The 72089-nt window shown below is 45.7% G+C and overlaps 1 protein-coding gene across 1 annotated transcript; it reads left to right on the top strand.

Annotated features, from left to right (window-relative positions):
- The first annotated feature begins 19868 nt into the window (after nt 1-19868).
- On the top strand, nt 19869-52965 carry CDHR5 (cadherin related family member 5). Its single transcript, XM_090032394.1, has 15 exons — nt 19869-20099; nt 20291-20466; nt 24326-24376; nt 26062-26154; nt 27999-28097; nt 30545-30655; nt 30943-31116; nt 32797-32887; nt 35051-35148; nt 36934-37140; nt 39691-39807; nt 40812-40884; nt 42039-42893; nt 48642-48799; nt 50144-52965. The coding sequence occupies exons 1-15, from the start codon at nt 20033-20035 to the stop codon at nt 50699-50701; spliced, it is 2928 nt and encodes a 975-aa protein (XP_089888520.1). The 5' UTR covers nt 19869-20032; the 3' UTR covers nt 50702-52965.
- The last annotated feature ends 19124 nt before the right edge of the window (nt 52966-72089 follow it).

Genomic DNA, 72089 nt, shown 5'->3' with positions numbered 1-72089 from the left:
AGCATAACACCTTAAACTGCCGTAGGTAAAGCTGGGGGACCATGGTAGCCAATGTCCTGCTGCTGCAAAGGTTGTTCAAAAATGCTTGAGAGATCCAAGGAAGAGGGAAGTACTAAGTCTGCTACATAGGAAAGCAAACCCCCCAGTCTTTGCCAATCTGATTGTGGAGTAAAATTCAAAAGCAGGAGCAGAACAAGGATGGAGAGGCAGAAGTTAGGGCGGGGTAACATCTTATGCAGGTGTGGCAAAGATATGGCCTGCAAAGCCCTATCATCTGGCTTGCCATGCTGCCCATGAATCTGAGACTGGATCTGCATGCTGCATGCAGTACAAGCCAGACCAGCCCCTGCAGTGCACATATCATGTGGGGCTGGTCCAGGGAATTCACTGCATGCAGTGTCTGCACCAGACTGGCCCCATGTGCTGGATTGGATCCTGGGGCCAATCTGTGGACCCAATCTGGTGTGAGGACCAGTCCCATATCACTCATCCAGCCAGTGGACCAGCCCTGCAGTACTCATCTGGCCGACAGGGTCTGATGAGCTTAACATCCATGGACTAAGTAGGCTATAACTAATGAAAGCTGTGACTGAGTTAGTCTGCTGGGTGCCATCCTCCTCTGCTTTCTGCTTAACTCCATAGGGCTAACTACTTTTCTTTATTGAAGGATGAGAGGGTAGATGAGAACAGCTTCATAAATGCTATTCCATTGGAAGTCACCCCCCAGCCACACATAAGAGAGAGCAAAGCACACAACAGAAAGCAAAGGAGAAGAATACTGTATTATCTAGCCCCCACAAAATATACTCTGAGACAGAAGAGACTATATATATTTACCAAGTGGGATCAATACTAGGACAGGAGTTTCAGATAAAATTTCTTTTATTTCCTTCTATACTACAAATTCCACTGTGAGAAATTATTTTGAAACTATACAGCAGAAATAAGTACTAAGACAATTATTGGTTAGAACCCCCCAAAAAACTGAAATGCAATTTCAAAGCTGAAAGCCAAACCCGTGGGAAAAATAAAGTCTACAGGTGCCTTTACATGTGCTCCAGGGGGGTTAATTAGATCCAATTCAAACACCCACAGCATTTCATGTATTAAGTGCCCCCTGGTTCAAAATAGTGGTAGGGGTGCTTTAAGTAAAGTCCTTTCCACAAGCTCGGAAGCATGGGGACATGGAATACACATGATACAGAGGTTGCTGGTGCATACTAATTAGCACACTCCAGCAGACTTGCATCAGATAACGTGCTAAATAACAAGCACCAGAGCATGCATCGGGCATGTGTATAGGTGCCCTTTTCAGCAAGAAAATAATTCCATTACTCATGAAAGTCATCCGATTGGATTTGGGCTAGGAAAGATGCACATTCATTGACATGCAGTAGCAGCATCAACTCCACCCAGTCAGAATTTATGGAAGAAGGATGTTTTTGTAGTTAAGAGATGGAACGCAGGAACCTTGGGTCCAATTTCCGGGTCCAGTTTCCAGGTTTACCATCTGGATGACCTTCCAGGAGCCATTTAAGCTATTCTTTTCACCGCTTGGGTGTCAACAACCATGTTGCAAAGCCATGCCTGAGTTACTGTGTTCAAGCAAGTGATGCCTTCTCCTATGTGTTGCTGTACCTTTTGGGAGCATGCACCATGATTCTTTGTGCTTTAGTAAACTGAACCACTCTGATTCTTTCCCAGTGAATGATGAAAGGATTGCCTATCCTCCTGAATGCACAGGGAGAACTGTGGGAAGGTACTGGAGGACTATTAACACTTGATCTGTATCCTCATTGCAAAGCGAGCAAGCTACCAGCTCCAGTGAAATCTTGCCTTAAGCTTCAGTTCAGAGCCCTGGGCAAGCCAGACAGCCTGGCCTGAAAATGTCACAGAATTCAGAGGGGCAAGATTTCTTAGGGCGATATCTTTTATTGGACCAACGATGTAGCTGGGATAAAGTTAGACAAGGTTGTCTCTGATCATAGCAGAGTGAAACAAAGCAGAGGGGAGGAGCTGGGAGAAATTCTCAAGGGTAGCAGACACACAATTAATCAAAGAAAAGCTGATTCCTGGAAAATCAAGCCCTGTCAAAAGGAATGAGGGCCATTATCTTCCTTGTGTGGAAAAAATTCAGGAGTTGGACAAAATATAATGTGCCATAAACCGATATCAATTTAGTACTTGTTTCTTAGGCTAGGGACAGCCATTACACATAAACCGGTTTAAGTGATCAGACACTGGTTTAAACATGTAACAGAACATAAGTTCAGTACGCATAAACCAGTTTCAAAATGGATGAAACTGGTTTAAGATAAACCTGGCTGAAAGTATTATCAGAGGGGTTTTCAACCTTTTTAAATAAGTGCATCCCTTTTGACTCAGAGTTTCAGCTCCTGTAACCCTTTACATTTTTTTCTTGTTATTAAGGATGGGGGGGGTGCAGATTGAGGCCCCTGCGGTAAGGGAGGAAGTGGGGCTGGGGCAGGCGCTGCACAGCTCGGGTAAGGCACGGGACAGAGCCAAAAGTGGCTTGTCCAGAAGGTGCAGGGAGAAGGGGATGGCTCCTGCCATTGTGCACACCTCAGGAGAGCATGGGGGGGGCGTTCCCCTGGATCTGCAGGCAGAATGGGGAGGGCTGCCCCAGCAGTGGGGGATGGAATGGAAGTGGGGCTGGGGCAGGGGCAGGGGAAAGAGCTGTGGGACTGAACCACATGTGGGGGGGTAGGGTGCGGCTCCTGCCACTACACCCCCACCCCCGAGAAGCACTGGGGACATATGCCCCTGGATTTGTGCACAAGGCAGGGTGGGCTGCGACTGTGGGCAGGGGTGGCACTGGGCTCTTCCCAGTGGGGGTTAGGCCAGGCTGCACTCCAGGTGGGTGGCAGTGGCAGCACTGGGAGGGGCAGTTCGGGGGGGCTACAGTGAATTCTGGAGTGGCTGCAGCCCTTCTATAGCCCCACTCCCATAGGCCCCCGCAGTGAGGGACAGAGTGGGGCTGGGGCTGGGGCAGGTGTTGGGCGAAGTGCGGATTTTGCTGTGAGCAGCTTGTCGGGGGGACAGCTCCTGACACTGCATGCACCCCGGGAGGGCATGGGGTGGGGCGTCCCCCTGGATCTGCACACTGGACAGGCTGGTGCCATGGCTGCACTGTGCTCTTCCTGGTGGAGGGATGAGCCAGGCTGTGCTCAGGTAGGTGGCAGAGGTGCTGGGAGGGGGCAACGGAAGGGGTTGCAGCCACTCCAGAGTGCACTGTAGCACCCCACCCCCCGTGTAGCTTGGGACAATATCCCCACTGGGAACAGCCTGGTGCTGCCTCAGCCCCAGCTTGCAGTAGCCTGCAGCCTGCCTTTGCCCCACACACAGATCCCAGGGCACATGATTCCCCACCCATGTCATCCCAAAGTGTGTGCAGTGGTGGGAGCCCCCCACCCCCTGGATAAGCTGTTCACGGCTCTGTCCCACATACTGTTCAGCTGTACAGCACCTGCCCCAGCCCCAGCCCCAGCCCCAGCCCCACTCTTTCCCCCACTGTGGGGCTCTACAGGAGTGGGGCTATGGGGGGGTGGGCTGCAGCCACTGCAAATTTCACTGTAGCACCCCCAACCGCCCCTCCCAGTGCCACCGCCACCGCCCACCCTGAGCGCAGCCTGGCCCAGTCCCCGCTGGGAAGAACCTGGTACTGTCCTGGCCCCAGCCTGCAGCCGCAGCCTGCCCCACATGCAGATTTGAGGGCCACACTCCCCATAGCCTCCCAGGGGTGCGCATAGTGGTAGGAGCCGCTCCCCACACATGGCTCTGTCTCACACCCCACCCCAGCTGGGCAGCCCATGCCTCTGCCCCAGACCCATTCCCTCCCCCACCCTTGGAGCTTTGATCTGCCCCCCGCCTTCCCCCACAACAGACTTACCAGTTCTCTATGTGCCTGGGCTGTGCTCCTCACCACCTGTGTGCTGCACTGCAGCTGATGCACACACATGGCATTTATCAGCCACATCTGTTCTGCATACCCCCTACAACCCTTTTAAGTACCCCAAGGGGTATATGTACCCCCAGTTGAAAACCACTGTAGTATCAGACTTAACTGATTTTGGTCAGACTTCTTTATGCAAAGTCTGTCCTAGACCCCTTCCTGGTTTAAATTAAACCAGAGCCTGCCAGCAGCCCAGATACTTTGCAGCTCTGGATTGTGCTTTCTGCTCCAGAGGACAGTGCTGGCCCCACCCCTGTGCTCTCTAGCTGGAGACTGCAGACACAGAAAGGTCTGCCTTGCTTCCCCCCACCCCACCTCACTGTTCACTGCTCAAGCAGGGATCCCCCTTTCCCTCCCTCACATCTCCCACAGCACAGACTCCAGCCCCATGGACCCTAAGCATGTGGTATGCTAGCTAATGCTGAGAGGTATCTGTGTCTCTTTGATTTTACTGGGACAGGTAGACAGACCAGTGTCCGCTTAGGGCTTTTTGGAGCCAATTAGCAGGTCAGCAGGGAATGTTCCTTCCTTGGAAAAAGCTGTTTAAGAATAGCTTGAACTAAGGAAAGAGGCTTTGGTTTTGTTGATGGGCATATATAAGAACTATGAATTCTGATGGGATTTCTTAATGGGGGTATTCAAGCGAATGGTTTGTACATATGGAATGAAAAGGGGTTAAGGGCAACCACAAAATAAGACAGCTCACTCAGACATGCTAAAACTTATTGGAACTTCAAGCCAAAAAAAGAACTTTTTTGTTAAATTTTTTGTCAAAATTTACAACCAAAATGTTTTATTTTTCTTAAACAAAATGCTGAAAAAAGTTGCATGTGTGTTATTTACTACATGCATAGTTGGACCCTGACTTCAGCAGGGGCCATCATCCAAATAATAATGATTTAATAACAGGTGGTCATCCTGAGATAGCAATTGCAAATAAGCACAAAAATTACAACCTCCAAAAGGAAGAGGCATTATCAAGCATTCAAGGACAAGCTTTCCGCATCTCTTTGTCGGTTATCTCGCTATTTTCAGACAAACCTAACTAGTTTCATTTCAAGTGCTGTATCCTCTTTAATTATTGTGAGTGAATCATACTCTTGGGACAAAAGTCCCCTATTCTCTTCAGCCCCATGCCATGGCATTTAATCCTCATTAATTTAACGAGCTTTAACATTTTTAACCTGGGTTATTCTTGTGCATTGTGTTTATGTTTACAAGCCACTTGCTTTTGAATGAATCAAGTCCCATGTGTAAATTCCCCACAAATTCCAGTAGGGGTAGCCAAATAGCAATCTAGCTTGGATCACCCGCCACCTGCTCCCACCAGCATAGTAAAGAAAAATCCCTGACATTTGGTCATGGCAGGAGGAGCAGGGGCAGGGGCAGGGGCAGAGGCTGGGGCTGCTATAGGACAGGAGGGGCAGGGGTTGCCTCTGAGGGCAGCGGGGAACTCCACGGCCAGCCAGGCAGCACAGGGACCAGGAGACGAAGTGGGGCTGTGGCCAGGCTGCCTGGCACAGCGCAGCAGGTGGGGGGCATGCCACAAGCCTCCCCTCCTCTCCCCCCCAGCCTGCACTGGGGCCAGACACATTCTGCCGCTGCCTGCATGAGACAGAGCCACCACGCTCCAGCCCAGTCAGGATGGGAACAGCTGGGGCCCCTCTGGCAGGGCTGGGAAGGCAGGGGGCTGCAGGTCAGGAGTGAAGGCACTGGCAGGGCTGGGGGGTGGTCTTTGGCTTGGCATTGAGGGGCAACAGAATAGGCAAAGGCAGGGCACCAGCATGTCACTGCCCTCCCCACCATCATCCTCCCCCTGTGTGACAGGATTACAGTACCTAGCATCTCCCAGCTGTCCGGGTTTGGTACAGTTTCCACGGGGACACACAGATCACTGTGGCATCTCGGGGACTCTGGGTGTATAGTGTCCTTTCTCCATCAAGCCAGGTAGCAAACAGTTTCTTGACACTTGTGTGTGTTCCTACAGATCTCTCCAGTGAAACAAAGTCGCTTGTCTTACAATGAACTAATACCATACCACAGAGCAGAGGTTGTCAACCAGCGGTACACGTACCCCTGGGGGTACTTGGAATGGCTGCAGGGGGTATGCACGGCGGCGGGGGAAGCAGTACGTGGCGGCAGGGTGGAGTGCTGAATGGGGGCAGCAACCGCCTCATGGAAGCTCCCTGCCGCCGCCGCCATTAACCACGCCGTGCCGCCGCCATGCGCTGCCAGCTTCGCATCCATCCATCCATCCATCTGGCAGCACCTGCCTCCTCCCCACCCCTATCTGGAAGGGAGTACACACCAGAAGGGGTACACATTCAAAAAGGTTGAAAACCCCTGCCACAGACCATTACAGACTCAAAACAAATGTAGCCTTTCTACTGAAGAGCTAACACTTCACAACAGTTGTAAAGTGTTTGGGCAGATTTTGATTCCATATGTAGAAGTCTATCCTTCTGCAAGGATGGAGTCCATGTACAGTTACAAATATTTGTTAGGCATGCTATAGAGTGGGGCTGGGCGACACCAGAGGTAGTGGGTCCAGGCATGGCTGCAGCCACCCGAGCCCACCAGGGAGGGAAGCCCCAAGTGAAGGGGGCAGAGATGAGGACCCTGAGTGAAGGGAGAGAAGGACCACAGTGCTGAGGGCCCATTACAGTTATATACAGTGTTGCCCTGGAAGGGGCCAGAGTAAGTTTAGACCTGGTCGGGAAATCAGGTGGCCACTACCCTGGTGAGGGTCACGGGAGAGGCCCAACAAATGGTATGTCTGCCCCCCAAGGAATGGACTACCTAAGCCTATGGCCAAAGGGGGCCCAATCCAAGAGGGAGCGAGGCAGCATAAGTTGTTGACGTATGAAAGAGACCCTGTGAGAAAGGGTGGAGTGTGAGGCCCAAATGAGAGGCAGGAGGTATGAATGTGCCTGTGACTGAGGCCTGACAGCATGGCCTAAGCTTGCTCTGGTGGTAAGCTGGGAGCACTGTAACATCCAGATGCCATCTGCAAGACATGGGATGCAGTATAGGGGAGGTATGGGGCCACAGATAGCACCCCCTGGCATTGGGGCAGTAACTGGGCAACCTCTCACCTAATTAAGATCATTAACCAATTAATAATGAGTCAGGTGGTAGGTGTGCCCAAAGGCAAGTGGGGAACCTAGCACTGGGGCTAGGCGGGGAACCCCACTTTACTACAATTGATATTAAAGACTGAAGAATTATTTCTCCAAGATAGGAAGGGACTGCCTGGCCTTCAAATCCAGTCTGTTCTTAAAATAAGAAACAGTATCAGATTATTGTTAACTGGCTGGAGGGCTGAACCCAGAGAGAGTGGTAGTGGATGGGTCATTTTCAACCTGGAGGGATGTGGGCAGTGGGGTCCCCCAGGGCTCGATCCTCCAGCCCGCACTGTTCAACATCTTCATCAGTGACTTGGACGAGGGGGTAAATGGCACCCTGTTCAAATTTGCTGACAACACTAAGATGTGGGGGGATGTGGGAATGCTAGAAGGGAGGAATAGGCTGCAATCAGACCTGGACAGGTTACAGGGGTGGGCGGATGAGAACAGGATGGGATTCAACACGGACAAGTGCAAGGTGCTGCACCTGGGGAGGAAGAACCAGCACCATACCTACAGGCTGGGGAACTCCCCTCTTGTCAGTGCAGAGGCAGAAAAGGATCTTGGAGCCATCATTGACGCCAAGATGAACATGGGCCGGCAGTGTGGGGATGTAGTTAGGAAGGCCAACCGCACCTTGGCATGCATCCACAGATGCATCTCGAGCAGGTCCAAGGAGGTGATCCTCCCCCTCTATGTGGCACTGGTCAGGCCGCAGCTGGAGTACTGAGTCCAGTTCTGGGCGCCACACTTCAAGAGGGATGTGGATAACATGGAGAGGGTCCAGAGGAGGGCCACTTGCATGGTCGGGGGCAGCAGGACAGGCCCTACAAGGAGAGGCTACAGGACCTGAACCTGTTCAGCCTCCACAAGAGGAGGCTGAGGGGGATCTAGTGGCCATTTACAGACTGGTCAGAGGGGACCAGCAGGCATTGGGGGAGTCCCTGTTCCCCTGAGCACTACCAGGAGTGACCAGGAATAATGGTCACAAGCTGGCAGAGGGTAAATTTAGACTAGACATCAGGAGGCGCTACTTCACAGTCAGGGTGGCTAGGATCTAGAACCAACTTCCAAGAGAAGTGGTGCTGGCTCCTCCCCTGGGGGTCTTTAAGACAAGGCTAGACAATCACCTTGCTGGGGTTGTTTGATCCCAGTACTCTTTCCTGTCATGGCAGGGGGTCAGACTTGATGATCTGCCCAGTTCCCTTCCGACCCTACAAACTACGAAACCATCCCTATTATAAATAGATCAAACTGTACCCTAAAAGAAGTTGCATTTTTCACCCCTTCTACTGAAGTCTGCTACAGAACCTCATTATTTTGACAGAAACTTTCTTCCAATCCCCAGCTTAATTTTATTCATAGCCAGGTAATACCCATTTCTCATTATGCCAATATTGGAATGTTGAATACATGGTTACCTTTTATACATCTGAAACAAAGCTTTGTTTGGTAATACCTTTTACTGGATTAGTCTAATAGTTGGGAGAAATGCTTGGGCCTGAACGTTTGCCTAAGTGTTTATCCTGAAGCTTGGGAAAGTGGTAGATAAAATGACTATGAATGCTAGGCCTGTGCAAAGCGGCTAGTATTTGCTTTGGGTTTGGATTTGGCTGATTTGGGGGACAGGAATTCAATTTGGCGATTCGAATCACTGTCCTAAGGGAAAATAATAATAATAAAAAAACCACGATTCAGCTGAATCTGATTCAGATTCAGCCACAGCTGAAACTGCCCCATCCCCCACCTGCTCTCAGTGGCTGTCTCCCCACCTCTGCTCACAGCTCTTTGGGGGGGGGGGGCAATCCCTACTGCCCCACACTACATAGGGGGCTCTTCCATGAGCCCCCTGACCCAGTCCCCTCTATGGCTGCTCCGCCTGCCCCATCTCCCCACCCTTTTAAAAGAAAAAGAAAAGGGTGCTGGCTCACCAGCTGCTGGAGTGGCCTTGGGGCTTCTGGGGGCTCATGGCAGAGCCCCCACCCCATGCAGCATGGGGAAGTAGGGAGCAGTGAGGATTACCCCCCTGCCTGGCAGGAGCTGGTGACTCATGGGGGGGGTTGCCCCCCTTCCTGGGGGAACAGGTAAGGGATGGAGCCTGGCATGAGTCCCCCCACCATGGTCCCATCCCCCCTCCTCCACCTCCTACTTACCAGCATGGAGTCTGTGTCCAGCTCCCTGCTGCAGTCAGTGGGGATTGCCCAAATCAGTTTAGTGGTTCAGAGGGCTTTGAGTTTATTTGGACCTTTTTAAATTGGTCCCCGATTCAATTCAGAGATTCAGCCATTGAAAATTGGGCCAAATCTCCTCCGAACTGAATCAGCACCCGAAGTTTCACACAGCCCTACTAAATACCAGGTAAAGCAATGACTTGAGTTTAGTTGCACTGTGTAAATGAGAATGTGCCCTTGATAAAGACTGTGTGTTAGGATTAACAGATACTGTACCTGGTTTGTCACAACCTGTTTATGATAAGAAGAAATATTTTTTTAAATGAACTGCAAGTATGGGCCTTGCAGATGTGGAAAGAATGCAACAGGAAGGTACTTTCAATTCACATGTGGCTATAAGAAAACCCCTTACAAACATGCTAACATCAGGAGTTCTCTCTATTTACCTGAATTTAGTTACATGCAGTGTTTGTTTGTTTGTTTGTTTGTTTTTTGGGGGGGGTTCAGTGTAGGAAGGAGTTATTTATGAAGGAGATAAGGAGAACAAATATATTATGTCAGTCTGATGTGGAGGATGCAGTCAGAATAACAGTGGACACAGCCAATAGATAAGGCTGGGGGAAGTTTCCAGGTAAAATTACTTTGATATGGATATTAAAAAAAACCCCAGCCAACCAACCAACCAACCTAGCTTTCATATTGGGTCAAAAATCCTTGCATCTCCCAATCATTTAAAAATGCAAGAAGGAACAGTTCTTATTCTAATTTTCCCCTCTCCCTGAGGGAATGCAGTGACTAGGGCTGGCTGTTTTCCTTTTTGTGGAAAGTTTTTACATTTCAAAGAGGGCAATTAGCACCTTCTCAGGCCAAGCTCCATCTCTTTATTCTCCTGGGAGCAAGAGAAACTGAGGGATTTTCTTCCCCCCTTCACTCCTTCCCAACAAAGCATGCAAACAGACCGACAGATGGCCCTCTGCCCTCCCAGCCCTGCCCGTGCCCTTCATTGCTGACCTGCAGCCTCCTGCCCCTCCCAGCCCTGCTGGTGCCTGCCCCATACTGCTGACCCACAGCCTCAAGAAAAATCAGATCTGATCACGTCAAATTGACCAAACCACCAGAAGCCTTTTCAAGATGCGTCAATTAAGAATTGGCAGTGATTGTGGCCTAAAGTTAACCCCAGTAAAATGAATGCCATGGAACATCCAGAACAATGGAACAACAGAACCATAAATTAAAATGATAACACGGTGACCACGTTTCATTTGTATTTAAATGGTATCTCTAACACCAACATAGGTTAATGCAGTTTTTCCACACACATCTTGCTATTGTTTTACAGGAAACAAATACCTGCAGAGTTAATGCATCCCTGAACTTGGAAGTTCTGCATTAAAAAAAAAAAAAGAAAAAGAAAAAAAGAGAGTTTAAATCAAAGCTATGGTACATTTAAAAAGTAAGTTTGCCTGTTGCAATTTATATTATTGAAGGATTTATTTATTATAAACTGGTCAGTATAATTAAAAAAAACCTCTTTTTACTTCAGATGAGGATATGTACCATAAAACAGGCTTTATGGTAAATGTCAAGTACAATCTTGGTGGTAACAGGAAGCCCAGAAGTAAAAGACTGTGCCCATAAGAAGTAATGGTAGTTAATATGGTGAAACTACTTGTGGCATTTTGTAGCGACTACCCTGCCACATGTTGCAAGTACAGGACACCTGAAAACCCTGGCTCCCACTGCCTTGTGGGTTAGCCTTTGATGGGAAAAGGCTAGGGGGAGCATACCCTGACAGAAAAACCCTTGGTAAAGGCCAAGGAGGGAAAGTGTATAGCAGAGTACATGCAAAAAAACTGGAATACATATGGAAGTTAGCAGAAGATAGGGATTTCAAGGTCAAAATTGGAAGAGTTAAAGCCCATAAAAAGGGGACTGAAGAGGCTAAGTGGAATGAGAAAGCAGATTTGGCTGCAAAAGCAGAAGCAAAAGAAAGTCCCTTATGGGAACCATGAAAAAGGGTAATTCCAGTAGCAGCAGCACCAAGTAAAGTTTTGAGTTTAAACTTAGCGAAATTGGAAAAAAGAAGATAAGCAATTACAAGAGCTGGTAAAGAAACAGGAGGTTTGCAGATGAAAGATTTGAAAAAGTGACTCTGCTCTTTTAATTAAAATTAATCCAAAGACAGATAAAGCTCCTGTATGGGTAGTGCCTACTCAGATCCAAACTAAAAATAATTACACTAGCTCATAATAAAGGACATTTAGGAATAAAAACAAAAAACAAAAAAACCCCATTAAAGCAATTGCAGGCAGCTGAATGGTAGTCAAGTGAGAAAAGATGTTAAGCAATATGTATATAACTGTTTGCCTTGGTCCCTTGATTGTTTTAGTATCTCAATTATTAGTGGCACATTGGAACATCAGAGAATTGACAGCCCCTGAAGTCTGTTGCAAATGAATTACATCAAACTGCCTAAAAGTGGAAGGGGTAATAAGTATTGATTGGTAAGTGTAGAAGCCATGAACACCGCATGCTGACGGAGGCTGGGGGGGCATAGTGACTGCCCACAGGCAGTGGCAGCAGTGAGGGCATGGCAGCAGCAAGCAGGCAGCTCTTGTAGGCAGCCACGGTGGTGTTGATGGCCAGTTGGAGGGGGTGGGAGTGGTGAGTGCTGAACAGTGATCAGCCAGCGGTGATCAGGGACTATCTGCAGATGCCACTGGCAGCGTCAGCGGTGAGGGGTGTGTGGGTGGTGACTGCCCACAGGCACTGCCAGCAGCACTTTTTGCAGGGGGTCTACCACCAAGCTCAGGGGGTGCATGTGCATCCATGTGTACCCCCTATGCATCACCAATGGCAGAAGCCATTCCCACTTGGAGAAATGATGCATTAACTACTGCAAAAAAGTGCTAGTAAAACAGGTATTTTCATGCTATGGAGTACCAAAAGAAACTGATTCAGATTAAGGACCCCACTCTGTGAGAGATAACTGAGGAAGTATGTCAAGCTTTAGAAATAAAAAATGGTAACCTATTGCAGGGCATCTACAGAGCTCAGGTTTAGTAAACAGAACTAATAAAATCCTAAAGTTGGCTCTGAAAAAAATGAAAGAATAGCCACACACACACAAAAAACTGTGATGAAAAACTACCTTTGGTTCTAATGGCACTCCAAGGATCAACAGCATCACATGACTATACACCTCATAAGGCCATGACAGGCAGGAATACTAGATTACCTGAACAATGGTGGCTAAGAGGGGAGCCTCCTGATGATCTACAGCCTCAAGTGCTCACAGATAAATGGATGCAGAAACTAATGCAGACTGTTTCCAAAATCCAGTGTTACTCCCTCAAGAGTGGCAAGTAGGCAATAAAGTAACGTAATGCACAACATTTGAAAAGCAAGAAGTTTTGGTCTCTATATGGTCTGAACCAGTACCTATTTTAAATAAAGCAAGTCCCACCATGTATCAGCTGAAAATTAAAAAAGATAACAAGAAAAATCCAGAAATGTCTCCACTCACAGTTAAAGAAATGGAAGGGACAGTAATTTATATCATTTATATAAATGTGTTTACATAATTAACCCATTTGGAGTTGGGCCCCTTATGTTTTGTTTTGCAGGATGTTTTTGAATGCCCCAACACCAGGAAGCAATCAGGAAGCAGAAGATGGAGTATTCATTTTTTTTAATATTATTGTTTTGAATCCTTTTGTGCTGGTATGAAAAAGATTGGTTGTAAAATGAAACTAGTGTAAATGTGTGTAATAAGAGGAATCCCCATCTGTTGTCTACAAGAATGATTTCTTAAATTGCAGAGGCATGGTTACTGTGGTGGGCCAGTAGGGGGCTCTCCTGCACTAAGTCACCCACCTCACTGTGCCCAACCACCTTCCAGGCTCTGAGTGCCTCCTTAGGGGCGCCTCACCTCAGGCCAACCCCCTTCCTGGAGCACACCCACTAGCCTGGGGGTAACACTGTCACTACCCAGGGCTGGGCTTTATTCTGGCTCTGTGCACCCTGGGAAACACAGGCCTAGTAGCCCTCAAGGGTACTTCATTCAAAAACTTAGGATGCTTCCCTCAGTCAAAGTACAAGTACTGGTCTCCCTTAGTCAGCCAAGCCAAGGGGACCCCAAGGCATAATCCAGACCTATTCCCAATACGTCTCCCACACTAGGTACAAAGGAGAACTTTATTGTTATAAGGGGTAGGGTTGGAATAGGGTATAGGGTAGAGCAATATCAGAGAAATCCCATAGAGCAAACTGATATGGCAGGGTAGCCTTTGATCATAGCTTGCAGTAACTCAAATGCATATATCTAGTTAGATCTCAAGTAGCTTACTCACAAGTATCATCCAGAGGCAGGTGGAGATTCCCTCTGGAGGCAAGCAGTTCCTCTGTAGGGCCCATCTTAACCAAACTGTCACAGAGCAGAGCTTTTGGGGAGAAACAGAGGTGGCCTTCTGCCACAGTTACTAGGGTTGTGCAAAGCTTTGGGTGCTGATTCAATTTGGAAGAGTTTCCATGGCCAAATCTCCAAAATTGAATCAGGAGACCAATTAAAAGGTCTGAATTAATTCAAAGCTCTCTGAATCTATTCAGAAAAGATTTGGAGAGCTTTGGTAATTCAGGTAGTCCCTGCCGGCTGCAGCAGGGAACTAGACCCAGACTCCATGCCGATAAGGAGGAGGGGACCATGGGGGGGGGCCCCTGCCAGGCTCTCTCCCCTGCTTGCTCCTCCACACCCCTGAGCGCTTCCTGACCCTCATCTGCTGCCCCAGTCCCCCCATGGCTGTCCTGCCTGCCCCAGCTCCTGGTTTTTTAAAAAAGCCCCCACTCACCAGAGGCTGCCAAACCCCACTTCCCCATGAAGCGTGAAGGGCTCTGCCATGAGCCCCACCAACCTCTACCAGCCCCACCATGGCTGCCCCACCCACCCCAGCTCCCAGCCCTTAAAAAACTGCAACCCTCCCACCCTCCATACTCACCGGTACTGCAGCACCCTCGGGGCTTCTGGGGGCTCGTGGAAGAGCCCCACATGCAGTGTGGGGCAGCGGGAACCGCTCCTCACCAGGCAGGAGCTGGCAAGTCAGGGCTTTTCTGGGTTTTTTTTACTTATTATTTATTTAAAGGGCTGGGACCTGGGGCAGGGGGCAGGCAGCAGTTGGGGGGCTCATGGTAGAGCACCCCCATGTGGTCTGGGGCAGTGGGAGGCAGCAGGGATCACCGCCCCCCCGCCCAGCAGCAGCCAGTGAGTGGGGGCTTTTTTCATTTTGTTTTGTTTTTTTCTCCAAAGAGTGGGGTGGGCAGGGCAGCCATTGAGAGCAGGTGGGGGATGGGGCCAGTGTGATTCAGAGATTCGGCAGCAGCTGAATCTCTGAATCAGATTTAGCTGAATCGATTTGGGACAGTGATTCAAATCACTGTCCCCTAAATCAGCCAAACCTGAAATTGGGCTGAATCTCCTCCGAATTGAATCAGTACCTGAAGCTTCGCACAGCCCTACAAGGCATGTGCTGCTGTTGTAACCCCATTAGAGGAAGGATGAAAAGCATGGATGGCTAAATGATACTTGGACCCCCGTGGGAAACAAAAGCATAACTTCCTAGAAACAGTCCTTGGAGGAACCTGAACAGGTTTGGAAATCATAAACACTGTAAGTGAGGAGACTTTGGCTAATAAAATGCATGGTATCAAAACAAAACTCGAATCCCTGACAGTTCCATTAAAGTCCTCATTGACACCATTAGAAACAAGTCACTTTTTTGCTATCACGCTACTTCCTGAATGGAAACGATTAACAAAAATGCCATACAAATACTAGCAAATGCCTTGGGAGCGCTAAAAGGTGAATGCAGCTTAATGCTAGGGACATGTCAAGTACAAACACGGATGCAGACCTTAATAATGAATTTGATTTGAGATGGTAAAAATGTTATTTTACCAAATGAAATTTGTAAGATAGTTTGGGACAATGCCACCAAAGAAGAGTGAAACTTGCAAAGTTGGTGAAAATTGGTAAATTCACATGGGTGTTGCACAGAATGTTGTTGCTGCATATGTGACAACTGTTGCACATGCTCAGCACTTACAAGTATATCCAATTGAAAATAAATGTAAATGGCTCAGTTTTATATTCAATGAGTCACAGTAGTTGGGCCTATCAAAAAAAGATAATACTTGGAAAGCTGTTAATTTGAAAGCCTGCGTTATAGAACATGATCTTGGATTTGTCTGTGAAGACCATGTAATAAAATTAGTGAATTTGTCTTAACCCATCGCAAGGGAAAGTGTCATTTTGAATTGGACCCCAATCCAGATAATAAGTGTTAAAGCTTCAGTGCTGTAATTTTAATTATGATGTCCCTGCATATATTAGTCAAGCACTTAAAGCTGATTTTGTTTTGTGTGAGTATGTTAAACCCTTACACATAGAAATAAATACAACTTTGCTGAAACAAATGTTGCAGCACCCAGATTTGCAAATTCGATTGCAAGAAGCAAAAAAATAAAAGGCCCAAGTGCCCTTATTACAGTTCATCATGATGTAGATCAAGTTACTCAAATTTTGGACTGCCTTAAAAAGATGACATATCATAGCTTTTGGGAATCAATATGGTAATGGTCTCCAAAAGCTACATGAATTTTGAATGCAATAATGCACCCACTTGTTGTTTTGCTGGGCATCATCATCATTATGGTAGTTGCTCAAACTGGAATGGTAGTCCAAATGCACCAACTGGCATGAATCATCCAAAAACAAATTCAGAAGGAGAAAATTCATAAGCAGCTTTTACTTCCCTATCCACATTAAAAAAACTCTAATGTGCCTGGCAGAAAATCTAACACTCAGTTGGTGGCCCCAACTGCCTCAAGTACAATAGTCAGGACAAAAGAGTAAGTGGTAGCACTGGAAAAGATTTTCCTAGCTACCAAGGAGAGGAGGCGTTGCAAAAAAGACATGACCAGAGTTGGTTTGGGTGAAGTTGACTGAACTCCCAGAAGCCTTTTTGAGATGATTCAGTTAAGAGTTGGCAATGATTGCAGCCTAAAGTTAACCCCAGTAAAATGAATGTCAAGGAACATCCAGAACAATGGAACAATAAATTAAAATAACATTGGTGACCATTGGGACTATTTTCCTGTTCTCATACTAATTATTCCAGGTGTTAAGGCTGTGCTATTATAAAGCTTCCAAAATATTATATAGTCAAGCTTGGCTAGCCTTAGTAATAGTGATGTCACTAAAGGCTTAAATTAGTAGGGCTGTGCGAAGCTTCAGTCGCTGATTCAATTCAATGGAGATTCGGCCCAATTTGCTGGCCAAATCTCCAAATACGAATCTAACCAGGAGACCCTTTAATCTCTCCAAATCAAATCTGAACCCTCCAAAAATTGATTCAGAGAGATTCAACGATTCAGACATAGACACAGCTTTAAATGTTTTTTCTACGTATCTCAAGGTACCAGGCAACTCGTGAATGCTGAGATGCTGGGGAGGAAGGAACGTCCCATGGGAGTGGAGGGGGGTCCCCAGCGCACTCAGTGGCACATCTGGAAGTGCACCAGAAGTGTTTCTGGTCCGTGTCCATTGTGGAGCGCACAAGGAACCCCCTGCTTCACCCCTTGACTCAGCAACTGGTGCCTCCTGGGTCTGGAGGGGCACCCATGCACTTGGCAGCAGACCCAGAAGTGGACCAGAAGTACTTCTGGACCACTTGTAGGTCCGCTGCCAGGCACCTCTCCATGCTCCTGTGGGATGCTCCATCCACCCCACCATTCGTAAGCTGCACATGGTACCTCGACATATGTAAAAAAAAAAAAAAACAACCCAAAAAACAACCCCCCCCCCAACATTTAAAGCTGTGTCTGTGCTTGAATTGCTGATTCTCCGAATCAGCATCAAATCTTCATATTTGAATTCAGCTGAATTGAATTGGGACAGTGATGCGAATCAACAAATTGATCACTGTCCCCCAATTCGGGCCAAATCCAAATGGACTATGGCCCATTTTGCACAACCCTATTAAAATAGACTAAGCAAGTAAAATCACCGTTCACTGTTTGAATCACCTTCTTGGATTTGAGGGAGAGACTGGCATGGATTTCTAAAGGAAGACCAAGCCTTTAGATTTGGAACAATCGCAACCCAGGAAGCTTGCCCGGTACAACTGACTGAGGGGAATGCCTCCCAAGTAACAGTTCCAACCAGACTTATGTGGTAAGGAGCCATGTTAACACACTCAGTTTTTGATAACTGCCTGTTTGTATTCTGGCAATCCCAGTAAAGTTGACTACTTGTATACTGGCAACCCCAGTTGTTTAGTTACTTTGTGTTTAATGGATAATTTTGTAGTGAAGCTTCTAACTAATTATCAAACAAGTGTCAGTAGTTAAACACATAGTTCTCCTCACCCACAAAAAAGCAGAGCTCAAATTTAAGCCCAACACCCTCCTTTCCCCCAGTCTTGCCAGTGTGCTTCGCTCCTGACCTGCAGCCCCCTGCTCCCCCAACACTGGGATGGGGCTGCCACCTTGCGCCAGTTCAAAGCACCATCTGGTGGACAAAGGGGTGAGCTACAAAAAAGCCACAGCGTTATCTGGTGGACAAAGAAGCTTGTCTTTGAGTGCTTTTGTGTTTGCACACAAAGAATCCATTGATACGGCGATGTAATTGGTGACACAAACTAAACTACGTCCCAGGAGTTTTACTTTAATGCGCTGAAAAGATTTTAAAGTGGCAGGAAATCCTGTTCGTGCAAACAAAAACAGTTGCAGCGTCTTAAAGGGCAAATCTTGTGGCGTGTACATGCAGTCCAAGAAGCTAACTCTGAGAGTGGTATCTGGCTTGTTCTACTGCTAAATGAAATCATACAAAGAAGCCAAGTTGCTGTGTGACCTTATCTTTTGTCAATACGTCACACAAAGAAACATCAAAAGCAGTCGGAGTTTACTTACACTCACATCCTGAAAGAGAGAAATGGGGTATAATATAAGCTTTGCAAACCTTCAAGGCTGAGGCAGAGTGCTGCTGCAACTTCTCTTAGGAAAGACCTCCCATGAGCAAATGAAACCTTGATGTCAAGCGGGGAAAAGAAAGAATCATTTCCAGGATCCCTTTTGCAGGATGGAGGACCTATGAATTTTGTCTGAAATCCAGGCCTCAAGGTGCTTGCTGCTGTATGTGCAGAGACATATGCACAGATGTGTGTGTGCACACACATACACACACACACACAGAGTAAGGAACAGTCTCTATACCTAAAAGTTTATAATTTAAATGAACATAACAAACAAAATACAATATCCCCATTTCACAGGTAGAAGAACTTAGGCACAGAGTGACTTAATTAAAAAGACACACCAAGAATTGGTGAGAGCCAGAAATAGTTCCCAGATTTTCATCTTCTTCCCCAATGAACCTTTTAATAAGATGTTTAGCACCTATTCCTCTGCTGTAACTTCCTAGTTAAATAGTATCTTAGTAAAAGCACCCCTTGTTCAGTTCCGACATAGTTTATTATCATACGGAATACACATCAACTCCTAACCTCTTCATGCTCCAGTAGCTTGAAAGAGAGACAAGAGGAAAACCCCCTTGCAACAGAATTATACTACTTTGACTTTTGCACTGTTCGTTATCTGTGAATAGCAGAATACTTTGCACCCCTGATGCCCTCTGTCTTTAAAAGTGACAAAAAATGTTAGATGCCCAGCTAGAAGTTCCTCAAAGGACTACAATTTTTCACAAAGTGCTGATCCCTTTGGGAGGGGGAAAAAAATATCAGGCTGTCATAGGGGTTGGATGGCCAAGAATCTGTGCATCAAGCACCAGTAGTCATGTTTTAAAAGCATAGGCTTCCTAATATCCCTCTGAAAAAGAAACATTTTATAAAAGAAAAAAGTAAGGTACAGATGACTTGCACAAGGGCACAGGAGACATCAGTGGTAGGGACTGCAAGAGTATCCAGGCATGCTAATGCCTAGCTTGAGCAGAAAGCAGGAGTCCTACCCCCTGGGCCCAGACCATTCTACCTTCTCCTTCCACTGTAGTTGTTACACTTTACCTCTAGCTTCCAGTGAGCAATGTAATATAGTGCTATTAGGAGCAGGGAGAGAGCAAAGATGACAGGGAGAATAGGGCTTGCACCAGAACAGAGCCGACGAGACACAGATGGCATAGAATAATGCACGGGGAGAAGCTAGCTAAGTTTGGCTTGAATCACTATTAAGTCTACCAAGAAATATTCTCATCAAGAACAGGTATGTATGAGGTGCAAAGTTAACCCACATCATTAGCTTGGTATATATTGTTGCGCACACACTTGGTAATTATATGGTGCCCATGACTGGAGAAGTCAGGACAAGCAGACAGCTTTTTAGGGGTCAACAAGCACCCTGCTTCCACATTTATTTGGGGACATTCTGCACCTAATCTTAAAACATTTTGAATTTCTCACAGTCCCTGCAAGAGTTAAGAATCAAAAGGACAGAGCCACAGAAGAGATGTGGCATTAACTGCTCATCACGCCCAGTACCCAGGTACCGGTAAATAAATCATAAATGATTCATCCAATAGGGCAAGGAGGCAAAGGTTGAGTGGCAGCAGTTGGGAATTAGTGCCAGCCATGCGATGTTCTTCACCACCATTCAGAGCAGTAAATGGATGACAAAGTACTGCTGACTCCAAGGGAGAAGAGAGGCAGGAGTGCCCTGCCCACAGCCAGGGTTTCCTTTTGCTTTCTGCCATCTGCGCCATGGCTGTTTCTCATCAGCTCTCTGCCTACATACTCTTTCTGGTGCTACCCCTAGTACAGAGCCAAGGTAAGTCAATGCCTTTGGAGTCTGGATGGATGAAAGCGAAAATCTCCATGGCTGCCTACCTCAGGATGCTGAATGGCTTCTTCCAGGGCATCAGCCATAGCTGGAGACTAGCTGCTGGAGTGAATGCACCTTAGATCTGATCCAGTTTGGCAATTCCTGTGTCTGACGGAAATATCGTGCCTTTTTTTCAGCATGCTCTGTAAATAATGTCAAGCCAGTGGTAAATGAAAATAACTCTGCTGGCTTAGTGGTGACCACCATTACAAAGGCTGCTGGTATCACAGTAAAAATCAGTCCTACAGTGGATGGAAATTGCTTCGCCATTCGTGACACAGAACTGATTCTAAACTGTTCCTTGGACTATGAGGTAAGTTATTACATGAAAAAATGCAAATATCAGCTAATTTAACATTGCAAAACACTTTCTATAGTATACTTTTTACCGTGACAATCCAATGGCTCTGTCAGTCGTAGCAAGTGAAGCTTTTTAAAATGGCCCCCATTTTACTGAAACCTTTTCAGTTTTCCTGAGCTTTAATAGCTTAAGCAGGGAACCTGCATGTAGAAGTATGGCCCAACTGTGTTGTGAGAAATCCACTCCAGGAAGGACATAAGGCATGTTGCTTAATGGAGCAGGATATGGGGTCTTAAGTGGAGATCAGCTGAGTTCCGAACACACGCAGCTGGTCCGTGTGCGCGCCTTGTCCGTGTGCGTTTGTGAAATAAAGCTAGCATGCAAAAAAAATCCTGTTCCCTTCCATGGCCTTTCCATTTTGAAATGTAAATGTTCAATCTTGTTAACTATTTCCCAGCTAATTAGTTTACCATCCATCCACTGGGATCATGCCAAGCTCTCCTCCTCAGGAGTCAAGGGTCAGTTTTCTACCCAGCTATAGCTTCCCCGTCCTGTACAAGCTTTACCTTGCTCCCAGAAACAGCTTTTGCAACATAACCATGTTTTCCCAGATGTAAAATTAAACTCTGCGGCATGTTGCACAATAATAAATTGAATCTAAAAATAAATACCTGCTCCCCCCCCCACCATCTGTATTTGCTGTATGATTCATTGTCATCTCATTCAATAAAAATCTCCATCTTAGCTTGCCTGAATCTACTTCAAATCTCCCTGTAGACAAAATTCCACATTACAGCCAAGGGGCATCAATTGTACAGGGGAGTTAGACAAGCACTTGGCCCTCATAATGGATGTAATTGCAGCAATTGCTATCTGTTAAACAGAAACCCTGCAAAGCTTCAAAGACTGCTGTCTCTGTCTCACACACACACACACCATAGAGAGCTCCTCGGTTCACTCTCATATGTGAGGATGGTTTCTGATCTGTTTTACACCTCTGAAAAGGTGAAACAACTTTTTGGAAAACGGTGGAATTATTTCAAGTTGGTACTCACGGTACTGAGATCAGAAACTAATTGGAAACCTGTAAAAGGAAAGGAAAAATCCCTCTCTTTTTTAAATTTAACAAAAGGATCCTGGAGGCCCTGATTGATCAAAGCACATATTTTCTTATTTTACTTGAAGCATAGGCTTTCTTTAAGAACATTAGAGGTAGAAAGTCTGTCAGAGACTTAGTTGGGCTACTGGATAATGAGGGTGTAAAAGAAATGCTTAAAGAGGCCATAGTTGAGAAATGGAAGTTATGCACAGATGTAGCATTTGTCACAGGAGAAAGTCTCTAGTTCTGGGATTGTACAGATGTACGTGTCTGCTGTCCTGCTTCAGGTCCCTCTGCAGTAGGCAGATAAAACATAATAACACTTTTTTCCCCAGAATATCCTATTGTACATCTGTACGATTATGATGGTTCATTCCAGTCTGTTGGGCTGTGTGCTCTTGCTGGCCACCTACTACTGAACAGGCAGCAATGCATCTTGGAAAGGTTACATGTGTATATGACTGTGCAGCTCCTGTTTTGATCCAAGTCAAACCTCTGGGTAATCAGTCCTGAGTCAGAACGACACATCTATATACAGCCTAAATGAGTTCCACCTAAATTGTATCAGCCTTTACTGGGGAAGATGGTGGGGAGATTCCTCTCACCAGAGCCCAGGGGACAGGTCAGTAGACTTGATTCACATTGAGGTATCAGTAGATGACGTTTTAGAAGACATTAATAAAACTAAGCAGGAAGAAATCACTAGGACCTGATGGTATTTACTTTAGAGTCTTGAAGCTCAAATCCAAAATAGCTGATCTACTTACTGAATATGCAACCTACCACTAAAAACAGCTTTGGTACCAGAGGACAGGACAGTTGCCAATGTAACTTCAATTTTTAAAAATGGGCTCCAGAGGGACTCCAGGAAATACGTCTAGCTTATGTTCCTGGCAAAATGGTAGAAGCAATAATTAAAAAAAAGGATTGTTCAGCATATGGACAAGCAGGCCTTGCCAGGGAGAAATCAGCCTGGGTTCTGTAAAGGGAGGTTATACCTTACCAATGTGCTAGAGTTCTCTGAGTGTTTCAACAAGAATGTGGATCAAGGAAATTTAATAGTCCAGTTGACATATTATATCTGAACTTCCAAAAAAACACTTCAAAGTCCTACATCAAAGGCTCTTAAAAGTAGGTTGACATATTAGAGGGAATGTCCGCTTGTGGATCTGAAAACTGGCTTACTGATAAAAACAGGAAGTAGGGATAAATGGTCAATTTTCAGAACGAGAAGTAAACAGTGAGGCCCTGCAGGGATCTGTGTTGGGACAAGTGCTGTTTAAAATATTTGTAAGTGACCTGGAAAAGGGGATCAGTAGTAAAATGGCCAAGTTTGCCAATGACATAAGATTATTCAGAATGGTAAAGGCCAAAGTGGACTGTGAAGAACTACAGATGTTTGTCATAAAATTCACAACAAAAGGGCAAATGAAGTTCAATGTTGATAAATGCAAAGTGATGCACATGGGATAAAATAACCCAAAATATACATGCATCATGATGGGCTTTACATTAACTGTTACCACACAGGAATGAGATCTTGGCGTCATTGAAATTCTAGCATCGCTAAAAACACTAGCTCAGTGTTGGTCAAAAAGACAAATGAAATGTTCAGAGTTATTAAAAAGAGAATTGTAAACAAACCAAAATGTATTATTATGCCCCTTAATAAATCTATGGTGTGTCCTCACTTTGAATACTACGCACAGTTTTGGTTTGCATGCCTCAAGGTATATAGAAGAATTAGAAAAGCTACAAAGAAGTGCAACAAGGATGATCAGAGTAGGGGTTTTCATATGAGGACAGACTAAATAGGCTGGGACTTCCCAGTTCGGAAAAGAGATGCTTGAGGAAGGACATGACAGAGGTTTACAAAATATTAAATGGTGCAGAGAAAAAAATAGTAGAGGTGTAATGAACTCCTTTAGCACCTGGGGCAGGAGGAAGGGATTATTCAGATCAGTTGCAGACCAGCTACAGCAATGCACTCCCTAGGAGCCACCCCTAGTGCCCTGTTTACTCCTTCTCCCTGCCCAAATATACTACAGAGGGCAGGGCTGCACCTGCTATGGCAAAGACTCCCTAGGGTGTAAGGGGGAGCACCACTGCACTAACTCCTTACCCTCCAAGATACGGTACTGGGTGAGGGGCTGTCCCTGCTGGACTCCTGTGGGGGCAATCCCTGTTGCTCTGGCAAAAACTCCTGGGGTGCAAGGCAAATCTGGCACACCATCTAAGATAGCCCCTGGGACTGATGGCCCAGGCATCTGCCCCAAGTTACGATACTGGTAAATAGGAATTTGTTATTTATTACCATTCACAATGTTAACACTAGGGAACATAATAGGAAACTATTAGATAGTAGATTTAAAGCTAACAAAAAGTAGCTCTTTTTCAGAGAGCATATCATTAACTTTTGGAACTGGTTGCCACAGGATGATGCGACAGCTTGTACCTTAACCCAGTTCAGAAGAGGATTGGACCAATTCATGGAGGAAGTATCCATGCATAGGTATTGAGCATGGTAGACAGCCATGCAGCCTCTGAATAAGTGCTCCCTAAGCCTCTCAGCAAGGCAGCAGCTGCAATGGGACAGCGGCAGGGAGGGGAAACTTCTCACTGTGCCCTGTTCTGCCACTCCTTCAAGATCTACTCTCTGCCACAGTGTGACAGGATACCTGGCTATGCCAGTAAATGGCACTTATGTGCTTCTTAATGTTTTCTAACTGATTGTTTTCTTTTGTTGTTGTTGGTTTTTTTTTGTTAATACAGAAACAAGATATATACATTTTAAGCCTGCTTTGCACTCAAGGGAATGTACAAGTGAGTATCACCTCCAAAAATTCTGCTATATTAGTTATTATTAGGGCTGTTCGAGGCTTCGGACAGAGCTTTGGATCTGGAGAAGCTTGGGACGCATTGGGGTCTGAGCAGCACATCCGAGTCGAAATGCTGCCTTGTTCGGCTTCCCGGAGCGCTTCAGAGCCACCTCGGAGATCCGGCCATAGGGTGTAACGGGGAAACAAACTATCAATAACTTTATTGGTTTTTGTCTGTTTTGGATTAACTTTTCAGGTGTGGTAGACTCTGCAGAGAGAATGAAGCCTGCCAAGTTTCAATAAGATCTGTGTAAGGGTTTGGGGGGGGACCAGCACCCCAAATTATTGAGAGCAAAACTCCTGTCACATCTATGTGTTACAACATAGCAGGGTCAAAACTGCAGGGCTGGTAGCTCTTACTAAGGTCACAAAGCCTGCCATGTTTCAAGAAGATCAGTGTAGGGGTTTGAGGGGAACTGCACCTCAAGGTGTGGACAAGCAAAACCGGTGCCATGGGTGCTTGTGGGACTGACTGTCCATCTTGGGGCGGGCAGGGGAGACACTGCTGCAGGCCTGGCTGCTAAGCTGCTGTGCTCCCAGTTACCAATTGATCAATCATGATTCACTCAGGGACCGGGGACTCAGGGCCCAGCTCAGTACACAGGACCTAGCTACTACATAGCCACTTAACGAGCATCAGTTAGCACCTACAAAACCAGGCTAAGGAGAGGAAAGACTCAATACAGACAGTCAAACGCCCCACAACTCACACAGTCTTGGCACAAGTTTTGTCCGTCAGCAGCCAGGGGTGCTGGGCCCCAGAACGCCCTGCACCTGTCTCCTCCACAGCTGGCAGGCATCCCTGCAGGGGCCACCATCCCTGCAGCTGCCACCCTGCTGCACTTGAACATGTGCAGGGTCACCCATGGCACGAGTTTTGCTTGTCTGCAGCTTGAGGTGCAGTTCCCCCCAAACCCCTACACCGATCTTCTTGAAACTTGGCAGGCTTTGTGGCCTCAGTAACAGCTACCAGCCCTGCAGTTTTGACCTCCCTGTGTTGTAACATACAGCCGTGATACGAATTTGGCTTTCAATAATTTGGGGTACAATTCCCCCCAAGCCCCTGTACCAATATTCTTGAAACTTGGCAGGTTTCATGCTCTCAGCAGAGGCTACCATCTCTGCAAGTTTCATCCAACAAAACACAACAAAGTTATAGCTATTTAATTGATTCCCCATCATACCCTATGGCCGGATCTCCAAAGGCAGCTCCGAAGCTTAAGAGCCGCTTTGGCCGGATTGAAGCGGAAACCCGGTTTGGAGCTCCGGATTGGATCATGGCCATCCGAAGCTGGATTGGATCGCTGTTCACTCACAGGCCTAGTTATTATTAGATAGCAGTAAGCAACACTGAATGCTGGCATTAAGTTTCTTCTTAATTGACAATCCTTCACAAGGGTTGTAGGTTTGTCATGCTTAAAGCATTTACTTGTCATGGAAAGAGGAAATCCCAGACCATCCACAAGATTTCATAGCCATCATCCAAATCCAAACCCACTCCATGATTTAGCCTAAAATTCTAGCACTCAGCTAATTCATCCTCAAGCCATGTCCTCAGCTTATGTCAGCCAGTTTGTACCAACCCCTAATGATTTTATTGTGATATTTTCTCTCCCTGCTCTCCCCAAGGTTTATTCTCTGGAGGTGATAGTGACCGTTGTCAACTTGAATGATAACAGCCCAGTATTTAAGCAACCAGATTTCACTGTAAATGTTCCCGAGGTAAGAACTTTACAGAAGCCTTTGTGCATAAAGGGGAGATTCTGAATCAAAGGCCTTGCACTCTGATCTTGGTAGAAGGAAAGATTTACAACCATGTTTTCTGGAGACCAGTTCTAAAAAAGTGCAAGAAAAAACACACTGAGCAAAACTTGATCTTTTCCTAGAGATTTTTACAGGTGGTGCAGACAATCCTCCCCTTGACCCTTCAGGAGAGACTGGCTGATTGATACGGCCTCTGTAGTCACAGACATTTGGGACCTGACATTCAGAGGCAATGAGTCCTTTGCAGCTTTTACTAGTGACTTCAGCTGTTAGCAGTGCTGCTCATCATTTCTGAAAGTCAGCCAGTAGCCTGGGTAACCATAATGAAAAACACAAAGAGCAAAGCACACTCAGCCTTAGCACACCTCACATTTCCAGCTCTCCAGTCTTGTCTGTATAACCCACTAGTTAGTACCTATTACAGATCCCTCCCTGTGACAGGAGGCCGTCCTGAAGCTGACCTCTGCATCAGCCTACCCACCTGTCTTGGGAAGTCTGCCTGCCTATGTCATCTGCCATGCCTTGTTTGTAAATAATTAAGTTGTTCATTAAGCAGGAGGCTCCCCTTAATGTGCTCAGCTATACCGGACTGTACATGCACGCTCCGACCTCCCCTACACATGTCCCATGCCTCACAGGTGTTACTACTGTCATCAACTCTATATGCCTCTGACATTAAGCCTCGGGCTCTTGTCTGTCTGCAACACACAAGCACTGAGTTCTGTAGTGACTGGCTTTCTGTGCCTTCTCTCGGATGCCTGACTCAGTGCCTCTCTCCTGGGCACCTGGTCTGCACCCCCTTAGCTGCACCCCCCTGGCACTATGGGCTCACTGCAGCCCTCTGCCTGCACCCCCATGCTGCTACGGGTGCTGTGCCTGACACTAGACTATACCAAATCTTATGTCCTCTCTCTCCAGGCACTAATGAGGCCTCCAAACCTCCCCTTCTAGCCTCATCCCAATCCTCCATAGTAAACATGAACACAAACAACACAAGCCCCTAGGCTACAACTTAAATAATAACAGTGCTATGCCCCTTTAAGGGAACAAACTTTCACTCAGAGTAACATGTACCTATTTTAGGTACCCAGGAGACTCACTGTAGTTAGGTAGCACCTAGATAGCAGAGCAGTCAGTATTGGGAGAGCTAGGCAGGCAGCACCAGGTCTCAAGTAGCTTCAATGAGCAGGAGCTCCTTCTCCATCAGTTGCCAGAGAGAGAGCATACATCTGCTAGCTACAGCCTGGGCTTATATATCCCAGAACCCTGCCTTCTGCCGGTCAGGTGATATGGGCAGGTGTGGCCAAGTACTCCCTTAGGTTGTTACCCCGACAACCTGCAGCTGGGGAGCTCTGTTTGGCCTGCAGAGCTCCCTGGCCAGGCTTCTTCAGCCTTAAGGAGCAGGCACGTCTTAGTGCCCTGCTACACCTCCTCTGTGCCAATGATATGATACAAGCCTGTGACAGCAGCTAGGAAACCTGGGCTTTAGCTTAAGCTTCTAGTTCTGGTTCAATCCCTAGTATATCAGTCAAGATGATGGCCATCCCTGTTACACTAGGGGATTTTAGCAATGCAGTTCTTATTGGGGCCATCACAGTTCAGCAACACTATTCTAGGACTCCCATCAGGACTAGACAAGGCTTTCACAGCACCTAGCATTAAACATGGTCGGGGGGAGCATAGAAAGTACTGGGCGAAATAGTATAATGAAATACAAAACATACTAATGAGGCTTCTCTATCCACTATATAACTACTGCTATGAGTGGAAAAAACCAAGCAAATATGAAAATCTCTTTTCAGGATACAAGAGTGAGTTCCGTTGTTCTATCCACGGATAGAGTAAGCGCTACTGACCTTGACCAGGACACCATATATTATGAACTTAGAGGGACTACTCCAGTGAGTATATTTGTTCGCCAATCTTGTAAAAAAAAGTGCAAAGACTTCTTTGTTTCTCATTCATGCAGGGCTCATGTACATGTTCATTAATACGCCATAGTTACTGTGCATTAAGTTTACTACTTGAATAATTAAGTACTAAATGTGCAGTAACTCGTGCTACTGCATAGTAGTGCCGGCACATGGGTTTTTTGTGATGCTTATGGTGCAGTAACCTAATAACACTGTGCAGTAGTGTATTAGTACAGGTTTTGCCTGGCACGCTACTGCACAGTGGTATTAGTCTACTGCACAGCAAGCATCTCATGGAGATGCACCCACAGACACTAACCCTGAGACAGACGACCCGCCCAAAGTAACATCACATCTATCTGATAGGGCTGTGCAAAGCTTCAGTCCTTGATTTGAGTTGGTGGATATTCGGCCCAATTTGGTGGCTGAATCTCTGAATCTGAGTCGAATCAGAGGACCCTTTAATCTATCCAAATCAAATCGGAACCCTCCAAACCAATTCAGAGAGATTTGGAAAGATTCAGAGATTCAGACATAGACACAGCTTCAAATGTTTTTTCAACATACCTCTAGGTAGCAGGGGCTCATGACTGCTGCGATGCTGGGGCACATGGAGTGTCCCACAGAAGCACAGGGGGCCCCTCAGCATGCTTGGCAGCAGACCCAGAAGTGGATTAGAAGCACTTTCAGTTGGCTTTCAGGTCCACTGGGGAGCTCAGCCGGGGGGGGGGCCCTGTACCTCCCTGGCTCAGTGACTGGTGCCTCCTGGGTCTGGGGGGGCACCCAGAGTCCCCCTGCAGCCGATCACTGAGCCGGGGAGGTGCGGGGGAGAGGGCCCCCAGTGCACTCCCTGGGAGACCTGGAAGTGGACCACAAGTCCTTCCAGTCCACTTCTGGGCTTGCCACGGAGCACATGGAGAATAACCCAAGAATAGACAAGGCCCCTGCCTGTGCTTCCCATATAAAGACCCACCAGGGCCTGGACAGAAGTTACACTTACTACATATTAAGCACAGCTGTAACAGAACAGGCATTTGAAGTACATAAAGCACTCTTAAAATGGTGGATCCCTCTCTAAGGGTGGTTACACAAGTTACTTTTTTTTTTTTTCCAATCGGGCCCCTGAAAGCACTCTACAGCTGCAGCAAAATACACATGCATGGCTGCAGAGCACTTTTAAAATGGCCGAACATGTGAAAACTTAACCCTCGTCAAATCAGCTATTAGCTAAAGGTGCTATAGAGCAGAACACTTTAGGGAACTTGTGTTCCCTCAAAGGTTAATTTTTTGCAGGTCTAGGCACCAGCCCAGGCCCACCCCTGAAGCTGTCAGCAGGGGAGGGAGGGGGAAGGTGATGGGGAGGAAGAGGGAGCAGCAGCCTGGTGCCAGCTGGGCTTTGCCAGGCTGGAGCTGGAGAGGGTGGTGCAGGGTGGAATGGAGCCCCCTTGCCTCTAGAGTCCCCAGCCCATCCACCCTGGTTGGGGTATTGGGAGGATCCAGGCTGAGCCTGCAAGGATAGGGGGCTCCGTTCCACCCCACCTCCACCTTTTGCAGCCAGGCCAGGCCCACAAGGCAAGGGGGTCCTTTCTACCTCACCCCACCTCTGCCTCTTGACAGCTGCAGCCAGGAGCTGCAGCTTGGAGCTGTGCATGGCGTTTCACTGTACACCAGGAACTGGTGGTGGGGGAACAGAGCTCCTTGCTGCATGGACTTGGCCTGCCCTGCCTCAAAACCCACCCCAGGAAGTTGAGGGGAGGGGGGGTCTTGCAGCACAGGGGCTATGTTCCCCAGCTGCTATTGACCATCACCACCTGATGGGGGCAGGGCTGGGGAGAGAGCCACTCCAGCAGCCTCCTGGGAGGAGTGTGAGAGCACCCCCAGGCTGCTGACCTTGGCCAGTGTGGGCAGGCTTCGATCCCCCCGCCTAATGGTGAACCTCTGTTTGGTTCACTTCCACTCTAATTAATAGCATTTCAAGTAAAGTGCAATAGAGCACTGCTGCTTGGAATTTTTTGAATGTCTGTACTTAGCTTCAGTCTCAGGGATCAAGGTTGGCTGATACGTTAAGCCAGTGATTCTCAATCACGGTGCCGTGGAACCTTTGGGCATAGCATGGGATGCCACAAAATATTAGCACTGTTAGGTGCGCAAACATCTACATGATTCAAAGATAAACCCAGAGATTTCAAATAGGAAATCAGAGTGTTGTGGTCTTTCTGAGTTCTCTGCAACAGAAAAATTGCCTATTATTTTTCCGTAGTCAAAATGCAAGGGAAAGCTAACAGTCAGCATTTTCTGAGGGATACTTTGAGTCTGAAAAGGTTGAGAGCCATGATGTTAAGCAGCACATTAAGCACTACTCTGAAATGCTGCTCACTCCTGTGTAACGGAGACAATTATCAGCCTTTTGTTCCTTCTTGTTGTTTTTTTTCCAGGAAGCAACTGAGTTTTTTAACATCCAAGGAGTTAACAACCCAGCCATCTATTTGCGCAAAGCACTGGACTATGACAAAAATAAATTTATGCAGTTAGTCTTGCTTGCGAGGGTAAGTTCTTTCAACAAGAAAAATCCTCACATTTCCTGCCACAGCTGCTGCTGGCTACATCTTCCATTCAGCAATATCTGCTGTCATTGTCTGTCTGTCATGGGGTACTGGGCTGGGACTTCTGCTGACATAAGCAGATTTCAGTAGATTTACACTGTTGTAGTAACAATGCTATACTTCAGCTAAGGATCTGGGCTGCCTGATTTTGCATTGTGGGGAGGGGGAGTTCCATGTTGGAAAAATGCCTTGCTGCTAACAGGAACATTCTTCCTTTCTTTTGTGTACAGGACAGGGCTCCTGGCAGTGCAGATACTAATACAGCCAATGCAACAATCAACATAAATATCCAACAGGCTGACACTAAACCTCCCTGGTTTCTGCCATGTAAACCTGTGGCTATGAGCAATAAAGTTTGTTTAAACACTGGTTACGCTGGAAGAATCAACATCTCAGAGCAAACGGTATGCCACTTACACAGGAGCTTCTGCTTTCAGCCTGTATGTTGGGACTGGTCTTCAGCCCTGGAAACATGTTTAAAGCTAAGTTAAAGAACAGACCTTGGGAACATTTCTCATGGTGATAGAACCTAAGCTTTAAGTGAACCCTCTAGCCTTAGAGGTTTCCTAGGAAAGCTTGAAATCTGAACCTACTACAGATCAAAGCCACAATAGCTCCCTGAGCCTGCAGGCAATGTTCAGCCGATTGATGAAAAGCCATAGAGAAAAAGGGAAAGCCAATCTGTCTCATGTCTATCATCATAGCAGGCCAGGCCCACTGTTTAGTGGAGGTAACTTGTCATGATATGGAGGGCCTCCAGCCACCATTACCACCCTTCTTCCCTCCCATCCAAGTTTACCTTCTGCTGAGGTGTGAGCCTTAGGGACAGCTGGGGGATTGAATTGTTTTACTCAATCCAGCCCTGGATATGGTGACCCTTCTTTGAAAAGCTGTTTTTCAGCTGAGGGCAGATGTTTTCCCACACATCATGGATGTGGTCTGCACACAACAAGGTCACCACTGCACTGCACCAGCACTGTTTAAGTATGTAACGCGGTATTGCCATAAGAAAAGGAGAGAAGTGTGTTAAGCACAGTGATCGCGTGGTTCTGCATTCCACAAAAAGTGATCCAGAACCCTTTGGAAATGCAGGATTAGAACTGCAAGCTCTGCTTTCTCCTGGCCACCAGGAGCCACCATCTGACTTGATGATGAATGAGGAGACCAGATGCTTTGTGGCATTTGTCCATTTCTAGTCTGTGGTCTTTGGAGACTTCATCTTCCCCCCAAGATGGAAATCCTAAGTAAAAGGGTATAAGGAAAATATTGTTGTCAAAGACAACCATTGCAGACTTCCCTGTTCAGCGGGACAGAATATATGCATCAGCTTTTTGAACAAGAAAGGTAGGACTAGACTGGTGTAACTGAACAGGAAATTCCCCCCTAGGGTGGATGCCTAATACAACCTCTACTGCTCAATCACAAACAGGCTTTTGACTTCCATTATAGATGAGGATGTTGCTCTGGGTGTTGAGTTAACATCAGCCCATTGAGACCAGCAATTCACAACAAAGCATTGTGTTGCTTTTCTTTGCTTCTGAAAAATGCCTAGAACAAGGAAGAAGCTGTACAAAACTGAATCCTGTTCTTTATTATCTCTGTTCTCTCATGATCAACTCATAGCAGGAAATTTCAGCCTAAAAGATCTAGTATCCAAAGCTGTAGAAGAATTATAGTGTTGTCATAACCAGGATGGACCAAGGAATATGCAAGAATCAAGGATTTTGTTATCTCTTTTGTTTGACCAACCACATAGCGGGGAGAGATCTTAACTTTCTTCCCAGCTTCTTTCCTAGACTAGACAAGAGGTGTTTTGTGTCTGAAAGCTTGTTTAATGTCTCTCCTCCCAACTATATAGGTGCTCCAATAAAAGACATTGCCAAATAAATCTTGCTTCTTTCAGTTGTACAAAGTACCATTTGGATATGAAAGTTCTGCAAGCATCTGGCATTTGGGTTTTTTTAATGCAAGAGGCAAGGATTTCTTAGAGTGATATATTTTATTGGACAAGCTGCATAGTTGGGATAGAGTTAGACAGACTCAAATGCAAGATATTCTTCATTAGATCACTGATGTTATTGCAGATGGAACCTCTGAACCTGAAACCTGGACCTGTCTATGCTATCGATCCTGACTATACCTTGAATGAAAAAATAGTGTACAGCATTATTGAAGGTGAGTAGAAGTTCCTGCCTTTACAAACATTCACTTCCATTGCTCATCTTTTCAAAGCTTCCATATTTTATTTACCATCACAAGTAATAGAGAGCCATGACAATCCACCTCTATGTAAACAAAATTACTGCAATTGTTGTTATGTCATGAGAAGCCAACTGAGCTCATTACCTGCATTGCTCTAGGAGTTACACAGACACAGAGGAGGAACCTTAAAGTGCTTATGGTCCAAGCAGACAAGACAGACAATAGAGAGGAAGAGAAAGAGAAATAACTTCCTACAAACTGAAGTTATTGCAGTCTCTGTTGGAGATCCTGGTCTCTCAGATAAGACATATTTAGGACTGAATGAAAGGGGCCAACTTTTTTCATTCTAGTCACATTGATTCCATCCACCATTAGATCTGTGTGAGCCAAAAAAATTGAGACGATCATCATTTTCATTTATAGTCAAGAGTTTCATTTCTGCACCATTTTGGCATTTAAAGATTCCCTACACTGGACTTGATTTCAAGGATGAGACTTGAATATAATCACCTGATTTATGTCACCAAATAGGGCATTTTTTGGGTCAGAGTTTTTAAAAAAAGAAAGATCAGTTGATTGACAATTACAGTTAATGAGCTGCCAGTTCAGGCAGATGGGACAGATTGTTAGTTCTCTAGTCATCTTTACTTCTGAAGGTCACTGAAATAGTTGCAATAAAGGAAGGAGGAAACACTGAACAATGCAACTGAGTGGAGTATGAATATGCTTTAATTCCTTTCTGTAAGTAGAAGAATGGCCATGTGGTTAACATGCTACATTGGGAACTTGAAGGCCTGTGTTCTATTCCTGGCTCAGTTCCATATACTTCCTTTATGGTCCTAGGCATGGCACTTATTCTCATTTTGAAGATGGGCAATAGTGGCACAGAGATTAAGTTTTCTTTGACTATTTCTTTTTAGCTTACAAATTCTTAGAGGCAGGGTCTGGGTCTTACTAGGCATAAGAGCAAAGCCTTTCACCATGGGGCTCAGATGTCACTTGGAGATTCCAGGTACAATAAATAAGAAATGTTATTCCGTGACTTCTGATGGTTGTGTCTTCTTCGTTCAGACCATGGTTTGGAAAGTTCAAACATCCTGCAAGTTCTAAAGTGGTATGGCTCAAAAATATTGCTACCTTTATAGATTCTAAAACTATTGGCACCTAGTAACAAAACCCAAGCAGGATATACCTAACTTGAGCACTGTAAGAAGGATTTTGAACATGTGGAAGTTTCTCCTCAGAAAGATTCCTGTATTCTTGAGGTGCTGGCCATTCAGAATTTACTTTGGTAGTTATATGATGCAGTTACAGGGAGGAGGCTTAGCACTGAGCAATTCTTTTAGGCTAATGACTAGAGACTAACACTGAACAAGAAGCACTTAGGGTTAAACACTCCTAACAGCATCTAGGTCTGTGATTCAGTAAGAACAGGCTATGCTGGCATAAGTATATTAGACTTAATCATGGCTGCTTTTGGAAAGGATGCACTATTGTAAAGAATAATGCATATTGCTAATAGCAGTGAAGCACGTATGTAGCATACTTCTTTCAGGTTGACTGAGTTACCTAACGCAGTTGAACAGGTTACAGTGAAAATAAACACATTCCTTGCCTGTTCAAGACAGGTATTTGTGTAAGAAAAGCTATCCTTGCTTTTGGAATTCACCAATGCACTTCTTTACAAGTAGAGTGCCAAGGGTTTGGAACAGGCTCCCCCCAGAAGAGGTACAGTCGACTGTCCACCCTGGTGATCTTCAAAAAATGTCTTGACTCCCATATTGCTGGGAACATTTCATCCTAGCAGTCTTTCCTGCCCACGTGCAGGGGGTCTGGACCCAATGATCTGTAAGGTCCCTTCCAGCCCGTAACAACTATGAAACTTCCTCTAGTTAGGCTCACAGGCATCTTTCTGCTGTTCTCAGGATACTGGGTTTTTTTGTCGAGTTAGTACTACCTCCATAGACTACACATCCAGTCGTCAAAGCTGACAGCCGGACAAGGTCAACAACAGTACTGCATGAGATATAATATTTCTGATGTGCAAAAACACGAGTCACACCAAAAGCTCAAGATATCTTATTAAATGCATTTCATAAACAATTCTAGTCCTAACTAGTCTTCCCATTTCTTTAGGAAACACGAATGATGTATTCTTATTGAATTCTGATACGGGGAACCTAACTATGAACAAAGCAGTGAATACACCAGAAACATTTATTTTGCATGTCATGGTAAGTCTCCTGACATCCCAGAACCCCAAGGCTTAGTTCCAGTATTCCTGGCCTTGTAGAAGATAACAAGCTCAATGGGTGAAGAATAAAGGAAACTGTAGCATTAGACTTGGGTCACAAACCTCAGTAAAAACCACACATATTTCTCTTGAGATGCCCAAACATGACATACCCCTGGAAGCTGGGACTAGTTCTGCAGTGCTCCATAAGCAAAATTCCTGCTACAAGCAGGGAGAATTTTGACCTGTATTAAGATAGCTGACTTGTGTCATCAGAAAAGGATTTCTTGAGAAGCTATAATTGAAGTACCACCTATTTGTATTTTAATCTATTTGAAAGTGGTACTAAAAATGGTCAGAGATCTATCCTCTGTTATCTCTAAACTAATGATGTTGGATGCCAGGGAGGATAATGGACAGGTGATAGATTACTCTAGATATACCCTGTTCAACGTATGCCCTCTAAAGCTTTGGTGTCAAACTCACCGTGTGCCCTGGGCAGATCAGGACCATAGGACTCCTTGCAGGTCTGATTCAGACTGGAGCATGTTGAAACTGTTGCACCGGTGGTAGTTCTGGCTCTGGACCAGAACACCTGGTTCAGCTTTAGACCACAGCATACAGTGGCAGCTCCAGCTTTGACTCAGAGGACACAGCAGTGACTCCAGCCCCCAACGCATGTCCTGTGCATCAAACTGCTGCCCACTGTATGCCCCTGCTGTGGTGGCAGCTCTAGCTCCAGCAGTGGGGGCTGGCAGCTGGGGAGATAGGGCTGCAGCAGTGGTGACTGGTGAAGTGACCAGAGGGTGACAGGGGCTGCATCTCCTGTCCCTGACAGCCATTCTGCGACAGGCCACATTTCCCAGCAACACTGGTAGTCTGACAGACCAAACAGAATGGCTCCATGGCCCGCATGTTTCACACCCCTGCTCTAAAGTATCCACTCCTGTCACTGCTGGACACAAGATACTGAGCTAGATGGACCATTGGTCTGAGCAGTCTGGCACTTATGTTCTTAAAATGATGTGGGACTTGGGTATCATCATCATCATCATCATCTGCATCAAAGCAACTGTATAATCACCTCCTACAGAAAAGCTCCTAGAGAGTTAAGAGCATCAAGACATTTCTTTCCCAAACAATGTATGCGCAAAGCTCTAAAGAACCAAGCAGCAAATGGAGGAGCTTGTTTGCAGTACACAACACAGTTGCATGTGTTGGTTCAGAGTATCTGGCTCTACTAAGTCTTGGTGCACTTTGCCCTGAAAAGTTTCAAAGCACTTCACAGATAGAAACTGTAGCACGAGTGCCTCATGTCTCCAGATGATTAAACTCAGGGGAAAGTGGTGACATTAAAAGATTAATCCAGGATCACAGAGGAAGACAATGGCAAAGACAGGCCTTGAACCCAGGTGTTCTGACCATGTGTCCGTGCCCTAAATGTTAACTTATTCCCGCCTCTAACACCCCCTAACTCAAAGCTCATTGGAATCAATGGCAAGAATCCCACTGACTTCAACAGATTTTGGATCAAGTCCATCATGCCCAGGGGTAAATCCTGTGGTATGGTTATACCCTCCTTCAACTCTGTAGTACATGCGCAGTGTACTCTCTGCTTTCAAGAACCCTGATTTTGGGAACCAGTCTTGGCTGATGATCAAAGCCTCCATGCCAGTGACCTCTCCACCCCAGTCCACTTTTCAAAATCCTAGATCCACTCTGATCAGACCAAAAATAGGAATAGCTGGCATTAGTACCTCCATCTCTTTGTCTCTTTCTTTTGCAGGCCACCCAAGTCAACAGCATAGAGAAATATGCTTTAACTACTGTAGAGATCAAAGTAATTGACAAAAGTATCCACGCACCATACTTTGAGCACATGAACTACACAGGGACAGTGTCTACTGGCCTTACCCGTAACAGTCTGGTCATGGAGGCTGGAGCTCCTTCCAAACCCCTGAAGATCTTTGCAGTTGATGAAGATTTCCCTAATGTAAGGAACAAAGTGCTTAGCTTCCTTCTGTCTTTATGTTGTCTTTGGACCAGTATTAGGGAATGGGGGAACAGGATGGTAACATGCTTCCCTAGCATTTCCACTAGGAACAGAATAAGGAAACCAGTATCCATCCTACCCCTCTCATCTCTCACCAGGTATCTTCCATGGCCTAATGCTCTCACCAGTGCACCCACATGATTCAACTCAGTGGGCGTGTCTATACATGATTTAACTGGCTTAAATTTGCTGCACAGTAAATTACTACTCAGTAAGCGGGAATAGGCTGGTGTCTACACATGCAGGCAACCTGGGAATAAATTTAGTCCTAGGTAAGAGCAGCCTGCCATGTGCCCCTGTGGCCACTGTGGGGACCTCCAGCTTCCAGCCACATGGCTGCTAGCACTTGGGACTAACTTTAGTCCCAAGTTGAAGCCAGGAGAGGCAGCCAGCCATGAGCCCTGGGGCTGGGCTCAGGCCAGCCCCCTAGTGGCTGGGTAGACGCAGCAGGGAGGCCCCCTGGGTTACTGCACAGTAACGCATCTACGTGTGCATCACTGTGCAGTAACTAATCAGGCATAAATTGATACCTGCATTATGCAAGTATCAAATTTACACTCAAGTCAGAGTAAGTCACCATATTTACTGTGCGATACAGGTGTACATGTGTAGGTGCATGTCCATACTGCAATGTAATGTAATGTAATGTCAGTTACTGCACAGTAAATGTGCATGTGTACTGCCCAGTGATGCTGAACTGATGTTAGTGTTCTCTGAACTCTGGTAGGAATAGTTATAACCACATTCAGAAGAGTCTTCAACAGGAGGTTTTCCATTAACTTAAATGGGAACATCATCAGGCCTGTAGAAGGCAGGTGATGCCATCTACTCTGGTAGCAAAGCCCAGAAAGCCAAAGTCTGAACCTGCTAGTTTTCTAGTCTTGCTGCAAGATGCGTTGTTTACATAGACATTTCAGGAGGGCTCAATTTGAGAGGTATGCTCTTGATAGGAGCCTGTGGCAGGAGCAATGGCATGGCAATCTATTTGTTATTTAGGTTAAAAAAAAAATTGCCAATTACAACTGGTGTAAGGGCATCCAGAACACAGTGTGCAACCTAACAGTGCCATTTTGTACAGACAGAGGGGAAATACACCTCAATAGGGAAGCCCATCTCAAGGTTCATGGCACCACCCTTGCCCTACTCATGCCATCAAAATAAAACTTAAGTGGTAAAATTTATGCTGGCCTTCAGCACCGAAACAGTGTTGACCCTGGCCAATAATTACAGAACCCCTGGCCATTTATGTGTAGGCAAAGGTTTGCAATGGCATGAATGACATCTGACTTAGGACTCTTCCATAACTTGAAACCAAAACACTTATGAGTTTGAGGGCATGGAGTATCTAATATTTTTAGCACTTTATATCCATCTCCATTTTAACAACATCAAGGCTAGATACAGACAGTCAAAAAGCCTGAGGCTGAATAGGTTCAGTCTTCGCAGGTTTGTCTAAGATGCACAGATTAAATTGAAATAGAAATGAGCAGACATTTACCTCTAAATCAGGAAATGCAGTCATATGCCTGCAGTGGCTCAAACCAGAAGCTAGGGGGTGCTAGAACATGGATCTCTGGCTGAGTGTTCACTTCTTCCTGCTGCCCCTGAGGTCTCTGGGATTTGCAATCCAGAATTACAGCAGCAGGACTCTACAGGGTTGCTTGTCACTTCCTGTTCCTCCTTCCAGGTGCCTCTAGGATTTGTAGTCCACAGTTGCAGCAGCAGTAAGTTTGAGTGGGGGAAGGGGTGTTTAACCTCCCTCCCTGGCCCCAGATCCCAGTTGGGGTTTGCTTTTGGGGTGGGCAGTCCCCCCCCATCCCATAGACTGGGCTGCATTCTCAGCCAGGCTGCCCCCTCTACTCCCTTGTCAGCCAGCCCTCACTGCTCCAGCTAGGGATCAGAAGTACAGGGCCAGCCCTGCTCTCTGGAGCAGGCAGCACAGCCCAACCCAGGGCTGGAAAGCATGTTGGGATGCTGGGGGATTCTGATTTAACTTGAACTAGGAAGGGATCTGGGACAGAAGTTTCATAAACCAGTTTGATTCAAATCAGTTAAATCTGACACTACTGTAACCCGGGCAGTACTCCAAGAGGTACCCTGTCTCCAGTTGAAGGGATCAAAACAGGTGCACAAGTGCTGTGGGAGGTGTAGGGACTCTCTTCCCCCTATAGAGCAGAGCCAGACTACCAATGGGTCCTCCAATCATCTTTGCTCTTTCAAAACCCCTGGGCTAGGTCACTGCCAGCTAGCCCGTTACACTACATTCAACCAGGATTATCTTAAACCAGTTTCAGCCATTTTTAAACTGGTTTATGTGCACTGAGCTTCTGTTCTGTTGCAGGTTTAAACCAGTTTGTGATTACTTAAACTGGTTTATGTGTGATTTCTGTCCCCAGCTCAAAGGTTTGCTCCTGGCTTCAGCTTTGCAAACAGGTTGTTATGGACAAATGCATGAATGCAATTTACAACTTCATTTATCTGCCTTTTCAGAAAATCAATCCTCACATCACTTACAGCATTCAAAACAGCAGTGATTTCACAGTAACCCAAGATGGACTTCTTCTGACAAACACTGTCTTGTCTTCAGCCATGAAAATAACCATGCTGGTATGTTAGCTTTTCTGATACCATATTTACTTGAATACTTTCCCCAGAACATCAGCCCCAAATTGAGGTGTGTCTCTTGTAAAGAAGCTAATTTCTGCATGAGATAAGAAGCATAGGGTGCCTGGGCTATAATGGGTGCCTGGGCTCTGTTGATCTCTGTGGCTGAAGAGGAGGAGGGGTAGAGTGCCATTTGCAATGTCAGAGTTCATTTTAGCCCTTTCACAATGACTCCTGAATTAGCAGTAGCTTTTGGCTGAGCAGTCAAAAGCTGCTGCCAATTTGGCAGTGGTGTGAGGGGGTTAAAAGTAGCTTTAGCTGAACAGTAATGGTCAGGATTCAGCCTTGTGGTGAGGATTCCCTGAGGGCAGGATTCTGCCATGGCTGGAAAAAGTATTTCTTTCTTCATTCTGACTTCTCAAAACAAGCTCCTCATCTTAGTTGGGGGGGCATGTGGTATAGGAGAAAATACAGGTATTATTGTGAGGAAAAGGAATGGAAGATGGCATTACTATTACAGGAGGACACAGGGGAGTAGGTTCATGATAAAGAGAAGCTCCACCCTAGAGAATTTAGAGTATAACATATGACAAATGTTGACAAGTTGTGTGGGTGAAAGGGGCAAAGACGAGAACAGTGGAGTGATGATAGGACTAATGTAACAGAGAAAATAATGAAATACAGGACTGCATACCTGAGCCACCTGGGAAATGAGTCTCAAATATATCAGTGGCTGTAATGAATATGGTCCTTGAATTTTGGGATCCTCTGATACTGCCTTTGACTTTTCATGCTCAAATATGGAAGAAATAATTTCTCCCTTTGAGTTGTCTTGGGCAGTAGGTGAAAGAGCCTCTTTGGCTGTGTTGTCCTTCCTCCTGACAATGCCAGATTTATGACTGAAATATAGAAGAGTGTTTAATGTACAGGAGTGGAACTCAGGAGATGTTCAAAGATTTAATGAAGGTAGTAAGCAGCTAAATCATCTCCTTCTCATGTCTATACAGGCAATGGCTATTGACTCAACAAGTCTCCAGGAGGCAAGCACTATTGTTACCGTAGAAGTCATACCTCCCAAAGGTGCGTTGGCCATCTTATTGCCTTATAGTTCAGAGAAGGAACTGAAGTTCTTTTATATTGCCCTCATGATCTAGAGAACACAAGCCTCACATTATTGCCCTCATGATCTAGAGAACACAAGCCTCACATTGTTGATTATGGGCCCAATCCAAAAACTCACTGATATCCATGAGAAGTACTATCCTCCAGCTGGGTTGCAATAAAGCACTCCAAGTATGTGTAGTCACTTCATGGCTTAAGAGGCCATTGTGTAACTCTCCCTCATGAAGTGCCATGGACTTACTTTCTGCTGTTCACTTCTTATGTCCAAAGCTCTTTTAACCATATGGCCAAAACTGGGATGCTTTTGTGCTTCATTTTATCAGTTGGGGTTTGGCTAGGTTGTCAAATTTTGGCACAAAATACGAGGCTTGCTTAAAGTTTGCATAAAATGGAGCAGAAACTGCAGCAATTCTCTTTAAAAAGAGAGGGGAGCCAGTAGGTCCTGGCATGTGATGTTTCACCATCCTTCAAGCAACCTCCTGTTGAGGTCAAAGTAGACATTCCCAAAACTTTTGCCTCTGAATGTTGAGTTCTAACCCATGGGGAATAGGATAGCCACAGTGTTATGCATAGGACTGTTCATGTAGCTCTACCAGGACCAGCTAGTTTTTATTTTCCATGTTCATCAACAATTGTTATTAGATGGAACTGATGAGTCAAGCAGATCTAAAGCTTGCTAAGTGTATTCCATTTTGAATGAAGACAGACTGACATTACACATTAAACATAATAGAGTAGGTGGGAAGCCTGAACCACTTTTCTTTGAAGCTTGCTTGGTTTGTACCCTACATCTTACAGAATGTTGTGCTCAGTATCCTCACTCCTTGGATGCCATCAGCAAAGTGATAATTAAAACTTGCATCAAATGATATGATGGGCCAAGTGTTCACAAGGGTCCCTGAATGCATTCATAATATCTGAGGGCCACCTACTCCCCTGGGCAAAAATGAACAGCAGGTTGTGTCATCGCCACCTGTCTTTTTTCTACTCTGTTCAGTTGAATAAAATGCTTTATTGACATTGTCAAAAGTTAAAAAAGAGAGGGTAGCACTGGACCATTGTAGATAAAAATTGACTAATGTCAAGGCCTGGTGTACCTGTTGGGTCTCCAGGTACAACTCTGCCTACCACTACCACTACCACCACCACTGCTGGGACAGGATCTACCGCTACCACCACTGCTGGGACAGGCCCCACCACTACCACCACTGCCGGGACAGGATCTACCACTACCACCACTGCTGGGACAGGCCCCACCACTACCACCACTGCCGGGACAGGATCTACCACTACCACCACTGCTGGGACAGGCCCCACCACTACCACCACTGCCGGGACAGGATCTACCACTACCACCACTGCTGGGACAGGCCCCACCACTACCACCACTGCCGGGACAGGATCTACCACTACCACCACTGCTGGGACAGGCCCCACCACTACCACCACTGCCGGGACAGGATCTACCACTACCACCACTGCCGGGACAGGATCTACCACTACCACCACTGCTGGGACGGGATCTTCCACTACTTCAAAGCATCCTGGTTCATCATCAGCTTTGCCACCTAAAGTAACAACCACAACCTCTGGGGCTAATTCAGGACCAACACAGCGAACCACTTCTTCAGTAAGCAAGACAGTCAACACTGCCAACATATCTGGCCCCACTGGAAAGCCTACACCAGGTACTGCCTCAGGTCCAGTTACCCATCCTGCCACCACAAAGCCTTCCATCATACATTCCACCAAGATTCCCACAGGGCCTTCAGAATTGGGCACCACTGATCCCATCCTATCAGGAACAAGCCCAGCAGGTGGTGGAGTCGTGCAACCCACTGCTTTGACACCTTCTCAGACTGGTGGGCCTGGCCCTCAGCCTACACTAACTGCTGAAGCAAGTGGACCTCCAGGGCCATCAGACCCCATGACCCCTCAAACATCCTTCACAAAGAGTCATCAGCCAGGTAGATCAGTGTGTGTGTATGCTACCCAGAATCACAACTTCTTTCCCATCTTTGCATTCGATAAATTCAGTTTAATTCTTGCAGGACAATTGGGGTAAATTGCTTTTTAATGTTCAACTAAAATCCCACGGGGGCTCATACAGGAGATAGCAGCTGCTTTTTTCCTTTTCATTTCCTTTTCTAAAAATCTTCCAGCTTTTTCCTATGCTGTTCAACAGCTACTAGTTTCTGCTGCATTTCAGTGCTGGGTAAGTGTAGCTTGGAAAATGCCTTTCTTTTGAATGAAATCTGTTAAATAGGGCAGTTTGCAGAAACCCACTGGTGACATGCTCAGACAGCTAGCCCAGGCTAAAGTCCACTGCACTGTGTTTTCATGTGCATGGCTAGATTAAAGCTACCTTAGGTATGTATACAAGAGCTACCCATAATCAGACATGCCCAGAGTCAGAGTTACAATCTGATCCTACGTGTTGCTGTGACATTGCTTGACTTTTTCCCAGAGACATGCAATACCACAATCACTTCTTACTACGATCATTATCTGTTAGAGCTGTTTGAAAAACTGTTAACATTTTTCCATGAAATTCCATTGGTTCCCTATTACAACAATCCCACTATAGAATTGATCAGACTGTGGCTTCTTGACAATTCAGTGTTTGCTTCCTACCGCAGAATGTCCTTCTGGGAACAGGCGATGGCAGGGCGTGGCATTCAGAGCTGAGAACTCTCAGGTTATGCCCATCTTTGCTGAAGCCTATTTGCAGCTAGATAAGTGCAAGAACATCACATTTTTACCATGATCACCAGAGTATGTCACAGTTACTATAATGCAGCTAATTCTGAGTTAATTCTGCAGTTATGGAATATTGTGAAAGCTTTAACGTGAGTTACTGTACAGTTTCCATTCTCTCTAAAAGGTCAATGATGGGTCCAAACCCAAAATCACATATTCAAGATGCCCTATCTTTGGGTAGATTCAGACCTAGATCTAGACACCATGTGTGGTCCCACATCTTTTTGATGGGCTGAACCAAAAAACTTGATAGGGAAAACCTGAAGTTTAAGAAATTCTGCTCAGACTATGAATCCCAACTGTACTTTGAGACTGTCTCTAAAGCAATGCTTCTACATATAGCAGATTTACCTACACACTGCTGGATATAACATGAGAGGGCTGTGTTTTGAAAACAAATGTTGCTTTTTCTTTAGGAACTATGTATGGAGACATGAGTGGATCAAGGGTTTTGAAAAGGGGGTTAGATATTGTTTCATTAGTCCTGTAGTCATTACAGTTAAATGTACATTGCTTATGCAGATTCAGAATATGTGATCTAGCCTTCCTGAGTGCCTTGACAGTGCTAGAGCTAAAAACAGTCTGACGGGCTGTGAAATAGAGAAGAGGCATTGCCAGGAATGGCTAACAGACAGCAAAACTGCAGAAGGATAGCTTGATTAATGGAACACCAAGACCATTAAAAAGGAGAGAGGGTCATTAATATTTGTGGAGTGAAGAAGAGAGATTAGCAGGAGTCAGGTAGATTATAATGAGCCATGAAGTCAATTAACCCTCTCAGCACTGCCTGAATAGAAATGCTGCTGCCTTTCTCAGGCAATTGGTTTTAAAGTTTGGGTAGAGCAGGAATCAAAAGTGGGTGTAACTGCACCACTGCACCCCCCTGAATCCACCCCTGTATGGAGATGCTGTAAATGAGATGCTACCTGTAAAAGCAGGTAGCTTTCCAACCACAAACAGGTACTTCTAGACTCCTCCCTCTTACAAACTATGCTCTTCCCTACATTCTGTGCAGATTCCTTCAATGAGTTCCTCAGGTTTCCAATGGCTGCATTCAGATGCCATGGGCTCTTGTTTTCAGACATGCTCAACACCACTAATTCCCAGTAATTTCAAATGCACTGGGAGGTATATCACTACCTCTTGAAAGTCAGGCTTTTTCAGTTTGTATTTGATTGTCCCAAGATAGACCTTCACACCTGAAAAATGTTGTCCAACAGCATCTAAGATTGCAAACACCAAAATGGAGGCTCCCAAATTTCGATGCAGCTTTAAAACTTGGCTTTGGGTATCTAAATATCCCAAAACTCTATACCCATAACAGGACACTGAAATGGTTTTACTTGTAAACCAAAAACCTGTTGGGCTGGGATTCTTAAGTAGTAGGACCTGCACTATTTGTTTATCTATTAGAATTTATATCCTGCCCTATCCAAAAGACTCAGAATTCTGCCATACACCCACCATATCCCATAGGAGCAATTCAGCATTAGTAAAGGAGAGGAATCATTTTGGATACGTCTTCTATGTCTAATTGCTGTGATTCCTCTCTCCAAGGCTGTTTTCTGGTGTTAAAGATTTCTATGCTATGGACTTTATGTCAGTTGGTGTTTGTCCTTCATATCAGAAGAAGAGTAAAAGTTCTTAGTATATTATAATCACTTTAGGGGTGTGTAGATATATATAATCACAGGGTAAGAGATGTCAAGTTGTCTTTCATTTCTGTGAGATATACTCCATGCGCCTGATTCAAGCCCCAGTGAAGCAGCAGTATAGTGACACGGTACCAGCTGGGATACAAAGGTAGTGTCAACTTCTGGTTGTCATGCCACTGGCACAATTGGGATCACTTGGCTACCAGTGGCAGCTGGAGTTTTTTTGGCTCTTCCTAAGTTGACACCTGGGGCGGTTGCCCCAGTCATCTCCCCTTAGTTAAGCCAAGTCTTTCCACTGACTTCAGCTAGCTTGGGTTCAAGCTTTCGACATCTTTTAGTCCACAAGGAGTTAAGCAAAGAGCTTTGTATGAAGCCAGGAGTCCTCTAATTGTGATATCAAACACAATTAAGTAGTAAAATCCCATAAAAATGCCATCCCTTCTATGTCACACTGATGATAAATTGTTTGATAATATAAAAGCCAAGGACATATCCAAAGTCCATTATTACAGACATGCCAGGAAGAGCACAAACATACTTGATTAACCACACCTAGTTTTCAGTCCAGAATGACGTTGGGGAAAATGGAATAAGGAACAAAGTTCCTACTGTAAACTTTCTGGATTAATCCTTGTAAAATATAATATTGTATCTCAGTTTTGAAGTTGGTCCTGAAGCATGCAGTTTTAATATCCATTCAACTGCTGAAAGTGTAAACAATATTTAAAAAAGTCCAGGTAGTCTTCTATTTTTCCATAGGTGAAGAATATAAATATGTTATGCAGTGAAACACTGCTCAGATGTGAAAGATGAAACAGACTGAAATATACAGCTGGGTAGGAAATGGTTTTCCTAGCTTGTAAAACTTTACTACTACAAATATGTTGATGTTCTGCATCAGGAGGAAACCATGACCTTTCAAAAGTTTATGGCAAAGAGGAACACTCATCCAATATAGCTAATAGCCCTGTAGATTCTCAGTGCTCACCTGGGTTTAGAAAACTTAGGTTCAAATCTTTCCTCTACGCTTCTCCCACACCCCAAGTGAGCAAATGCCTTGTCAGCTACTGTGGGCTATGCCTCTATCACTGCCATGCTGATCCCAGGTCCACCACTGAGAAACCCTACCTACCCATTCCTGCTCCTTCTCCAAGCTAGAAGTTGGCAGAATAGATAGCTGAGAGTGGTCTGTCAGGCTTGGGCACATACAGAATGGGAACATGGGGGGCTGTTTGTTTCTTAGGTGAGGTCCTGAACTTAGCAAGGATGCAGCATAAATACAAGTTTAGTCCTTTCAGTTGAAGCTGGCCCACTTTCTATAAATAATTATATGACTTGATCCCCCACTTACCAGGTGAGTATTCTCATGATCAGGTGGTCGGGTATTGTGGGGAGAAAAGAGATTGCTCCCTCTCTCTCCTTTTTCCATCGTCCTACTAGAAACTCCATCCTAGCTTCAGGAAACCTCTCTCCAGAAAAAAAAATTGATGAAACTGGTTGGCTCCTCATTTTTGTTTTGAGGAATCAGAAATTTCTAATTGGATCCAGTTTCCTCAAAAAAATCCTGACCAGCTTTAATTATGAATATCTTAATATGATAAGCAGTGTAATTCCAGGGCCAATTCCTTGATGCTTTATTGTCATAGGGCAACCAGCAGAATGGCACAGACGTATTATGGCACTTTGGTTTATTAATAGACTGAAGGGTAGAATGAACCCTTCAGATTCACAGAGTTAACTCCAACTGACATCAATATGAAATGCACCCACCTATCAGAGAAGATAACTCTATTCAAGTTTTTATTCCCTATTTTTATATGACCCAGAGTTTCTGAACTAGAACTCTGCAATGAAGGAAACCTCACAAATAAAGGCAAAGAAAATGTTTTCATTCACAGGTGGAAACTTAGGAAGCACAGAGCACCCCACAACTCTGCCCTGAGTTATGCCTACTTGCTTATATCCATGTATTATTTGCTCATTCCATTAAACAGTTTAACCAATGGTTCTCAACCTTTTTAGACTCAAGACACCCCTTGTTAGACTCAAGACACTTCTAAGAAAATGCCAGCTCTTGGCTTCCACTCATTGTTTGACTATAGAAAAATAATAGAACAATTGTTCTGTTGCAAAGAACTCAAAAAGATCACAACAGGTCAATGGTTTTGACACTCATTCCTATTTGAAATCTGTGGGTTTATCTTGCAAATCTTGTTTGGACACCTAATAATGCTAACATCCATAGCAAGCTTGAAAGGACTTCAAGGCACCCAAGAGTGCCACAGCAACCTGGTTGAGAATCACTTCTTTAGGCAATAATAAAAGCTGGGTCTGGAATGCGAGTAACACTTGTGTTATAAATGGGTGATCTTTGCATTTTAATCATGTGAAAATTAAAATAATAAATTCCCGTCACGCTGTACCATCACAATCTAGGTATAAGCATTTTGTCTGTCTGGAATATGCCACAGACATGCCTACTTAAACAACGTTCTTTACCCCCGCCCCACCCCGCCCAGCAATCATTGGTACTCCAGCTGTCCAGTAAATATGGACCAGCTCTTGTTCCACTGACTTAAGCTTGATCCTATTCCACCCATTAGCATGCCTATTTTTATATCATGCCATCTTGTTAGCCTCAAGACAAAGTCACAGAAAGCAGAGAGAGGGAGTAGGACACACACAACTTTTGTGCTAACCATTTTTCAGAGACTTGAGTAGAGTGGAATAGGATCAAACTTGGGAGCCTAAATTTCCTGAGGCACCAAATAGGTTGAGTACTGGATTTTGTCCTCAAAGTCCAGCACTGGGATTTGTAGTTCAGAAGAGGATGCCTTGTTTTGGTTTCTTTCCTATCTCCTCCCCACCTCCCCCCCAAACATTTAAACCTAATTCAAGCCTTCCACATGCAACATTCTTATGTTGGACATTTCTTTCCCAGGATCAGGTCTGATTCACTGAAATAAGTGTTTCACCCATGTGAGTCCAAGCCTCTTTTTAACCAATTGGATGTTCTGAAGTCTCAGTGGGCATCCCCTGGAAAATCCTGTGCCTCAAGGACTGCATTGGAATACATCTTGCCAGATGAAGTGTGTCCCTCATGGCATGAGAGTCTGTTCCTTGATTTTAGAAAAGTGGTTTGAACTTTTCCCACAACTGAGTATTGCATTAAAAGCTAGTGCGTGTGTGTGTACACCTGTGCGCGCATGTGTGTGTGTGCATGCGTGCATGTGCAAACGTGCAGGTGAATGCATGCATACTATCCTTAGATGCATAATGCCCAATGTGTTTTTCTTGTAGATGTAAACAAGAAGTTGCCTGATTATAAGTACACTGCACAAGATATGGGTATTTTAGGTGGCACCTTAGCAGCGTTGCTGATCATTGCCTTATTTTTCATTGGATTCATTTTCTACAAGTTCCACAGAAATCCAGTCTCATCAATCACCAAAAGAAAAGTAAGTGGTTAATTTGTAACTCACTCATGTCAAGATTGCCATTGAGATAGGAAATAATGTCGGGGTGGGGGGTGTATGTGGACAGACCAGGGAGACAAGATATAAGCAATCTCTGATGTGCTCTGCTCGGGTGACAAAGCTGCATCATTTCAAAGGAGGCTCTGATTATGCAAGCCACAGCAATGTGAAGACAAACATGAGATACTGGGGCACGTCTATGCCCTTTCCAAATGGTTTGCAGATGTGTTAATCTTGAATATGCCCATCCACCCTTGCCAGACCTGGAAATGAGGTAATGAAACTGGTCTGAGAGTGCCTCTACTCAGACACACCAGAGACCAGATCTTAAGGGCAACAGATCTAAGGCTTCACCAACTCATTGCAGGGTTTGGTGTTTGTATATATCAGGAATAGGTAGATGAAGTATGCTTCTTGGCAGCAATCGCAGATGAGGCATGTTTCTTGGCAGCAGTTTCAGGAGAACTGCAGAAGCAGTGTACACACACTTTAAGGACCAGTGGTCACTTTTGAATACTTGGGCTTTCACCTGCTGAAGCTTTGATTATCCCTATACCTACCAAAACAAGGCTAATAGTTCTATTACGGATGGCTTCTGCTTGTTGCACTAAATTTGCTAACATTTGTAGCAAGTCTGGGGTGGAAGATACCCGAGAAGTACAAAACATGACAACATGCTTCTCACAGAGGTCCTTTGACTTCCAAGGGTGGGACTGATCAATTCATACTGAAATCCTGCAACTCAGGCAATTGCTGCAAGCATCGGAGATAAAAGGGGTTGACCCAGGTCAGTTTTCCAGAGGAATAAACACATCCCAGCAAATGCCCATGATAATCTAAAATATAGTAACAGCTACTAGACATGGGGGGTGGGGGGCGGCAGCATTGCCACCTCCCCATACATTTCTTTATGCTTCCAAGGTTTACAAGTAGGAATTGCCCCTCAAGGTCCTATCAGTGGTGGGAGGATCGTGGCCAAGACTGCGCTTGGGTTATTTCATTAGGACATGCTGAATTCCTCACAGTTATCTTTATTTGGCTGTTCTGAACCTATGGGAAAGGACAGAGCACTTGGCTCAAGATTCCTGATGTGGACAAAAAAGATTAACAAAAACAAGGAGGGAACGTTTTAGCTCAAAGTTACCACAAGGGAGGAAATGAGGCAGTCTGTCCCTTAGCTCATGTAAGTGAATGAAACTCCATTGATGTAAATGGAGCTATGCCGATATGCAATAGCTCAGGATCTTGCCTGTTCATTTCAAGCACTCATGCTTCCCCTGCTTCATCCTCTGTTCTTCTACTCATAAGACTTTCTTTCTCTTGCAGCTCCTTCAGGATTCATTTAGAAATAATGATAGCTACCAAGATGATGAAGAAAATCCTGCTAGCATCGGAGAAAGTGAGTTGTCAAGAAGTAACAGTTCTGGGAATGCTTCACCTATTCTACACAAACGCTCAGAAAGCTTCCAGCCCTTTGAAACTATGATAGCTAGCAGCCTTGGTGTTACTTCTGCCACTGTTAATGAGAAGCAGGAGGAGAAGGATAAAGCGGCACATGACACCGATAGTGAAAAAGAAGTTAAATCTATTCTCACTAAGGACAGGAAGCCAGCAGATGATGGCTACAAAGCAGTGTGGTTTAATCCAGATGCCAAGGAAGAGGTTATGGTGATCGAGGATGCCCCTGAGGAAGAGGAAGATGGCAATGATGGAGACACGAATGAAGGCAAAGAAAATTGGGATGATGATGATAATGATGATAGCAGTAACCAGGACAGTCACCCAGGTGACCCAGTGGTGTCCTTCATTCCACAGAGAGCTAGTTATGGCACACCTGATCAGGATACAACCACAGAAGGGGTAGGAGAGGACATTTCACTATAGGCTTGGCAAAGCTTGTCTTGTCCTTCTGAAGGCCATGAGCAGTTTTAAGCCACTTTTTTTTAGTGAGATCCCCCTTTTCTGAAGACTGTAAGAGATAGGATGGCTAGCAAGGGTGGATTTCATCAGTATCAGTGTAATCCCTTTCCTGCTTTGTCCCATGTAGAGTGTGAAGACCCAAGCCAGTTCAATCTCCGCAATAGCACAGTCCATAACTCTTCATTCAGTAATCCCTGCACTGAGTTCAGTTGCTTGGGGTTGAACTATAAACATCTTCCCTACAAAGGGAGACAATACTGATGTTTAAGAAAGTATCTTCTCATCCCTCATCAGACTCAGACCCATAGTATCTAGCTTCGGGGGCCAGTGTTTTATCCACTAAGCCTTCCTTCAGCCAAGGGGCCCAAAAACCACTTCTGCCCTCTAACTTCCTGAGTTGCATTTGGGATGGTGCGCTGGAAGCAATCTAACCCCACTTCTGCCTTAGTCAAAAGGATTGAGTGCGTGTGAACTTCCCATCCTTCTCCCCACATTTGAGCTCAGTCCAAGTTCATCAGTAAGACCATTCCCAAGGAAAGCTCAAAGGTTTTGGTTCAAAATAAAGCAAAGCATTTTGCATTTTTGAGGTGCCACAGGTCATTCCCAGAGAGTTTTACTTTGAAGCTCATTTGAATTCGCAATATTATTTACTGAGGCACACACAGTTATTATCCCTAAATAGCTGGCGGGTCTGAATTAGATTTGACCGTAGCTTAGTGTACTGGTACCAAGTTGGCTTTAAAAGAAGTAGCTCAGGTATTGCTAGCCATCTCATTGTGTTAACAAAGCTCTGCACAGATTAATATACCCTTCTCAGCAGGTTAACCATGGCTAACCTGATACTGGCCCTTGAGCTAACGTGCTCACGGTTATCTTGAGTAGCTCTCCATTATACATTATTCATCTCTCTGACAAACCCTGAGAAAGAACTAAGAGCCTGCAAATTTATGCAACTATCACTCTGCCCAGAGAAGCTAAGGAACCTATAACCAAGTGTAGCAGGAAAGATTATGTAGTTTCCCATTTGATAGCATGTCAGTCTGTTCCTGCTTATACCACTATTACTTGTATGCACAAACCAATATCACTTCATTGTCCTATGCCCTATTCTTTGTTTTTAGTTTCTATTAGGGATCAGGCTAGGTCTCAGTGGGTGCACTGACATATGTAATTAGAGCGCCAGAGTTTATTTCTCCTGGGCACAGTGTTTACATGTTTGCCTGGGACTACAACATGTTGAGCCAAGGCAGAGGAGCCCCAGGCTGTAAGGGGACCCAGGGAGTCAGCCCAAGGCTCCAGGTGGTGGTGCTGAGTGGTGGAGGGGCTAGCTGGGGCACAAAGGGGCTACAGTATAGGGCTAGCCAGCAGGCAGCCCCTGCACTGTAGCACCCTCCTGTCCCAGCCAGTCCTGGTCATCATCTACACATGGATTGTGGCAGCATAAATATTATTCTGCCATAAGATAGTATTAGGATAGAGATAGATAGAGATGGTACTATTCTACAGCGGAGATAATTAATTTATTGGGCCCTAATATGGGTGCATGTATAGACAGTGATGCTTTACTGCAGAGCTAATTAGTTAACTTTGCAGTAAAGCACATGTGTAATTGCACCCAGTAACACCAATGCAATATCAATGTAATTAGTCCATTCTGACATTGGTGTCATTTTAAAATCCAAAGGACCCACTCAGCCTTAGTAAGCATAAACCAAGGTCCTTATCCTGTATCTAAGCCATGCACTTTCATTTAAGTGCAAGAATATTCCTAATTAAATCACTAGGGCAGAATAAATGCCCTTAACTTTACATGCTGGGAGGCTGAATCAGCATCTTCCTTTCTGTAAAGGCCACAGGGAAAGATTAGATCTGTGAATATAAAAAGCACTTTGTCACATACTATGCTGCCTGCAAGTACAGAACAACTCTTCCTCATTAACTGTATTGTACTCGTTTTGATTTACTGGGGGCTGGAAGGAGTCTTTCCCAAAGCCACAGGGATCCCCCCAGCTCTCAAAAACCATTTCTCCTCTCTGGTACATGAATGACTTCAATGACAGTCTCTCCTGGTTATTAAAAAGAGACCTGGACCATCAATTAAGAGAAGACTCCTTGTTTTATGTTTTAGAATTTCTCTTGTTTGTTGCTCTTTGTAACCGTCACTTTAAGAAGAGTTCAATGTCCTTGTTCTCTCTAAATTATCTGTATAATAAAACCATACCACCAAGGTATGAAGCATGTACTCTTTATTTCTTGAGTATCATCTTCTTGAAACCCTGTCCCCTGTTACAAGAAAGGTTAGACTCCCACTAGCTCCAGCAGCTGCTCTTACATACTTGCAATAGCAGCCATGATCCCTTGTCCTAGGAAGTTTTCTTTGCCAACTGGGGAAGAAGTTCAGAGTAATTCTCAACGCATTCATTAAAATCAAATGGGTCACGTAAACAGCCAGAAAACAGATCTGATATCCCCTGAGGAGTAAGGGACCCAACATGGCTTACAAAGAAACATTAGCAGAACTGGGATTATTTAGGCTGGAATAGATGAGACTGAAGGGGGATTTGATAACAGTCTTCAAATACCTGAAGCCTGGTTATAAAGGCAATGGAGATATTCTATTCCCTGTGGCCACAGGGGACAGAACAAGTAAGCCTTAAATTGCAACAAGGGAAATTTAAACTGGATATTAGGAAGAACTTTTTAACTCTGATGGTGGTTATACATTGGAACATATTACCCAGTGAAGTTGTGGAGTCTCCATCTTTGGAAGTTTTCAAGAGCAGGTTAGACAAGGACTTATCTAGGAAGTTTTACACGTGTGACCCTGCCTTGAGCAGGCGGTTAGACTAGATGACCTCCTGAGGTCCCTTCTAACGTTATTTTTCTATGATTCTATTCTATGATTTTAACCCATTGTTTTTCTGTAGTGGTCTATCACAAGTAGGCACCTCCCATGTATATACATGTGGGCAGGCATTTCCCCACCTCACTGCCCCATAGAGGTGTGTAGCAGAAGCTAGGGGATGGAGGGGGAACCCCGAGAGCAAAGCAATAGGGACAGTGGTGGCCAGGTGGGAGCCCAGGGGCTACATGCTAACCCTTCACAGGCTGCCTGTGGCCCACAGTCTGCCATTTGGACAGCTCAGATCTAGCTTTTGACCACAGTGAAGCTTACTTTTCTCTTCTGCCTTAGATTCCTCTTCTAATAGGCCTTTTCACAATGTAGAATTCCTTCCAGCAAGGAAGATGGAGAATATACTGCAACTTCCTCTGGGGCTCTTTGCAGCTAATTCTTGTGACAGCTAGTGGGAGTCTCCTAAGGAACAAGACACTTCCAAAATATGGAAACAGAGAGCAGATGTGAGAAAATTGACAGACTTTTGAGGCCAATTTTTCAGTTGAGGTAAATTAATATCTTTCCGTTGACTTCCAAAGAGTCAGTCTGACTCACAACCACTGAGAATCTGGACTTGTGTGTCCACACTTTGCTAGTATCTATTGACCAAAAATTCATTCAGCTCTCAGTTTTCCCATTTTAATGGCAGCAAAAGTATTGAAGATTGCTATTAAGTAACCTGGCTTTCCTCAGATACATCTGGGAGTTAAGTCTCATGAACAAGATACCAGGAGAAACATGATCTGTTGTTGCTTATTCCGCTTGCCCAGAGTGGCTTGATGGTACAGAAGCATCCTGGTTTTCCCAAGGTAAGTCTCTCTCTAGAGAAATGATAGCAAACAACTGGGCCCATTCTTGATATATGGACTTTGATTCAAACCCTGCTTCAGGAGTCACCAATATTTTTGGGGCAGTGCCAAAAACACCCTCGACTTGTAAGATGTTGGCATGCCAAGGGTGGATGGTGGGGGAGCCACGGTGGGCCTGATCCTTGTTGTGGCAGCATAGCCCCAGCCCTTTCCCTGCTATCCACCCTGAGGTGCACTTGCCAAGCAAAACGCTTTCATGTGCCATGCTCTGGCACCAGTGCTGGGAGGTTGCCTACTCCTGCTCTCTTTCCATGGGGTTAATCCAGGAACCCCATCAGAGTAACCAAACATCAGAGTAACCAAAAACAGAAGTTGGCCTTAAGACTTCATTGGAAATTGGTGCATGGGATTGGTGCACACATCCAAAATAGGTAGCAGAAAACCAGAAATGTATTGATAATTGTATTAATGTTGTACTGCACATTTGGACCCAGATCCAATTTATTTACACTCAGACAAGCCCACAGAAGTCAGGCAGATTTCATCTCTTGATCTTTGTTTTCATACGTTTCCTCCTTCCTCTGTGGATAGTGACCTCATTGTTCTGCTGTACTTTAGTTTCTGAGCTTGTGTTTGCATGACAACATCTGGGTTTCCTTAGAACCACAATTTTGCAGAGGGTGGGGAACTAGACGAAGAAGTGTCTGTGGCTCAGAATACATATAGTTTATCTGATGATGGGGGAAGCCAGTTATTATTACAGGGGCCTGCTGTTCCTTGAAATCTTCTTATGCTGTTACTGGCAACATAAAGAGTCTCCAACAACTGGCTATGCCCGTCATGGTGAGCCTGTGTCATGTGTATATGTATAGCCCAGGCAGCCCTCTGAAGTGTAGTTCCACCCGCTGCAAGGATTATTGCTAGTGATGCTTCTATGATACTGCCCTTCACCTCACCAAAGTGCCTCTAGCCTGGCTCCCCCCTGGTCCTGTATTAACACTGTTTTCAGGGAACTGATGAAGATGGAATAGTTTCATCCTGCATGCCTACAGCAGTGGTCTCCAAAGCGGGGTGCGCACACCACAGGGGGTGCACAAGATGATCCATTGGGGTGCGGGAAGAAAATAGAACTTCTATTTATATTTATTTTTTATCTAAAAAAATAAGAAAGAAATTAAGCTTTACTAATATTTAATATCCAGATTGACATTGGCACCCTCACTCAGTCCATATGTCAGACGGTCACGTGTCACGTATGTTACGCGAGGTATCCTGAGGGAAGAGTGGGAGCTCCACAACGCGGAGGGGTTGACAGTGGCGCCCTCACTTATTCGTTCGCTTTCAGCGTATTGAGACGTATTGCAGTTTACGTGTGTCCGGTTAAGTGGATTTATGGATTATATTACCTAGTTTTAACTAAACTGACCCTCACAAAATGGACAAGATCTGACAAGAAGTCAGACAAAAATATTCGAAATTATCAAGAAGACTATTTGAAATATGGATTTACTTCCACTATTGTTAACGATGAACCTCGCCCTAAATGTATATTGTGCCGTGAGATATTAGCTAATGATAGTATGAAGCCATCACAATTAGCAAGACATATAAAAACTAAGCATCCAGAACATGATGACAAACCTCTACAATTTTTTTCAGCAATGTTTAAAGTCATGCAATACTCAATCCAGTACTTTACAAAATCTCACTAAACTTAATGATAAATGTTTAGAAGCTTCTTTTGAGGTTTCTTACTTAACAGCGAAAGACAAAAAGCCACACACCATTGGGGAAACACTTGTTCTTCCTGCTGTGGTAAAAATGGCTGAAATAATACATGGAAAACAATATGGCGACAAACTAAAATGCATTCCTTTGTCAGCAAATACTGTTGGAAGAAGCATAAAAAACATTGTTGAAGATTTGTAGAAACAAGTATTAGAACAAATTACGGAGGGTGGGAGGTTTGCTATACAGTTGGATGAAAGTACAGATGTTTCTAACATGTCTCAGCTTCTGGTATTTGCTAGATTCTGTTTCAATAATGAAATACACGAAGAACTACTTTTTTGTGAGCCACTAAAGGAAAGATACACCGGAGAAGATACATTCTCAACAGTAAATGATTTCTTTAATAAAACAATGTTTTATGGAAAAACTGTGTAAGTGTAACCACTGATGGAGCGGCTGCTTTGACTGGAAAAAAAAGGGGATTCCAGGGTACAGTCACAGGGATAGCACCACACGTGAAATTCATTCACTGCATCATTCATAGGCAAGCTATTGCAGCAAAGAAGTTGGAGCCAGAAGTGCACAAAGTGCTACAGGTTGGCATTGATGTGGTTAATTTTATAAAAACAAGACCTTTAAGTAGTAGAATCTTTACAATACTTTGTAATGAGATGGGGAGTGCCCACGAAAATCTTTTGTACCACACAGACGCTTGCTGGTTATCTTGCGGCAAAGTGCTTAAAAGAGTTGTCGAACTTAAAGATGAGTTACGCATTTTTCTTTTACAAAAAGACAAGTGCCCCAAATTTGCTGACCTTTTCTGTGATGACAAATGGCTGTCAGTAGTATGCTACCTAGCAGATATTTTTGAAAACATAAACACACTTAATCTGTCCCTTCAAGGTAAAGGTGGTGTTTTAACGATGAGTGAGAAAGTAACTGCTTTTCGAAAGAAACTCGTGCTATGGAGAGAGCATTTTGAAAACGGATGTTTGGAAATGTTTCCATCGTTATGTGATTTTGTTGCTGAAAACAATGTAAGTGTGTCACCTATAAAAACTCTCATATCTGCACACTTAAAAAACCTGGAAACAGAATTTTCTAACCTGTTTAAAAATCTTCCAAACGAAGACTTTCAGTGGGTTTTGAACCCATTTGTTAAAAATATAAAAATGCAACACCTTCCAATTAGTTTGCAAGAACAACTGATTGACATCAGGGAAGATGGAAATTTACTAGCCGAATTTCAACAAAAACCTTTGCATAATCGGTGGATGGGACTGAAAAATGAGTATCATGATTTAGTAAGCGCAGACAACAGTGCACTTCTTCCATTTGGATCTACATATCTTTGTGATGTATCTTTTTCAGCTATGACAGCCATTAGAACCAAGTGTCGAAATAAACTGAACTTAGAACCAGACCTTCAAATCACTGTATCACAAAGTGTTAAACCAAGATTTTCAAAAATAGTGAAGCATATTCAATCACATTGTTCTCACTAAAAAAATTAGTATTAATAATAATATTGTTTTAGTGAGAGCAATAAGGTTTTTTGTACCGTTAATAAATAAAAAAATATATTTAAAAAATATTGTTGATTTCATCTTTATCTCATCCTTTTTTAATTTCTATTTTTTGTGTATGTTTTATAATGTACATAATATATTAGTACAGTAGTACATGTATATAATTTATAAATAAATAAATATACATATATTGGGGGTGCGTCAAACATTTTTTACCGATAGGGGTACGCGATCAAAAACGTTTGGAGACCACTGGCCTAGATGACTTACGGCAGCCGTTGCAGGTTGGAATGACTCAGTTTGGGGCAGAAGTGGGCAGGCAGGGAGGCAGGACACTGCCACTGCCACTGCCACTGCCAGTTCTTCCTGTATGAGGGAAGTGCCTGTTGCCACTGCTTGTCTCCACCATGGCAGGGAAGAACTCCCTACCTCCAAGTGTCACTGAAGCCCTACAGCCACAGGCCAAATCCAATGGCTTTGTGGGCCAAAACCAGCTAACAGTTCATAACTTGCCAACCTCTGGCTTAGGACACCTAATGGGTGGACCAGGATGTGGCCTGAATAGTGTTACTGAGCTAATGGAACAGAGCAGTGTGGGGCAGACCAGGGCAAAGGAACAGTCATTTGTACCAAAACCCTCATGCCTAGAGAGAAAGGCAGGAAGGTAGAAGGATGGTGATGGGCAGGGAGGAGGTGAAAAGGAAAGAGAATACATAATACAGGAGGAGAAGGGTATGAGTAGGCAAGGCTCACAACTTCCATTGTCTTCCATTTCCCAGCCCTGGCTTTGTGACTCACCTTAGCTTTCATCACAGCCTTGTTAATTTGAAGCATATCAGTTGAGCAGGTTGCAATCAATTGCTGCTCCCTTCACTAATTTATAAAGAACTTTGAGCTGCTCTGAGGTGGCTTGAAAAGTTACTGAATGATAGCAAGAGAAAGGGGAAACAAAAAAGCTTTACTTTATTGGTCCTGACTTTTAACCAGGAAATAACATGAGGGTGCAGAGAAGGCAGAGTCCTATGCAAGGCAGGAGTTAGTCTCAAAGCACCCAAACCTTTAAGTTATCAATTTTGGCCCTGCAAAATGGTGCCCAGCTCCCACAGACTTCAGCAGGAGCTTGCAGAATTTGGTCCTTAATGTACTAATAATATGAAACACTGAACAACAATGGCATGACAATAAATGACTATGGGTTTGAACCTGAAGACACATATTTGACTACTGTCACTGACAAAATTCCTATTTAGGTCCCCGCATGGACAGATCTAGGATTTTGAAAAGGGGGGTTCATACAGTGCAGTACAGTGGTCTCCAACTTTTTTATAGTGAAGATCACTTTTTGGAAGTAAAGGGTGGCACCCCTCGCCCCGCCGAGGGTAAGCAGGGATTTAATCCCCACATTGTAGGGGGGAAGGGGAGTGGCACAGGCAGGGCTGGATTATGACATGCTGGGTCCCTAAAATAGGAGTTCCCAATCTTTCTATGCCGTGGCCCAGCAAACTGTGGACCACCGCACACAGCACCGCAGCCAGCATTCGCAGCCAGAACACAGACCAAGATACGTGCATCCCGGGCGCGGGGGTGGGCCCAAACCTCAACTGCGGCTGCTGCAGGCCCTGCAGGAGGAGTCGCAGCCTCTCCGCCCTGCTCTGCAGGGTCTCGGTTTGCTGGCCTGTGGTCAATTCCGCTCCAGCAGCCAACCCTTCACAGCCCGGGGGTTGGTTTAGAGGCCCCTCACAATACTTAACTTATGCCTAAAGCTGGCACTGGGCGTGTGCACCAATAGACTCCACTTGTGTACCCAGAGCTGTGCACCCAGAGCTGCGGTGGCCAGACACCAGTAGCCTGAGGGAAGAGGTGGGGGTTAACCCCCCATTGCTGGCAGCAGTGGTGGGCCGAGTCCCTCCGAGGAGCGGCCAGCCAGCCACAGGGAGGGGAGATGTGACCTGGCTGCAGGGAAGGGAAGGAGCTGGGGCTGGTTACAGATCCTGACTTACTGCTGTTTCCCGCTGCGGCAGTGCAGCCCGGGCTTCGGCAGCCCCAGGTGACAAAGGTCAGCACCTGCCACCTCTTGCCTCCAGCCCCGTGTGGAGGCCATAGTAGCAAGCAGCCTGTCCCTGTGCCTCAAGACAGACACAGTTGCACAAGCACCCATGTCATGAGTTTTGCCTGTCAGCAGCTAGAGGTGCAGGGCCCCAGAACCCAGACTCCCCCTGCACCAGCTGGCAGGCTTTGTGGCCTCAGCAGGGGCTAGCAGGCCTGCAGGTTTTACCCTGCTGCGCCTTAACACACACAGTGTCACCCATGTCACGAGTTTTCCCTGTCCGCAGCTTGAGGTGCAGTTTCCCCCAAAACCCTGCACCTATCTCCTTGAAACTTGGCAGGCTCTGTGGCCTCACCAGGGGCTAGCATCCCTGCAGTTTTGACTCCACTGTGGCTTACACACACGTGATGTGAGTTTTGCTTTCAGGAATTTGGGGTGCAGTTTCTCAGAAACCCCTGCATCTATCTCCTTGAAACTTGGACTGCACCATACTCTCAGAAGAGGCTACCATCCCTGTAAGTTTTGTCTGAAACAGCCAAAAAACAACAAAGTTATAAATATTTCATTGATTCCCCATTATACCCTATGGCCAAATCTCCGAATCTTTTCCAAATCTTTTCCGAATCGATTTGGAAAGCCTAAAGCTTCCAGTGATTCAATCTGGCTTCATAGATATGGCCTCTGAATCATTCAAATCATCTCCGAATCCGAATAGTGATCCGAAGCTTTGCACAGCCCTAGACTTTTCCCTTAAAGAAGTTTTGGTATTCAGGCCAAATATCCCACAAAGAGAGGTAGACTAACTATTAATGGACAGGCTTGAGTTATTTGCTTGAATAATAGGAGTAGAAGGGGAAACTGCAACATAGCCTGTGGGAATTGAGATTTACTTCCACTGTATTCAGTTTCTGTAGAGGCTCTAGCACATAATTGTTCACAGGCACATGTAAGGCTACACATGTGGCAGAGAACATTCAGTGAAAATGAAATCTGAATTCAAATGCGGGCATTCACAGCATGTGCCTGAGTCACCTCCGTCCTGCCAGGAGCTAGAAACAATGCATATGGACTCCAGTCCAATCCCCACCATTGCATATGCTCTCAAATTCTAGGTTAGACACACACCTGGGAGGGACATCCTGGGGTCAAGCTGGATCCTGTACTGTCCCAGGCAACCAGTCCTAGAAGCCCCTTTCATAAACAGATCACACTCCAGCTTAAAAGCTGTTGGGTTTCTTGTCCCCTTTGCTCGTGTTGGAAGGCTGCTGCAGAACCACACTGCTGTGATGCCTGAAAACGCAGGGCATGGACAAAGGTACGTTAGTAGCAGCTTCGAAGGGGGAGAAAGAACTACTGGGTAAGACCGGGCAGCAGCTGTTATGCTGTAACTGTTCTGTGAGCCGGCAGGGATACACAAGCGAACTCAGGTAAATTGGCTTAGTTTTGATCCTGGATGAAACAGGATTGAAGTTGGAGTGGTTTTGCTACAGCTGAACGAGACCCTAGCACTTGTGAGCTGTTCCCGGGAACCAATCTGGCAGCTCCTCCAGGCACAGCTGCAGAGGCAAGCTCATTCATTTCATATGAACTCTATGAAATCCAGCAATGTGTCAGTGGCCCCTGCTGAGAAAAGGCCATACCCCAGGGGTGGGCAAAATGCAGCCCATGGGCCGGATGCGGCCCGCCAGGCCATTCTATCTGGCCTTGTGGGGCCCCTAAAACATTTAGAAAATTAATAGTTAGCTGCCCCTGGCTTCCTGTCATGTGGCCCTCGATGGCCTGCCAAAACTCAGTAAGCAGCCCTCCACCGGAAATAATTGCCCACCCCTGCTGTACCCCCAAACAGGCAGAGAGCTAGCTCCAAGTATCTGATGAGAAAACTGTTCCCCGCTCCAGCTAGAGTGCCATACAGTCATTCCCGCAAGCCCTCTTGCCACAAGACTTCTGCACCTAAATATATTGGTATTCATAAGCATGGAACATCCAGCAGCTCCTGTTCCATTTATTTAAGGCCCTAAATACCTGTATAGACAGGATAATTGGGCACCACCTTTCTTTCTTTTTAAACCTCACCCTTACTCAAGTGTTTGTGACAATCTTAGAAAATAAACATTATTTCCAGACAAAATATATTTCCATTTTAGAAAGTTACAGACTGCCAGCAGACAATCTTTGAACAGGAGAGAGGCTGCTCTCATCAGATAAGGCATTTTGCTATGTATCATTTGCTCGAGTTTATCCAAAGCCATTCTACATGCACTTAATGCCCCCTTATGGTGACAGGATGTTGGTCCCTGCCATAACACAGCATTATGACAAAGATGCTTTCTACACAAGCAGGAGAAAAGTACCAGGAATTTCCACAGGACAGGCTACAACAAATTGACATGCAGACAGAAAATAACCTGAGGCATTCTTTTGTTAATCACTTGGGTTTATAGAGCAATCTCAAGTCATACTTTAGCATTAAATGGTTATTTGGTGGCACTGATACCTATATATATAGATAAAAAAATTGTACACCCCCTTCATAGGCATGAATTCACAAGCCTGATCACAGTACTACCAGCACAAAGATAAGGGAATAAGAGATGGCTAGAAAAAAAGCTTAGTTTGGTAAGAGGAAAGAGCTGGAAGACAAAACAATGGCAAACACCAAGGGTCAGACTGTTAGTAGCTTTAACACAAAAATGCTTGCGAAATTGTGGGTCTAATTTGCATATACAATTAGTGCGACTGCAAATCCCAGATTTGCATGCCTGGTCTTGAACTGCTCCATGCAAATCAAGCTTGGGATTTTGCACTTGCTCTTCTGAAAGTCTGGATGAAAGAGGAGCTGTGACACTCACTGCTGAGAGCTGGAGATGGTTTTGTTTGAGCCAAGAACTATGAAACAGGAATTTCCAGCTCCATTTGCAGCTGCTGCTGGCTTGTTTTGTATCAATGGAGGAATACACAATTGAATTTCTCTGTGCCTTCATTTAGCCTCCTGGGTACGCTTTGCAATGATGAGGTTTCTAATATTTGTGCAGTATGTCAAAATTTCTGGATGAAACTTGCTGTTGGATTATGTATCAACCCTAGTGTGAGATGGCAAATGTGCACTGCAAAAAAAAAATCTTCAAAAGAAAATATTACCTATAAGACCTTTGGGTAATCTGCTTTCAAAAAGATGTAAACCAATCTTTTCATCTGACACTTCAGTGGGATATAGCTTTCTTTTCTTCCTATTCTCAACTCTATTTCTATGCACTGCTAGACAGCCCTCATGTTTCACAGCAGATAGAGCTATATTTTGTAGTGATCAATGCAATATACACATCTTCTAAGCTCAATGTTGCAAGGCTGATTTAGTGTTCACAAAGCATTCAGAAATCCCAGGTAGAAGGAAACATCATAGATGGGTATTGTCAATCAATGTTTTTTTCATTCAGCCACATCCACTCCTCAAAGAAAAATATCCATATGCCACTGGGCATACAGCACTCCTTTCGAAGCATGCTCCAGTGTTAATAGTATTTTCCCATGACATGCTCTGGTTTGTAATTCATAGCAAGCCCAGTGGGTGGAACCAGTGAATCATCTTAATGCAGAGATGGAGCAATTCAACAAGAAGCAATGATGCTCCATCCTGGGGAGCTAAAAGGGAGAGTGGGAGAAAGAGGACAAGTCCATCAGAAGAACTGATTCTATTCTCATCCTCCTTCCACTAGTCTTACTAACTCAGCACCCCATCTAGGTTTCTTCCCTGTTCTTCCCCTACATCTCTGCACAGTTGATCATTTTTTTCCTGCATCTGGTTTATCTGGAGCTCCCAATCACTATCACTTTAGCCAGGGCAAGAGATTAACCCAGTCTCACCATAATCTCAGGGCAGATCATGATTTTAATTACACTGTGAGGCACCATATTCCAAGACATTATTCCATCTCTATGTTCAGTGGGACCATCTGCTGAATATGCAACATAGGGAAAAGAGGCCACAATCTGGCCCTTATTTATAGGCAGTTCTTTCAGGGCACCCTGACTGAATTAGGCCTCTATCCCCCACCACAGCAATTTTGTTATCGACTTCAAATGGAGCCAGGGGAGACCCCCAGATACCCAGCATTGCCCTGCGAGATGCATAAAGACTTCCACAGCTTGGGAAATGGTGACACAGAACTCAAAAGAATTTCTCGAGGCCCCAGGAAAGTGCTAGCAGAGACACAAAGCAACATCCAAATCTCTAGACTCCCCAGCTGATCTGGACCCTGGTGCTATGTTCTCTCCCCGTTCTGTTTCATGCCTCCCCTTTTGTTTTTCCCTTCATCCATCCTCAGCTCCTTCAGCATCTCCCACCTTGCTCCATTTACCTTAACTAGACAAAACCCAAAATTGCAAATACAGTGATTGCTTTCCCTTTCTGCTATTCCTTCCAGCCAGGATTTCAAAGCACTTTGCCAACATGAACAAGCAATGCCTCATTCTGTAGCGCAATATTATCCCCCACTGTACTGATGAGGCATGCAAACAGGGAGACACTGAAGCCCAGACCTACACAGGCACTGAGGCCATAGATGTACCACTTCCCTGCTACACCTGGGATCAGCCCCATTATTTACATTTGCTCTGCCTTAGCCCATGTCTGGTAATTATGCGGAGTAAACAGGGCCCTGAGCACACACCCTGCGATTGCTCTTAGGGACCATGGCTTGGTTGAGGGCAGCCAGAGAGAAGATGGGCATGTGAGCAGAACTATGTAAGCTCAAGGGTGAGAGCCTACATCTGGAATGGGAGTTTTGGGTTCTGTTCACAGCTCCAAAGGGTTATGGGCATTTTATCTAATGACTGTCCACCTAAGCCAGAGCCAGGAACCAAGTCCAGGCCCCCTAACTCAAGAGCCTGTATCTTGCCAACCCCTGCTTTTGCGGAAGAGAATTAGAAAACAGGGCAAGTGGAATGATCCATCCCATGCCTTACCCTCCCAAACACCACTAGTAGATCAGCCTTAAGCATTGCATTTCATTTTCCCTGATGGACTGATCCTCTATAACCTTGTCTTATGCTGTCTGGTAATAATATTGGCTTCCACAATATCCTGTGGCAATGAGTTCTGTATGTTAATTGTGCTGTGTAAAAAAATCCCCCTTTATGTTTGTTCTAAACCTGCTGCCTGACAAATCTGCCATGTATCCCCAAAGTGCACAGATGAGTCTTGAGTAAGACCTTGGACCCAAACAGCCATGAACTTTGGGGAAGTTCATGAGACAGTTCCTGCATCACTGACATATTCTCATTCCAGGAAAAGCTCTGTGCTACGGTCAGCATAAAATAATTCCCTTCTTAGCACAATGAGTTTATGAACAGCCCCATATTTTTAATAAAAGACCTGTCACAGGGGCATTTCACAGGGGGGCCCAAGCAGGAACTTAGCAAAAGCAGAATTCCTTCTACTGATTCTGGGAAGCTGATGCCCCTCCTTTAACACTTACATACACACTTTTAGGCCAGCCTGACCCCGTCAGTTTGACTTGCTCAATGTATGTAGGGGGGAAGTGCATCTGGCTAGACATCCACAGCAAGAACCAGGAGTTCATGCCAAAGCAAAGGAAAGGGCCTGTTCATTCAGATCAACACAGCAGAGCTATTATGCTAAGATAAAACTGATTTCTGTGTTCATTACCTACGGGTCTGGCAGGTGAGATACAGACTAGTGAAAACTAATGAAGGAGTTAAGGGACTGCTTTTGAATGATGTCTGCCTGGTAGAGTCAATCTTTTGGAAGCTGAACTGTAGTGCCACCCTGCTGTTCATTGGCACACAGTCAAAGGGTAGGTAGATGCTTCAGAGTGAAAAGGCTCAGCAGAAGAAGGATTATGTTATAGTCGCCCGAGGATGTAGGGGGGCAGTCAGGAAGGCCAAGGCAGAGATGGAGATAGGACTAGCTTCCCGGATTAAGGACAATAAGAAGTCCTTCTTCAAATACATAGGGGGTAAAAAGAGGGTCCCGGGTAATGTGGGGCCCCTGCAGGACACGATGGGCAACTCAGTCGTCACGCCAGATGACAAAGCTAACATATTTAACGATTTCTTTGCCTCTGTCTTCCTAAGTAGGGACAAGTTCAGCCACCTCCCTGCTGGGCCCCCCTCGGGCCCCGGGAGAGACACGCCTGGGCCAGGGGTTAGCGAGGAGTTAGTTAGGGTACTTCTGGAGAGGCTGGACGTGTTCAAGTCTGCTGGTCCGGACGATCTTCACCCTAGGGTTCTACAGGAACTGGCCCAGGTCATTGCGGGACCCCTGGCGCGGCTCTATGAGCACTCGTGGTGCTCTGGCGAGGTGCCGGAGGACTGGAAGAGGGCCAATGTGGTCCCTATCTTCAAAAAGGGAAAAAAAGAGGACCCGGGAAATTACAGGCCAGTTAGTCTTACCTCAATCCTGGGTAAGCTCTTTGAAAAAATTATCCTGGCACACATCCAGGAGGGCCTTGCGGGGGAATGCATGCTCAGGGGCAACCAACATGGGTTCATCAGTGGCAGGTCTTGTCAGACCAACCTGGTGGCCTTTTACGATCAGGTCACCAAATCATTAGACGCAGGGGTTGCTGTGGATATAGTCTTTCTGGACTTCCGGAAGGCTTTCGACACTGTCTCTCACCCTGTCCTCATCAAAAAGCTGGGAGACTGTGGTGTCGATGCCCACACAGTCAAATGGGTCGCCAACTGGTTGGAGGGCCGCACCCAGAGGGTGGTAGTGGATGGGTTCTTCTCGACCTGGAAGGACATGGGCAGTGGGGCTCCGCAGGGCTCGGTCCTTGGGCCCGCACTGTTCAACATCTTCATCAGTGACTTGGATGAGGGGGTAGAAAGCACCCTGTTCAAGTTTGCTGATGACACTAAGATGTGGGGGGATGTGGGTGCACTAGAAGGGTGCAATAGGCTACAAGCTGACCTTGACAGGTTGCAACGGTGGGCGGATGAGAATAGGATGGGGTTTAACACTGATAAGTGCAAGGTGTTGCACATGGGGAGGAAGAACCGGCACCACACTTACAGGTTGGGGAACTCCCCTCTTGCCAGCACGGAGACGGAAAAGGATCTTGGAGTCGTCATTGACTCCATGATGAACATGGGCCGGCAGTGTGGGGAGGCAGTCAAGAAGGCCAACCGTACTCTGTCATGCATCCACAGATGCATCTTGAGCAGGTCCAGGGAGGTGATCCTCCCCCTCTATGCGGCACTGGTCAGGCCGCAGCTGGAGTACTGCATCCAGTTCTGGGCGCCACACTTCAAGAGGGACGTGGACGATATGGAAAGAGTTCAGAGGAGGGCCACTCGTATGATCAGGGGTCAGCAGGGCAGACCTTATGAGGAGAGGCTACGGGATCTGAACCTGTTTAGCCTCCACAAGAGAAGGTTAAGGGGGGACCTTGTGGCCTGCTACAAACTGGTCAGGGGGGATCAGCAGGTATTGGGGGAGTCCCTGTTCCCCCGTGCGCTCCCAGGAGTGACCAGGAATAACGGTCACAAGCTGGCGGAGGGTAGGTTTAGATTAGATATTAGGAGGCGCTACTTCACAGTCAGGGCGGCTAGGGCCTGGAACCGGCTTCCAGGGGAAGTGGTGCAGGCTCCTAGCCTGGGGATTTTTAAAAGGAAGTTAGATGAGCACCTTGCCGGGGTCATCTGACCCCGGTGCTCTTTCCTGCCAAGGCAGGGGGTCGGACTAGATGATCTACCTAGGTCCCTTCTGACTCTAGCTACTATGATACTATGATACTATGAAGAGGCTGAAAGTCAGAGAGCAGATCCTCCAGAGTCTGCTGGCTTTTTATGAACACTGTTCAGCAGGAAAATATATTCAAAAGCCTAGTGTGGAAACCACAAAAAAGCGATAAACACAGGGCCCCAGTTGCAGAGACAGGATATTACTGCAAGCACCAAAAGTACTGGGAGCCTAGGTGACATCAGGTAGCTTTGTGCTAGGTCAAAAGTACACGTAGATTCATAGAGCTGGAAGGGACCTTGAAGGTGCTCTTGTCCAACCTCCTGCACAGATGCAGGATGTGGTGTTCCTAAACCCTCCCAGACAGATGCTGAATCAGCCAGGCCAGGCCCATCCCCCGCCCCTCTCCCAGCCTGCCAATGGCTGCCCAGCCAGCCCCAGCTCCTAGCACTTGGGGGAAAAAAAGCTCCTGCTCAACAGGTGCTGCCAGGTGGGGGGGGCAATCCCCACTGTGCTACGCTACACAGGGGCTCTGCATGAGCACCCAAACCCCCTGCCCCTGCTTCCTCAACCCCGCCCCAGGAGGCCCGCATGGGCCAGCTCCAACCCTTAAAAAGAACAAAACAAAAAGAAACCCAGAACCCATTGCTCTTGCTGGTGGGGGGTGATCCCCACTGCAGAAGCCCCCAAAGCCCTGAGGCTGCACCAGGAACAGTGAGTCCCAAGGGTTTTATTGCCTTTTTTTTTTCTTAAAGGGGTAGAGCCCTGGCAGGCAGGGCAGCTGTGTGGGGGCCAAGGGAGCAGGGAGAGGGATGAGGGGCTCATGCAGAGCCCCCCATGCAGCATGGGGCAATGGGGGGCACCAGGGATACCCACTTCCCCTGCCCAGCAGCACCCGGTGAGCATTGGGGCTTTTTTTTAAAGTATGGAGCTGGGGTGGGCAGGAGCAGCCATGGGTGGGGAGTGGGCGGAGGTCAGGGGGGCTGGCAGGGGTCCCCCCATGGTCTCCTCCCCCAGCACCCCCTCCTCCGCTCCGAGTACCAAGTTGGAGTGGCTGCAGCTCCCTGCTGCAGCCACTGGGGACTGCCCGAATCATCAAAGCTCTCCAAATCTTTGCCAAAGATTCAGAGAGCTTTGAAACAATTTGGACCTTTAAATTGGTCCCCTGATTTGATGCGGATTCAGAGATTTGGCCACCGAATCGGGCCGAATCTCCGCCGAATCAAATCACCACCTGAAGTTTTGCACAGCCCTAATAGTGACATTTCATTTTAATTGCAGAAAAATGTTGGGGTTTTAATCAGAGAAAACCAGAATCCCTTGCCTCACCATGTGCTTCCCAAACCCTTTATCATTTTCACCACTTTTCTGTGGATCTGTTCCAGTTTTTCCACATCCTTCTCATAATATGGTATGCAGAACTGGACATCCAGCCAAGACCTAAGCAGCACCAAGTAGCACTGCAAAATCATCCCCAGCATCTCACATACAGTGTTGGTGTTGATGCCTCACAAAATTCTAGTTGCTCTGTTTTGCAACATCATATAGAGTTTGTAATCCACCGTAAGCCTGTGATCCTGCTCAGCAATGCCACTGCCACACCATTTGATTCCTGTTCAGCATATGGGTATACATCTACAGGTAGGTACTGGGGGGCGGAGCATGGGGAAGCACTGATGGTAGATGGAGCAAAACATCAGAACTCTTCCCACCCTCCAAAATGCGGCATCACAGGTGACCCCAAAACAAAAACTCGGTGTCAAGACATTGTTGCTACATAACAGCATCTCTGTGGCTAATGTGCAGGTTTGCTTCCCCCAAGGTCTGAAGTACCCAGACAAACAATGCCTCAGGCTAACCCAGCCAGAGCCATTTTCAGGCCTCAAGGAGGCATTCTGTGGGTTCAATGTTGAGTTGCAGTGCCACCTGTTAATGCTGGAGCCAGGAGTCTATTCAAACACCAGGGCTTAATTCCCATTTGGGCAAACTCCTGCCACTGCAAGAGATGTGGGGCTTAAAGGCAATGATGCGGGGAGAAGTGTAAGCAGTGCTTGAATTGCCACTTGGCCTTCTGAGATCTACTGCTGGAGATGGGCTGTGGACTCAAAGGGGGTGGGGGTTATGATAAAGTGCTATTTGAATAAAGATGACACATGCCTGGCTGCATGATCCCATGGCACATAAAGGTAGTCCTTTATCAGGTATCATCTGAGTTCTCCATTACTGTAAAACCCCTTGACTCTAGGGGAGGATGCATAGTGGGTGCAGTGGCACAATCATGTTCACCACTTTCAGGACATGCAGCTGAAGCAGCAGCCAGAGACCTTTTTGAAGTCTCTGAAGCAGGTAAAAACCCACAACCCCTGCTCTGCTTTTGGCACTAACTCCCTTCCCCTGTGTGCCCAGCCGCATCTTTCCATTTACTCCCTTCCCTGCCCACTGCTGCTACCACCCCCAGCTGACCTAAGGAGGGTGAGAGGCTCCAGATCTGCTCTGCCCTGCTGTAGCTGGGCTGCACTAGGAACTGGGTTTAGCCAGGGAAAGCGGCAGGGGACAGGTTCCTCTCCCTGCCTGGTCCCATCAGGTGTTCTCTGGCAGCACAGGACTTTTCAGGACACCTGTGGTAGCATGTGGGTATCCCCTTTCTCCCAGAGGTGTAAATAGAGACAGTGAAGTGGTAATGGGAGGGGAGAGGAGGTACCACTGAGCACAGAAAGGAAGGGAGAAGGCGCCAAGAACAAGGTGAAGATTCTTTTTTTCATAGATTTCATAGACATTAGGGCTGGAAGGGACCTTGGAAGATCATTGAGTCCAGCCCCCTGCCCCAAGGGCAGGAAGTCAGCAGGGGTCATAGGATCCCAGCAAGATAAATATCCAAATGTCTCTTGAAGGTGTTCAAAGTAGGTGCTTGAACTACCTCTGACAGCAGTCTATTCCAAACCTTGGGGGCTCAGACAGTAAAGAAGTTTTTTCTTATGTCCAGCCTGAACTGGTCACAGAGGAGTTTGTGACCATTTGATCTTGTCATCCCTTGGGGCTCTATGGTGAATAGACTTTTCCCCAGATCCTGGTGAACGCCCCTTATAAACCTATAGACGGCCACCAGATCACCCCTGTGCCTGCACTTTTCTTATCTGCTTTGGGGACTTAAAGAGTCCTAGCTGCTTCTCCCACAGTGTTGTCTGCCCCCCAATTCCCCAAGTGAAAGGGAGAGGCTGGAGTGGGGACACAGCCAACCCTGCAGCAGTGGTCACTGCTTCTGCACCCCTTTTAAAATCCTGGATCCGCCGATGCTTGACTCTCTTCTGGCTGTATAAATTCACACCCACTTTTAGGTTTCTTTATCCACCAGCGCAGTGTAAAGGAGGCCTTTTAGGGTATGGACATATGGTCAATTTACATGGGGCAAAGACATCTGAAAGCTCTACCCAAGCGTGTGCTCTGTGGTAAATACCCAAATGCATGCTTTTAAGGTGATTGGGAGCTTTAAGGCAGCAACATGCTCTTTATTTATTGAAGGCTGAGCTACACCCTTCATCTTCTTATTGCAGGGTAAGTGCATGTACAATTAGTTCCCATGGAGAAGTTGGCACAACTTGTTTCCTCACAACCTTTTTTGCCCCCCATGGTACATTGTTCGTATGTCCATATCTACATAGCTGAGGATCTGACCCAGTTTTTACTGTTCTCTGCCTGAAATAGGGTTTCTTCTGGGGAGGTCAGTAATGGTTGAAACCAGGCAGGGATTTGTTTTGTTGTGAGCCAAGTTGCCAGTGAGAAACCATGTAACATGCACAACAATCTTTATGCTTTTGTTTCAGGGACAGCCCTGGAGCCCAGCTCCTGTCACAGAAGAAAAGGGCAGAATGAGCACCCTGTAGGCAGCCCCTGCTAATGTTAAGCTTGATCCAAAGTCCCTGGAAATCTATACAGAGCTTTCCATTGTGGCATTGCCACATCTGGAAGTTTTATCACAAGTTTCAGGCTCTTTCATGCTTTTTTTTAAAGGCCCAGGTACCAGAGTCACATAAAAATGTCCTGATGCTCATTTTTCTGGGGTCTTTCCTGCCCATGTGCAGGGGGCTGGACCAATGATCTGTAAGGTCCCTTCCAGCCCCCTAATATCTATAAAACTATGAATGGGAGACTCTCTGCTTTCATAGAAAGTGAGATTTGTGGCTGCAAAATTAAAAAAAAACCCCTGTGACCCAAATGCATGTATGTACTAAAGGTGGCAAAAAAAAAAAAATCCCCAAAACAAAGAAAGTAAATTTAAGGAAATGAAAGTCTCTCTCTCTCTCTAACACACATATGACATGAAGCTCAGCTTAGGACATTGGAAAACTTGTGCAGCAATGCTGCATTATTGGGAAAGTATTAGCTCTGTCTTTCAGGAGGGTTTTTGAGTAATAAAACAAAATGTTGCCCTCTTATGGAACACTAGGATCCCTTTGGAAACTGAATTATCCACGCAAAATCCTCCTGAGCAGGAAGGTAAATAAAACCTTGTAGATTTTTCTATTGATAAATAAAAAACAGGTCAATATTATGCCAAAGACCATTAATTCTGGCCACCTGTGCCAGGCCAGAGGAGGGGAATTTCAAATATTTGATGCTCTGTCCTTTCCCTTGAAGCCT

The sequence above is a fragment of the Crocodylus siamensis genome, chromosome 2, assembly GCF_052110815.1.
Source record: "Crocodylus siamensis isolate JL-2025a chromosome 2, ASM5211081v1, whole genome shotgun sequence".
Lineage (NCBI taxonomy): Eukaryota > Metazoa > Chordata > Crocodylia > Crocodylidae > Crocodylus > Crocodylus siamensis.
This window is presented reverse-complemented; position numbering and strand designations above follow the sequence as displayed.

Excerpts from the sequence above, each read along its gene's own strand:
- CDHR5 (XM_090032394.1), top strand. The coding sequence starts at position 20,033 with ATGGCTGTTTCTCATCAGCTCTCTGCCTACATACTCTTTCTGGTGCTA. Across the intron at positions 39,808-40,811 it reads CCATGAAAATAACCATGCTG|GCAATGGCTATTGACTCAAC; the intron begins GTATGTTAGCTT and ends ATGTCTATACAG. Across the intron at positions 48,800-50,143 it reads CATCAATCACCAAAAGAAAA|CTCCTTCAGGATTCATTTAG; the intron begins GTAAGTGGTTAA and ends TTTCTCTTGCAG.